This window comes from Xenopus laevis, chromosome 9_10S, assembly GCF_017654675.1.
Source record: "Xenopus laevis strain J_2021 chromosome 9_10S, Xenopus_laevis_v10.1, whole genome shotgun sequence".
Classification (NCBI taxonomy): Eukaryota; Metazoa; Chordata; class Amphibia; order Anura; family Pipidae; genus Xenopus; species Xenopus laevis.
Genome location: NC_054388.1, coordinates 5,030,027 through 5,102,115, shown reverse-complemented (window position 1 = coordinate 5,102,115; position 72,089 = coordinate 5,030,027). Strand labels below are relative to the sequence as shown.

Below are 72,089 nucleotides of genomic sequence, written 5' to 3'. Positions count from 1 at the left end.
GGCTGTGCATGCACAGTAGAACGAAAAGCCGAACTTTAACTAAAAAGTCGCTATTTTGTTCAACTGTGCATGCATCTGCCCCGGGAAATTTGACTAAAGAAGAAGCTTTGTGGTGCTCGCTGGTTTAACCCTGGGCCGGTGCATTTTTCTGCCCGGGGTTTCAGGTAAGTAAATACAATCACTTGCCAAATGTTAGGCACCCTCAATTGCATGAAGACTTTCCATCTCCTTTAACTTATGCAAGGGGCCTTGTTTATTAAAAGTGGGGTAGTGCATAAAAGTGCAAAAAAAAACCAACACAGGCCGTGCTTTTTGCACATTGCACAATGGGGTGCCTAACCTTTGGCACCCCCAAGTGCAAGAATACTTTCCTGCTAGGCTTTTCAGTTGGGCTACAAATACAGAGCACCCCTCCCTGTTACGGCTGCACCCGCAACTGCTGATCCAATGGAACCTTTAAAGCAGGGGTGCCCATACTTTACTAATGCGAGGTCTACTTTTAGTGATGTGGTGCCATTATGATCGACATACTTTGTTAGCGTTTTGTTCCATGGAAGATTTTACTTACATATTGATTTAGGAGAATAAAAATGGAATAGAGTTATATTTAAACAGGTATTTCTTATGTAACCTTAATGGAATAAATATCCAGATGAAAAGCATGAAACAGGAAGGGGGTATTTAGACAAGCTAAAGGTCTACTGGTAGATCCCGATCTTCCTTTTGGCACCCCTGCTTTAATGACTGAAACAATTTGCAGCTTTATTATAAAGCGGATAATGCGAATGAGCCCCGACTCCTGCCGTAAATGTTAACCCCCATGACTGTGGTTGCCAAGTAGCACCTCATTAACTCTTCCCCTGCCAAAGGCTTGCACAGCTTTCTCTTTGAGCTCCGTTCAAGCAGAAAGTTTCCATCTGCTCCACATGTGAGCAACTTCACAGCCCGGTGCTGATGTGGCAGAGACAAGGAGTTTGGGAGCCACTCCAGACCCCTCTCTCTCTCCCCCTCCCTGTCTGCATTGTCTCCCTGTATCCTCTGGCTCACTCTCCCTTTCACCCCACTGCCCCCCTTTCTCCGTCTCTGTTGGGAGTGGCAGGCTATGGTCTCCTACACTTTCTGTAATTCCTACATTGGGGTGGGGGTAACTCAGCTGAGCAGACAGCAAGAGGAAAACAGACAAAGGAAAGAATTTAGGGTATTAAATTTGCAGTCTTCCAAGTGTTTGTGAACTACATTTCCCAGCAGCTTTAGCAACCCCACTGCTTAAGGCTTTTATCTCCCTAGCAGGGAGGGGCCCCTAGGGCCCGCGATCGGATCAGCTCGATATCGCCCACCTCAAGGTGGATCTCTCCATGTATGGCCACGTTAAGGCAGATTTATTGTGTTAGATGAACTATAGTACCCAGGATGCTCAGCAACCCGCTGCTTTAGGCTTTAGGTCAGTCTATGGGGTAAATTTACTAACGGGCAAATTTTCGCCGGGGTCAGTTTCGCACAGCTCGCACCAGTTCACCAGGTACAAATGCACTACGACTACACCAATTCACTAATATGCAGAGTTTCGTCCTGGGTGCCGAACGAGTTTTTGCTAGCGTTACTTCGGCAGTGCGAAAATATATTAGCGAAGATGCGGTTGCATTTATTCATGCCTAGTGAAATTTCGCTAGTGATCTTGCGCTTAGATCAATTTGCATAAGGCGGGTAATTTAAAGTTGTATGGACGTCTTTATTATAAATGTTGGTGCAAATGCTTGAAGTCACCACTTCTTATTACAAACGTCCAGGGAACCTTAATAAAGACAAGAGAATTTATATAATGCCCTACACATGAGCCCACTGTAAAATGAATGTTCCATATGTTATGGGTCTGGAGAAAACCGCTTACCCAAAAACAGTTTGTTAGGACTTTTGCAGGCAATCTCGCTTAAAAAAAAGGAAAAGTCGCCAGCATTTTTTCAACTTTAATGCATTTTCGGCACAAAAGACATGATGTAAACGACATAACATTGAGGAAGATGTAGCAGCTTTTAAGCACTTATCCTATTCTGAGGTGGTGAAGTCAAATCTGGCAAAAGAGCTAACGTTCAGTAAAATCCGCCCTATGCTGAATTTGCGGAGTAACAACCAACCAGAGTGAAAAGTCGCCTAGCAATAGAGTGCGAAGGAAGGCTAGCGACGGTCTCTTTAGTTAGCGAATTGATGCCAGCGCCTGTTAGTGAATAGGCGATGTCCCTGCGGATGGTAACGCTGGCGAAAAGTCGCTAGCGTTAGCCACTTCGCCTTAAGTAAATCTGCGCCTATATAGGTAACTAGAACACCTGTTACAAGTATAAAACTGGATTGGTCACGATGCATCATGTTCAGTTGTGACTTTGAGTGTCCAAAAGAGTTATTAGGCGAAATTGTTCAGTGCAATAATCCATCCAATTAGCTTTGATCATTCTATTGTAAGCAAGTCTCTGATTGGTAGTTATGGGGCACAGCACTAAGGCAGCCCAGTGTTAGTAAACTCTCAGGGACAGATATCTTAGCAGTTTGGTCCTTCGCCCTTTGTGCCAGTTATGTAAATAGGTTTCATTGTTTCCTATGGCACAAGCCACACTTTGTTGCGGACAGAGTTGTCCTTCTTAGATACAAGAAACATTAGGAAACAAGCTGGAGCTGTTCATATCCCAGAATCTAATAGCATACCATTCATTTAAATTTTCAAAAAAGGGATCCTTTTAAATCTCATCAGAATAAAAGTATAACCCCACCAATCGTATTCGATGTCTGATGAGACAGAGAAAACAAAGGCCTGTGGAGCACTAGGTACTAGAAGAGCTAACAGGTTATTTACTCTAAAGGATCTCACTCTCTCTCTCTGTGGTTCTGATCACAGGATATTCCCCATGTTGGAATTGGGCCAGGATAAACCATCAGAGAATCTCCATAGACTCCCACTGTCTGCTTACACTTTTCCCCTTTGCTCCTTGTACATCAGCTCTCAGCACCCCTTAGCCTTTACAGGTGTAGGCCAAAATGCACCTTCCATCATCCTCTGCTGAGCCCATCTCTATGGTCAGTTTTGGGGGCTTGCATGTGCCAGGAACCCCAAGGGGCAAAATCAATATTCAAACAGCAATAAGAAAGCACCTCCGCTTGTTATACCATCTTCTACCAGCAGGTGGCGATAATAAAGTTTCCCTTTTCCCCTTCTCAGTTGACTAGTTGACCTCCCACAAGGTGTCTACAGCAGCAAGTGGACCTGGGGCCCCAACACAAATTATATCAATATGGAGCCACTCTGCTATTGTTAAACTACAACTCTTAGAATCCTCCGACAACCATCACATACACATGTAATTTCTACTTCTTAAGAATGTCCTGGTCCCCCCTTAACATTCATTTCACCGGGGAGAGGGTGTCCCAGCCCAAAACCTGTCCCTCAGTCGTGTCCTGTAAGAATGAGGTGATTGGTCCTTTCTATTAGGCAATGGGATTGGTGTAACAATAGAGGAAAGAGAAGCAATGAGTGTTGGGGACCCAGAGGGAATATTGATTTAACTGTTAAACATTGTCTTTAGAATAAACGGAGGTTTCTGTTGCCCTGTAGCAATGTTGTATCCAGACAGTGATTACTTCATTATTTAGAGAAAGAGTTGTCCCCCTAGTCGATCCCAGGGCCCCCCACACAATGACATCATCTGTATCTGGGGGGCCCCAAGGTGGAAGCAGTAAATAGGAGAACAGAGATGTTTGTTAGGAGGAAAGGGGAACTAAATTCAACTTCTTTTCCTCCTGTTGTTTAAACGCAACACTGAGATTCCCCTGTGTGTTGTATCTTTGCATCCACAGACCTCTTGCCCCTGTCTCTTCCTCTCTCTACGCCTACACTATTAGCCTGATCCGTGTAATGGCTTTTACTGCCGCACTCTCGCTCTTTCCTTGCCCTCTCTTTACTGCCTACACTCACAATCACTAAACAGTCGTTGCAGCTACTTGTCCCCTACTCATAGATGGTACTGGGCGGCCCTTCCTACTCTCTAGAGACTTTCTCCTGCAACTGTAGCGTGCAGGGTAAAAAAAAAAGGGAAGATCCAAAAATTGTGAAAACAAGATTATTATGTGTGGAAAAAAGAGAAAACTCTCCTGGAAGCGATCAGTTCATTATTATGTAAATTCATCGTAACTTTTCATTAAATTTGGTATAGTGAAGAAAGAAGCTGTTGTGATGGATTATTTTTCATTTTTATCCTTTTTTCATTGCGCACAGAATATTTGTGTTATACATTTATTCATCAAAGATAAATTCATTAAGTCAGTAATATTATCAAGTGCTATTAGTGCCAAAAGTGCCGAATCTTTCATAGACAGTTCTCAATCCATTGGTGCCAAAATAGAGAATTAGTTAAAAGGTTTTAATAGCTCTGTTGAAAAACTTGTTTAAAAAAAAAAAATCGCTGGGTCCTGCCTACACTCTAGGAAACTCAATCACTAAACAGTCGTTGCAACTACTTGTCCCCTACTCATAGATGGTACTGGCCAGCCCTTCCTACTCTCTAGAGACTATCTCCTGCAACTGCAGACAGGCCCGGATTTGTGGAAAGGCCACCTAGGCCCGGGCCTAGGGCGGCAGGATTTTAGGGGGGCGGCATGCTGCCCAACCACACCCACATTGGTTCAAAAACACTGGGGATGCACTGGAGATACAATCATTTTTCAAATTTCCCATGCACCAATCTCCATTTCTCCTGTTCCCCTGGAGGGGACAGGGGCGACGAACGGTAGTGGGCCTAGGGGCGCCCACTATGTAAATCCAGCCCTGACTGCAGAATGCAGCCAGACCGAGGGAAGAAGCACTAAGGGGCATTCTCTTGCACTTCTACCCCTGTCATTTGCTAATTGACCCTTCTGGTCTCCAGCAGGGCCAGAACTAGGGGTAGGCAGAGAAGGCATGTGCCTATGGCGCAAAGCTAGGCGGCACCAGGCATGTACCTTTCTGCCGCCTTCCTCTAGTCCGGTCCCCTCTCTCTCAGTCCATTCTCACTTGCGGCGATTTGCTCTTACGCACGATCGGTAGTAGGCGCATGTGCGCCATCGTCAATCCGCGTGAGTGTCAATTTGCATGCATGCATGCTTCCAGTCGGCAGGTTGCCTAGTGCGCCTGGCCCGGCTCTGGTCTCCAGTAACTAGATATTACTGGGCCCCACAGCAAATTAATTTTAGGGCCCCCAACATATCCAGAGGTTTCCCTTTTTTACCAATATATGTTGAAATTGCTCATTAATTAGGGCCTCATGAGACCCCCTGTACCTCCTGGGCCCCTCTGCAGCCGCAGGGTCTGCTTCCTCTGTAGTTATGTCACCATCTTCAGGGTATTACTGTGAGTTGTAGTTGAGCTGGAACTTGAGGGGCCTTTTATTAAAAATGTTTCATACAGAGCCAAATGGTACTGATTGTAATACACATGTACTATCAACAACAACTTTTTTTCCAGGGTGGTCCACTCCGAGGCTGGAGACCCAAAGCCAATTCTCCTTTTCCTTACTCATGAAACTGGTGTTATTCCATTTCTTACTCCAGTCTTACTTTACTCTACCTTTGAGAATGACCCTCCCATGTAAAACAGCCAATGGCAGAAGCAGCAGAGCTGACATCTGTCCCAGATATAATAATAATAATGACTTCTTCCACCCCCCCCCCCCGCCATGCACCTGGGTCCCGTCTCACTTTTTTGGAATGCGAGGCTGATGCTATCCTGCAGCAAAGGAGCCTTCAGGTATGGGGAGGGGTAGAGAGAGCAAGTTCAGCTACTGGCGGGGCAGGAATGGGTGGTTCTGCAGATGTTGGGGTTGGATACAGCGTGGAATCTGGATTCATTCCAAATTCAAGGAAACTGTGAGGCTGCTGCATCATTCAGTAAAAATGTAGGAAGTTACCTCCCACCAATAGGATTATTAACAAACCACCAGAAGTAGAGTTCCATATTCATGGCTGCAGGCACCTCTTCCACATATTTTTATGTTGGTTATTTGCCGTTCCAGGTGACAGTCAGAGTTGACACTTTAAAGTCCATATAAATTCATCAGGGGGGATTTGCTTATACGGACGGTAAAATGCACCTTTACATAGAAACACTAGTTATTGTTGAACACAGTTAAAAGACATTAAGCTTGTCCAGGGCTGTATGTATGTGGTTATGTGGAGCATCGACTGTTGCTGAACTGTATCCTTCAAGAGCTGCTCTCAGTGGATGAATCACATAAGATTTGTGAACAGCTGGAGGCTGCAAACTGGTGACCTTGTTATCAAGCCTTAGTATTCAGCCTTACTACAAACATACAAGGGGGGGGTCTACAGAAGGCAACGTGCAAAGTTTTAGAAAAAATGGCTGCAACTGATTATAAGTGATCAGAGCATTTAGCCCAAACACTGAACCATCTGCTGGTAGAAATGGAATAGGCACAAGGCTTCTTAGTCTAAGCTCCCATCTGTTCTTGAGGTGCCACCAAAACTCAGAGACCCAGTAACAACAGGGTAAGAACATGACACAGCACCACAGATTTAAACCTTTGGTCCTTAAGTTACCTTTAAACAACTCCCAACACTCCTGGCTGCCTTGCTGAACTCTTTCTACTTACTATTCCTGTAGGAACCATCACGGGCAGGGCTCAGAGCTGTTGCTCTTCTTTGGATCCCCTAAGGACATCTCTGAATGTGTCCCCTCTGGTTTGCCAGTATTAGGCAGACTTTTTGAATTGGAGCACCCCAAATCTCACCTTAAATAGGGATGTAGCGAACTGCCGATTTGGTGTTCGCGAACGCCGTTCGCGAACACCGGAAAAAAATGTCAACGTTCGCGGACAGTTCGCGAACTTCGAACACCCGCTAAAATCGTTCGATTCGAACGATCGAAGGATTTTAATCATTCGATCGAAGGATTTTCATTCGAATCGAACGATCGAAGCCATTCGATCGAATGCTTTTCATTCGATCGAATGCTTACAATCGTTTGAACGAATGGAAATCTTTCGATTTTTAGCGGTCGAAGGAATTCGAATGGTCGAATGGTCGAACGACTTGTATTCGAATCGAACGCGAACTCAAAATGCGAACGTTCGCGAACGTTCGCGAACATTCGGCGGACGCGAACGGTCGAAGTTCGCGCGAACTAGTTCGCAGCAGAACAGTTCGCTACATCCCTAACCTTAAATGGCCTTCAGGCTCTCCTTCCATAAGTATGTAGGAAAGTAAGTAGGAAGGCTCCCCCTGATCCAACTTCCCCGTCCCCCAGATACTGCTCAGAGAACCCTCTAGACGGACCAGACCTATAGTTTGGAAATTACTGCTCTATGGTATAAGAAGGCCAAACTTCATGTCCTTAACCTGCTTTTTGTGTCACCCTGAGAACAAAATGGCTTTCAGGCTGAAGCTATGAAATAAGAGATGGAATTAATTGACTTTCCCAGAAGCCCAGGGCCATACATGACTGACCCTCCTAGTTAAACAAGAGGTCCAACATTGCAGCGTATCCCAAATACAGAGGTCCATACCAGGGGTGTAACTACAGAGGAAGCAGACCCTGCGGCTGCAGGGGGGCCCAGGAGGTATAGGGGCCCTATGAGGTCCTAATTAATGACGAATCAAAAGGAAATTCACTGGCACACAGGTAGTACTAGCAGGGTAAACCCTTGCTATTTTATTCAATGATTAGCAGCATGCAACGTTTCGGGGTAACCCCCTTTATCAAGCATGATAAAGGGGGTTACCCCGAAACGTTGCATGCTGCTAATCATTGAATAAAATAGCAAGGGTTTACCCTGCTAGTACTACCTGTGTGCCAGTGAATTTCCTTTTGATTCGTCAATTCAAGGTGGGACGCCGATTCTACCATTGCTGTGCACCAGGGACTATCTTCTATCCAAGGCTAGGGTGTGCGAGTGCATTTGCTAATCGTCCTAATTAATGAGTAATTTTAATATATATTGGTAAAGCAGAACAACCTCTGAGTTTGGGGGCCCCTCAAATTATTTTGCTGTGGGGCCCAGTAACATCTAGTTTGCCACTGCCCTGTACTGTACACGTGTCTGTGGCTGGTTGCAATATTATAGTCTTAGACATATAATCAAGTCCATATGATTCCAGATCAATTGATTCAAGCCCTGGGTCCATCATGGATGAAAGGAGTCAGCAAATTTAAATGAAACTAGTCTGCAGGCTCTGCACCCCCTCTTCTGGAGTACGTTGCCTGGCAAGAATGTGGTTATTATTTTATATATTATGTGGCACTGCTAATTATACATAAAGCTTCACATTGGCTTATTCAGGCACAACTTTTTTTGTACTCCATGGAGAGAATAGCTTAAGTTTAGTGAGTTTACCATGGAAAGGAGAGGGTTAAATACAATTTTTGTATTCTACTGAACACATAAAATACACTGAACTATTTATATAGCACTGATAGAAGTGGCATAACTATCAGGGGGACCAGAGTTTTACTTTTCCTTGGTATATGCAGAGTGGAGCACGAGTTACAGGGACTACGCTGTAGTAGTACAGAAGGCTTAGCCGTGACAATGGATTCAATACTTAAACTTAATGTGAACAAGGCTCTAAGGCCTGATGGAAGACACCATTACTATTTAGAGTTTAAAGTAGAATGTTTCAATTTATGGGGCTATTTTGGGATATTTCTGCACAATACAGGGGTGCTGATAGTGTATATATCCATATACTGCAACTTTTTCTGTCACTATCAGTAGTTCTTGGAATGCAGTAAGATTTATGGGTATTTACTGCTTTTCTGCAGTCTGGAGGAGGCCTTTGCCTTGGCCCTTCAAACTCTCTAGCCAATAGAATTTACTTGCATATGCCAAAACTCAGAGATTTTGTTAGTAATCCAAGAAAAATATTTAAAGGGGGAGAGTTACCTCGAGTGGTTCTGTAGAGGAACAGAATTTCAGCGTTTTTGGTTTTACATGGAGCATGGGACTCCTCAGTGACATCTAATATCCTTATCATTTACAGAAGGGGGTACATTATCCCTTATAATACATGAGTGATACTCAGAGTTCCCTGTATAACTCAGCCTGCAGCCTTGTGTCTTTATATGGTCACAGAACAACCCCTCAGTGACTTCTAATATCCTTATCATTTACAGTAGGGGGTACATTATCCCTTATAATACATGAGTGATACTCAGAGTTCCCTGTATAACTCAGCCTGCAGCCTTGTGCCTTTATATGGTCACAGAACAACCCCTCAGTGACTTCTAATATCCTTATCATTTACAGTAGGGGGTACATTATCCCTTATAATACATGAGTGATACTCAGAGTTCCCTGTATAACTCAGCCTACAGCCTTGTGTCTTTATATGGTCACAGAACAACCCCTCAGTGACTTCTAATATCCTTATCATTTACAGTAGGGGGTACATTATCCCTTATAATACATGAGTGATACTCAGAGTTCCCTGTATAACTCAGCCTGCAGCCTTGTGCCTTTATATGGTCACAGAACAACCCCTCAGTGACTTCTAATATCCTTATCATTTACAGTAGGGGGTACATTATCCCTTATAATACATGAGTGATACTCAGAGTTCCCTGTATAACTCAGCCTGCAGCCTTGTGCCTTTATATGGTCACAGACCAACCCCTCAGTGACTTCTAATATCCTTATCATTTACAGTAGGGGGTACATTATGCCTTATAATCAATGGAGCAACCATTGGTCAAGAACACAGGCAGTGTGCAAAGTACAAAAAAGCTGGCACTTCTGACCATTCAGGGTACTGAACCCTGTTAGAATGAAATGTGGCCTACAAGTTATTGTAATTCTAATTGTCTGCATTTCAGGGGTGACGGCCTTTTACAAAATACCAAAAAGTTGGATTGGCAGTCCTATAGTGGAGCTATATATTATCCTGCAGCGTTTCATAGATTGGTAAAATGTATTTTAACCCAATTGTTCAGCTGATTTGGGGGCTGAATGGGAGTTTTTATTCAAGAGAAATACTATAAAAATGCTGAATGTGTAGCAGTGTGTATAGAACTGAGCTCACGCTGACATTCCCTACACTGAGGCTGATTGGCTGGGGCTGTTGCTATGGTTACGTAGCACCATGTTACCTTTTGCTTATTACAGGCTGGACTCTTCCATTTCCCTAGGATATGCAGGGGTGGCTTTCTTCTGCCTTTTCCTTACCAGTATTCTTCATTCCTTCCTTTCCTCACCTGCAGCATGTACCTGCCTCTCCTTTTCCCACTTATCTACATTTCTGCCATTCTCAGTCCTCCATCCCCCCATCTGTTTCTCTGGGATAGTGTCATGCTTTCTCTACATTTTACCTCTTTGCTGTTTGTCTGACTTACATTTTCCACAGTCCCTGCCAAAGTCGCACGCTTACCTCTAACATTGAGCCATACATTGGGACCAGAGCTCCGTATTAACCCTAAATGCTTGTGCGTGCTTCCTGCTGGCCGCATTTAGTATCACAGCAGGCCTAGGAAAACAAAGGAGAAATACATTTCATTGTACTTGAAATGCCAGGGTCTATTTTGAATCTCAATCCGGACCTGTGCAGCAGAACCTTGGCCCTAGTGCTGCTCTTGGCCCTTTTTCTGGATTTCTATTTGGCACAAGGCACCAAGCGTGCAGTATGTACAGTAGTGTAAAAGTGCTTACTATATGGTTATCTAAAGGCAGCCCACTAGCATTTGCCCTTATATGAATGAGACACCTCTAATAATAAGTGCTAATCTGAGTGAATAATGGTGGCCATAAACTGACTGAAAACACACATTATCTGAACAATAGGCAAATGCAGAATTGATCAAGCAGTTAGATACATGCAGTATTCTAGCAAGCAGGCTAGATCTGTGCAGCATTCAGGCAAGCAGGTTACGTCCATGCAGAATTCTGGCAAGAAATTAGATCCATGCATAATTCAGGCAAGCAGTTAGATCCATGCTGTATTCAAGCAAACAGGCTAGATCTATGCAGCATTCAGGCAAGCAGTTAGATCCATGCAGTATTTAAGCAAGCAGGCTAGATCCATGCAGCATTCAGGCAAGCAGGTTAGGTCCATGCAGCATTCAGGCAAGCAGTTAGATCCATGCAGCATTCAGACAATAAGTTAGATCCATGTTCCATTCAAGCAAGCAGGCTAGATCTATGCAGCATTGAGTAAGCAGTTAGATCCATGTAGAATTCAGGCAAGATTTTAGATACATACAGCATTCAAGCACACAGGCTCAATCAATGCAGCATTCAAGCAAGCAGTTAGATGCATGAAGCATTCAAGTAAGCAGGCTAGATCCATGCAGCATTCAGGCAAGCAGGTTAGATACATGCAGTATTCAAGCAAGCAGGTTAGGTCCATGCAGCATTCAGGCAAGCAGTTAGATCCATGCAGCATTCAGACAATAAGTTAGATCCATGTTCCATTCAAGCAAGCAGTTAGATGCATGAAGCATTCAAGTAAGCAGGTTAGATCCATGCAGAATTCAGGCAAGCAGTTAGATCCCTGCTGCATTCAATAAGTAGGTTAGATCCATGCAGCATTAAGCCAAGCCACACAAAAATAAGGAGTTTATTTCTGTTTTTTGTAATCAATGGGCAATGAAACTAAACCATCAAGTTGCCAATGTATTAGGAACATAGGAACATGATAGCTCTGCCTTATCAAACAGTTGGGCTCAGTAGGTCAGTGTGAGTACCAAGTGCTTCAATGGACACAATATTGTGAATCCTTGTTGGCTATTCACAAAGTTTTAGCTTTTTAAGTTGCAAAGAACAGTTCTTTGGCACACCCTGGCAACTAGGGTTACCACCTGGACGGTATTTTACCGGCCTGGCCGGTAAAAGTGAGGCTTGAGCCCAATGTTAATAGGGAAAAAATAGAAATATATAGGAAGGCCGTTTTTTTCCAGAAAAGGTGGCAACCGTACTGGTAACTGGTGGGGTTTGCCAACTCGCCTCATGGCAGCAGCCCCCATGTTAACACCTTTTTAGCACCAGTTGTGTCTGCTGTGACCAACTGCACAAAAGGTTCAAAGTATAAGGTGCCATGAACAGGTGTTACTTACAGGAATCCCTTAGCCTTAGGGTGCACCTACACGAACTGACTTGGATCCGGTAAATTATAAACTACGGTCCATACTGACCCTGCCCTAACATACAAATGCAGCAAGAAAACCGTGCACCACAACTTTTTGTTGTATCTGCAGAGAGCTCCACAGGGATGTTTGTGCCTATGGAACACAGCTGGAGGTCTACAAACCTGCTTTGCTAATTAAAGGGCTTCATTCACATCTTTGCATGACATCAGGATTTTATTAGATTTTGGTGCCAAGGTGTAGGAGGGTGCATGATCCTCCCATTGCAGGGACAAAGCTGGACAACACCACTTCCGGAGCAGCTAATAACTAGCTGGGAATTATACTGTAGGAGCAAAAGCTTGCAAACCATGGCTGCGTGTCTTTTTTTTTGCCCTCAACTGCTATGTTACTATGTAAAACTATGTAGGCAGCATATAATTAGTAGGATATCGTTGCTTTCTTTCCAACTAACTGCTCACTAACTGATCATTGTGGTCTGGACTCATGGAGCCATGATTTCCAGTTTGGGCAGGTGCCATACAAGCTATTTCTGAAGGACCACTCAGCACAGCGTGGCCATCCAGAGCAGGAAAGAGGTACGCAGCAGAAGCCATGCTATTGCACTCTTTATCCGTGTCTCTTGGACAGTGGCATAAATAGATGTTACTGGGCCCCACAGCAAATTAATTGTAGGGCCCCCAACATATCCAAAGGTTGTCCTGTTTTAACAACATATATATATATATATATATATATATATATATATATATATATATATATATATATATATATATATATATATATATATATATATATATATATATATATATATATATATATATATATATATATATGTTCCTATTTAAAATGTAACCGGGTAGATGATGCTATTTATTGAGATGTTCTGCACATGGATTTTGCTTCCTCTTGGAAAGTCTCCTAGAAAGATACAAATCAGAAATTGCTTTGCCTTTTTCCCATGGTGTGTGTGTAACTTCTTATGTAGCAGCACTCATTGTGTGTGTTTTCACACTGCGTGGCCCTAGCAAAGTGTACACACAACCTGAGGGCTCACACTGTGCAGGATGTATTGATATCAGCAGGAATTTCTCTTTGATACTAAAAGTCCAGCTGTTCCTGTGCCTGGTGTACAATTGCCTTATCCCTCACTATTAACTCTATCCTGAATTCTTCCTCTGGAGAACAAGTCCTAACAAGGAGCATGTGTACGAAGCCTGCTCTCCTTTCGCTGTCAGATAGGCAGGCAGGAACACGCTAGCACCTGATCACAACCACTTGTGTGTCCCTTGCAACATGTGCTACAGACTCAGGGACATTACGATGTCCAGTTCTATGGTTCTTCTCACCGCTTTTGATAAGAGGACTGCCATATCGGAGATCCTTTGTTCAGAAAGTTTTGAACTGATAAAGTAAGCCAAGCATTCTACAGTTTATAGTGATTATTTGGTCCATTATTGTTTTTGCATTGGATGTCCCAGTTTCTTCTTCTTAACAAGGCAGTGAGGGTTAATTGCCAATCCAGTGGCTCAGGAACAACATGATGCTCACCAGCCTCTATGCTGTTGCTCCCAGTGGACTCAAAGAAGGAGCTTATTATTGAATTCCAGGCTTGGAGGCAAGTTTTAGTTGCATAAAAACCAGGTGTACTGCCAAACAGAGCCTCGTGTAGCTGCCAGTCCACATAGAGGCTACCAATAGCCAACCACAGCCCTTATTTATCACCCCAGGAACTTTTTTTTCATCCTTGTGATGCTCGCCAAATCTTTTTACATTTGAATGTGGCTCTCAGATAAAAAAAAGTTGGGGATCCCCTAGTCTATGATGGCAAAGTCAGAGTCCATGTGAATGTAGGGTTGCCACCCAGCCGGTATTTTACCGGCCTAGCCGGGACAACACCTGCCAAGGCCGGTATTACAAATTTACCGGCAATGTAGCTGCCGGTAAATTTGTAATACCCTTAAAAAGACCCCCTCGGCCCGCCCCCAATCCCCTTTAAACTTACCTTGTCCTTCGGTTCTAGTCCTGGCCGCGCCGTGGCCCGCCCCTTTGTGGCACAACCCCGCCCCCTTTGACATCATGCCACGCCCCCTTGTTGTACCCGCCCCCACCAGACGGAATTTTTTTTGGCAAAAGGTGGCAACCCTATGTGAATGACAAAAAAAACCATACTCCCAAATTCCACAACCATATGCCATATGGCTAAAATGAATTAAAATCTTCATAAAAAAATACAGTATGCGCATGCCCATTCTAATTTTTGGAACTGGCTATCTAAGTCACATCCATCAGGTGACACTATATCACAAAATGCAAATATTGACAATTCAGTGCTACCTACTTTGTGGCAACACATTGGGGGAAGGCTGTTTTCATGTTTCAGCACAATAATGCCCCAATGTTCAAAGCAAAGTCCAAACAGAATGAGTTTGCTGAGATAAAGGAACTTGGCTTTCCTGCACAAAGCTTTGACCTCAACCCAAATGAACTCAAACGTGTGACTTGGCCTGACTTGCAGTTAGCATTCCGATATAGTCAACAGAGGTTAGATGAATTGGGAAAGCCAGGCCAAGTCACCTAACATCAATGCCACCCTCAATTACATATGAATGGAAGTAAATCCCTAAAAAAAGATTCCAACGTCTTGGGAAAGCCCTTTCCATTTTTGGCATATAATGTTCTTCTTAGATCCAGACTACAATCCAGAACTACTTATCAAAACAGGGCCAGGACTATCCATAAAACAGGTGAGGTTTGGGGAACTGGGTGTGGCATGGGAATAACGGGGTGTTGCCTAGGTGGATCTTGGGCATGGCCTGGACTGGGGCTTTGCTTAAAGGTGGATAAAGGTTGATCTTGGTGCAATCATGGCTCTGTTTAGATCACTGCACCAAGATCAACCTACAGTATATTCCCCATAAAGGGACTACAGTGCCGTGATCTAAACAGAGCCACGATTTAAGGTTATAAAAAGTGACCTGTTGAGTTAAGGGCCAAAGCTACAGATTATCCCAATCTGGCCAATGACTTCAGTGGCCAAAAAGAGCAAATATCGCCTCATATGGAGCCATGAACAAGCAAACACCTCTTTCTTGGTATGGCCAAAAAACAGGTCAACAATGAAGTATTGATTCCTCCCAGTAGTCCCAATCCACATAATATACAGGTATATATATATATATATATGTATATATAACATATTTCTGCATATTAAGCTCATTCACAACAGTAACTTTGGTCTAAAACCAGTTGGCCAAAATATTGTATATCCAACATGACTGTAAGGACTGGTATTAGTACCACTCACATTAGTGTAGTGTGGTGTAAAATCCAACTCGATGAACCAACACAGTCCACTTTGTTGGATTATACCACATTTGACTGATTATACCACATTTGACTGATTATACCGCATTTGAAGGATATAGCACTTTATTAGACACAATTCTGTGTGCATTTTACTTTCTTATTCTTATAGCACACATTGTTATCCCTAAACAGAAACACACATATACACAGTAACACAAAGAGCTGACTGATTCTCCACTAGCATTCCTTAAGCCCAACTCATCTGGAGCTGCCATAAAAGGACATAGAGAGCCAGGCCTGCAGTATACTAGAATTCCTCAGATTAACCCACTACATGAATCTGCACACAATTATGTACACACACTCTACTATCAGTGACCTGTATGTGGAAGCATACACATGCATACATATATAATGTACGCCACAATTTGTCAGTGTAACCCTATGCACACAAACAGAGCTGTTAAGTCAGGGTTTGTTGAGCAACTGAAAAACTACTGAACATATGTAATTAAACTTTCTAGTCCTACATGGGTGTACATGTGTACTGCATGCAAATAGACATTGTACATGTGATTATACAGTTGATGTTATCACCAAACAGGGTGCAGCCTAAACACATACATATTGTCTGAAGGGGCAGCTTAAATGGCACCTAGTCTAGAAATGGATACAACCTAAGTATGAAATTTAGGAGGTTTATGCCATAGCCATGCCTTGTCCAGTACCACCAGACCATCCCTCATGGCATCTATCCCAAGCTTGGATATAAATATAGGACACCAAAAAAATAGAAGGTTTCCTTGTTTTACACAAAATCATCCCCTACGGAGTAAGATATTAAGCTACAACATCCTTAATTACTCAGTTACAATGTTTAAGTTAGAGATAGATCAATTGGGCATCTTTGCATTCTATTGTAGGTGAGTAACTCAATGCTACTCCATATTAGCAATGAGATACTTATGTCCACCTGCCCAAATAGTAGTGCAACAACATTCCTCTCATGTCTGGAATCCAGTTAGTCTCCAGCTAATGCCATTGATGAAGGGTAGAATTCTGTTTTTTTTGAATGACAAACCAAAATGCTAAATCTTGAGTGGTTCACTCATCTCTAATAATATTTTAATAAAATGTAGCTTCTGTCAGTCAACCCTCTCTTTTCTGCAGTAGCTGACTTCCAATTGCTCAGGAGATATGAAACCGCACTCTACTGATCAAAAAATGACGGCAATGGTTCTACACTAAGAGGTTATGCCACAAATGAGCTATCATGGATTTATACCATATGGTATGCAAAACATTGGTTTTAGGTCTCCAATAATTGTTTTTGCTGTAACATATTGTTCATAAGCCATGGTTTGTCAAACACTGAGCTTGGATCTGTAATCCAACATGAGCTCTGCAACCCCTTGCAGTAATGATATTGAAGAGCTCTACAGTTCAGACATATTAGAAGTTGTTGGGGTCTCTAGAGGTTGTTGAAGGTCTAGTTGTTGAAGGTCTCTCTTGACCAGCTGATTACATTGACTGACACCCCCCCCAGGGGCAATTCTTTGCCTGAGGCAACTCCTGTGATGCTGCCTCCCCTTGCTTACTTTTTTTGCACTAGTGTGGGCTCAGGGGGGGTGTATCGTTAGTGGCAGCAGCACCCCTGGACACCCCTACTGGGCCAGAGAAGTGGAGCGGACTCAGCAAGGTTGAGTTTAGTGAATGCCTACTTATCCGGTTAATGAATGATAATTGAACATCACATGTATAGGGATGAATCCTAAAATATACTACTGAAATCTACCACAACATGACTTAGAAAATCCAGTCCCATTTTATGACACATTAGATCAGAACCCACTTAGTTAATAACAAACTTACAGATAAAATGAGAACACTGTGGCATAGTGAATTCTGCTACAGTTCCAAGAATATATTGGAAAGCAAGAAACAGAACCAAAACTGACCACCCAAGATCTCACCAACAGACATACATTTTAGATCTCATGCCAAATGGCATTAAGTTTTCGAAAAATATTTAAAGCTGTAAGCCATACACAGATCGTTCTGCTCATTTGGGGAGATTGTCTACCCAATCCACCTACATCATATCCCCTGGTATTATGAGATCATATAGGGGACATATCGAGAGAAGGCTGCATCAATGCACCAATTTGGACCAACTGGATTGTCAAAGCTCCCCAACAGATATCAAGGTTGAGCAGGCAAATTAGCAGCACTCTGGATAGCAGCTTTTATCAGCCAACCGAGCAAATAAACGTTCACTCAAGACAAATCTTCCTCCAGTTGGTCTTCAGACTGAGTACCCCTTCCCCTGCTTCACCCCAAAGCTTGGGAACCTCTGCAGTTGAGGGAAGCATTGAAATTATGGATGGATATATGCAGGATATATGTTGGTTCTGGGTGCAGAATAAATTAAAATGAGAAAATATATTTTATTTAATTCCAGATTATCTATAGAGGTGTTTGTTTTTGGAGAAATCCGTGTCCATGTTCTTGACTCACCTGCATCATTAGTTGGAGGTTAATGCAAGTTATTACAATTCTGGCGCAAGCAAGTTCAAACACGAGTATTCATCAAGGTGAAAGTGATCACTCCATCTATGCATCTGGCTTCAAGGCTAAGCACGGTGAAGATTAACCTTATGCATAACATTATCACCATACCATGAATGTAAACATGTAGGGCCAAGCAAGGATGGGATCTTTAAAACCCTGGAGTAAAATGCATCATTGTATATAGTATAGGTCTAGAGTGTGCTTCAAGCACAACAATTAGATATTAAAAACCAGCCAGGTAATAACCCTGCTGAAGACCCCACACTAACCAGTCTCCTCAACTAAGTTGACCAAGAATGACCTGATCAGAATCACCAACTCTGTTAAAGTTGCATTGGATTATCATTCTGGATGCTTGCTTGAGGGTCTGGATAAACTGGCAACCAGTTTGATTCAAAAATGAAAAGAACATTTCTAACTAGGTTTTCTTCTGCAATGTATGACTTGCTTTAAACATCGTTGATTTGAATTTCGATATACATAGCAACATGCAAGGTGAGGACTGTATGAGACATTTACCACTACCAGAGCTGTAAATGCTTAATTTGGACTAAACACTGATCTTATCTGATGTAGACTGCTGGGAGGGGCAATTGCAGGGGCATCATTACAGGATTCTTTGGAGGTGTCGGGCTGCACAGGTGAATGCAAATTTTTGTACACTTTTAGCCAATGGCCGTCATTAACTCGTCAGCCTTTTGCCTTATTTATGAGGGTTCTTTTTGTGGGTAAGCTTTCTAGAAAAGGCCATGTGCCAGGGACATCAAACTGATGAAATATATCTTGCAGATTAGGGTGTAACAATGCAGCAAACCCTGCAACTGTTGGAGGTTCCAGTAGAAGACAACCAGGGCACTGAAATCTCAATGCACACACTAAGGGGCCGATTCACTAACTTCGAGTGAAGGATTCGAAGGTAAAAAACTTTGAATTTCAAAGTTTTTTTTGGGCTACTTCGACCATCGAATGGGCTCCTTCGACTACAACTTCGAATCGAAGGATTCGTAGTAAAAATCGTTCGACTATTCGACCATTCGATAGTCGAAGTACTGTCTCTTTAAGAAAAAACGTCGACCCCCTAGTTCGCCATCTAAAAGCTACCGAAGTCAATGTTAGCCTATGGGGAAGGTCCCCATAGGCTTGCCTAACTTTTTTTGATCGAAGGATATTCCTTCGATCGTTGGATTAAAATTCTTCGAATCGTTCGATTCGAAGGATTTTATCTGAAGTTGAAGGATTTTAATTCCTAGTCGAATATCGAGGGTTAATTAACCCTCGATATTCGACCCTTAGTGAATCGGCCCCTAAGGGTCACATTTACTAATGGTCGAATATCGAACGATTATCCGCAAATACTTTGATCGATCGATCGAAGGAAAAATCGTTTGAACAAACGATTAAATCCTTCAAATCGAACAATTCAAAAGATTTTAATCCATCGATCAAACCAATTTCCTTCGATCAGAAAATTGCTAGAAAGCCTATGGGGACCTTATTGTACCTCAGTAGGTTTTAGTTGGCGAAGTAGGGGGTCGAAGTTTTTTTTAAAAGAGACAGTACTTCAACTATCGAATGGTCGAATGGTCTAACGATTTTTAGTTCGAATCGTTCGATTTGAAGTCGAAGTCGGAGGTCGAAGTAGCCAAAAAAAAACATTCGAAATTCAAAGTTTTTTTTCTTCTATTCCTTCACTCGCGCTAAGTAAATGTGCCCCTAAGTAGAGTTTATCTTTCCAGGCCATAAAAGAGAATTTCTTGTTGTAACATAATAAAAGTAATGCTATAACATACTCCAAGTCAACTTTAAAAGTGAACTACCTCTTTAAAGAGCGGCAATAACTCCTGTATTTATTGGGTGGTATAGTGGTACATGCTTTATAGATAATTTTACTTTAGGGCGTTAGTTGTCCTTTATCGTGAGTTTTGTGTTTTTTTTTTATAAGATCCTAATTTCATAATTAACTCATTTCCTATCAGTCCCTTTATATTTCCTCTCCACAGTGGTGACTATTTCCAGTTCTAGAAATGCTGTGTTTTTTTACTACAACGTGGTGCTTACTCTTGCGTGGAATGTGTTCAATACTCTCCCCATAGCTCATCCCCATTTTTACAACCCAACAAGATAGAAATTCCTAAAGGGAAAGTTGTTCCCTTCCTGGGTGGGAGCAATAAAACTGAAAGTATTTCCATTGAATTGCATCTGCATTAATTGTACAATACACACATCCCCGTGGATACATGAATACCAGCATAGTATTGAATCCTAAGTTGCAGCCTTCCCTCAGCCCAGCAGGTCAGGTATGGGCTAAAGGGAATATATGAAATATGCACAGGTGGGGTTCCAAGGTACAAGTCCAAACACAGAGTGTGCCTATGGGAGGAACAATGATGGATGTCTGACATGTGTATGCGTTAGCCGGGATGTAGCCCACAGCAGAGTAGGCTTCTCCTAGTAGCTAAACTGTCATATAAAAATTAAGTCCAGCTTCAATTGATCCCCAGCTTTTTTGGTTAAAGCAAATATATGGTTTATTTTTATTTTTTTTCGTGTAGATCCCCAGTTTTAAATCTGTCTGGTGGGTCTTGCATTCCAAAGACGCCAGGCAGTGTTTCTGAAGTCCAAAATGATGATATATAGGGGAGGACCTCAACAGATAATAACAATACCAATAAAGAGAATTAAAATGGACGCATGTAGCAGGGTCGGGCCATGCGGGAAAAAACATGGTGGGTCCCTGCCGGCGCTCTCCCAGACATCTGATCTCCCTCCCGGCGCTCGGGCGCATGGCAGGGCAACCTTGGGAGGTGTGGGCCCTGCACCCACCAGTCCAACCCTGTATATAAGGAAAACTTTAAAGATTGAAGAATAAAGGAGAATCCCTGAACATAATAGGAAAGCCCTAGTCTCGAACAATAGGGATTATCACAAGGACCAAACAGTGTTTACTCATTATTAAAAAAGAGGACCCTAGGATAGACAGTGATATTGTTCTTGAAAAGAAATGCAATGAATGTTCTGGCTTCAACTAGGCTTTTACTTCAAATCTGTTTAGTCATGATTAAACAAATTATTTATAAAGCACTTACCAGTTCTTGCAAGAACAATCAATACAATTCACCGATATACCTAAAAGCTTCAGTAAAATGAGCTGCTCCTTATCTCGTAGCCCATCAGGCTACAGCTGGGGGAAGGGTGGGGTTTGTTTATGCAGAGGCTTCTTGGTGGACCGCAGATTTGTTTTTACCATCATTGCAAGAGCAGGAAGTAGAATGTGACTTTACTTTCAGTTTCAAGGAATGACAAAAAAATATATATTTATTTCCTAATTAACACATTAGGCATAAAGTATTTTCAGCAAAAGCCTTCTTCATTGAATTCGGGATAAAAAAAGGGAGTATACTGCCCATTTACTTTTTTCTTTGGCATACCCTTATTATAGGAATATGCCACCATTGGAAAAAATAATTTTCAATATAGAGACTTGATACTATTACATTTTCTAGCTTTGTAAATGTGAACTGCAGCCACGGCCCATACAGTGAGAATGTGGACATATCAGAACATTTACTATTTAAAGGGTACATATGGCAACAAGGCCTAGCAAGCTCAAGCGTCAATGCTCGTCAGTGTGTCTAAATATTCACCCACTTGGAATGATAATAAATAAAATAGAACTGGGCTAATAAATTATTATAATACATCCTCGGCACAGATTCCATATGCCTCCCTAGCTTGCCTTGCTTTATTTGTAAACAAGATCCCTTTGACAAAAAAGATGCTTCCGACAAAACGTTATACAGTGTCGTAAATGTACAGATTTGCGCAAAAGACCCAAGGAGACAGTAAATATTTTATAGGAGTTCTTAGCATATGCGGCTGAAACGTTGCCCTCTGTATGAAGCCGTGGCTCCTGCTTTTGTCCTGCAACTTAATCTAGAACAGATTGGTAGGATCTCACGGAGAGTCGTGTTTTATGGCACAGCTTTGACACAGACAGTCGAAATTAAATTGTTCTCTCTATACCTGGAAGAACCAGGAGGTCTTAATTGGAAACATAGGCCTCAAATATGATAAAAGAGCATAGTGAAATTTGAAGAAAATACACAGCACCCTGGGGGTTTTTTTGCACCTATGGTATTCTCTGTCTGCACCCACAAGTACACACCAAGGTGCAGTGTTAGTTTTTATACGCAGTGAAAATAAACGGTCAATCTCATTCTGTTGTCTTACAGAGCAGCAGTGGAGCCATGCTTTATGGCCAGGATTCTAGCTCTCTAAAGAAAGCCGTTACCGTTCCAATCGGAAGCCCATTGTATTTGTCACCACTCCATGATTTTTGAGCCCATAACATGTTGACACGCTGTAACTTTATGTAAACCCTAAAAAAGTTTTGACTGAGATTTATATCATAATTTTAGCGGTTTAAAAGTTATTTGCAAATACAATTGCTAATGAATGAAAAGCAATATCTGTCCTCTATCCTCTGCCTTCTTGGTCCAGAATTGGGAATCGTCGTAGCAGAAGCCAAATGATTAGCAGATTAACCAGCAGGGCAGAAAGGAACAGAAAACTACAGCTTTCAGTTACAATTACACACAAGGGACTTTAAAACGACTGAACATTTTTAATTTATGAATAATGGAAAGTTGCTTAGAATTCTATTTTCTTTCACAAGCAAAAGAATCTTTTTTGGGTTTACATCCACTCTATTGTAAAACAGAATTTGGCAATAATAGGAGCTTCGATGATGCCGGATTTAAGTGCTAGAGCGCTAAGGAGCTCAAAAGTTTTCATTCTAAATGCACTTGTGTCCAGGGAATAGCAATCAGGTTTTAAATGCAGATAACAGCCCTGGTAGGTGCAATGCAGCCCTGATTTATTGCAGCTTGTACCCACTGGTACTGAGTCTGAATGACATGCAATTTAGGGTCGTGGGTAGGATGAAAAGGTGGAACACTTACCTTCAGGGTCGGACTGGACTGGCAGGACACCGAGAAAAAACCTGGTGGGCCCCCGGCAGCCCAGACCTTCGCCCTCAGCTGCCCCATAAAGGAAGGCTGTTACAATCCTGCAGGCGTGCGGAGCAGGCAGGGGTCTGGAGTTCAGGAAGGGCCCCCCGGGGACTGGCAGGAGGACCCTTCATTTTGCAGTCTCGGTGGGTCCCCAATGCTCCAGTCTGACCCTGCTTACCTGCCTCCCCACCAGTGCCGGGCCAACGTGGGCAGGTGCCCTAGGCAGCCTGGCCGGGCAAAGTGCCCAATACGCGAGTGGGCATGCACGAAAAAACACGAGTGCGCATGTGTGAAAAAACGAAAGTGCGCATGTGCAAAACAAAGATATACGCGCTAGAGAGATCGCACACGTTGGCCAGAGCAGGGCCCGGACTAGGAAGTAGGAGAGGCAGAGAAGGTGCGTGCCTGGCGCCCCTCCAGCTTTGTGCCCTAGGCACATGCCTACTCTGCCTACCCACAGTTCCAGCCCTACTCCCCACATTAATATAATGCCACTGAAAGCATGCATTGCTGTATTCATGGGGGGGGGTAACACAGGTCTCTGCACCCCAGTTTAGAGCACAGAGGCCTGCGAAAATTCAGAGAAGAGCAGGACAAGACAAGTGGAGGCTTATACATTAGAGGTCGGTGGTTTTAGAGGTATTTGAACCACAACTAAACTTTCAAACGCTAAAACCACAAATATTGAAATTATTAAAAGATCCAAATTTAAAAAGTACGAATGAAAAAAAAATGCTGAACAATGCACTAAAATCCGAATACCTCGAAATCCTCTAAAAAATGTGAGTTTCCCAGAGTTTCCAAATTGGTCCTATAGGATCAGCGCAGCTCCCGTTGACTTCTATAGCACCTCACCAACTTTAACTTGTGAGTTATTTCAATCTTTTCTTGGTTTTTCAACTTCATCAATCTGGAATTTTTATAGCTTTTTAGAAATATAGAAAAAAAAAACACCAATTTGTCGAGATTCATGGAAAATATAGAAATTCAATGGTTGGTTGGGTTGAAAAATATGGATTGCACTTGTTTTTTTTCACTTTACACCCTGCCCTGCACTTAGGTATTGACCTCTAAGTCATTTTATTGATGCAAAAGAAGGTTCCTATATGTGGAAGACATTATTGTTGGATTTTGTGGAGTAAAGGGAAAGGTCTGTGATTAATGCTTTGCTAGTGAGATGGAATCCTCTCTACGCTTTAGGAAAAAAGACGGGGACAAGCTAGGACCTGAAAAAGCCTTCTGGCTGTCAGAGAGCTGTCCTCGTGGCTCTGAGTAAGGGGGAGGTGTGCACTCAAATTGGGCAAATATGAAGCATTTTTGTGCTCCTTGGCCCGAGGATTGATAGCAGAGAATTTCCAGTAGCTTAAAAGAACCTCACAGCTTTATTCTCTGTTTGCCAAGGTGGCCAGACCTCCCCCCCTTCACACAGGGAGCGTTTGAGAAGTTCATATCTCAAGGCTGTTTCCAGTGTAGCTAATGAGTTTTCTATAGAATTTCTGTATTTAGGGATCTTCTAGTAGAATAAAATAAACACTATGATTAGCACCCGAATCTCCAAGATTTAGATGACATTTTGGTGTTAGTTATGTTAAGATTTTGCAAAACCCTCTCCATGCTGAGCTAGAACTAAACCAATGAAAATATTTTTGACCCCAAAATGAAAGCTAAACTGCTCCCTGGATTGATGGCTTCTAGGTATTAGTTGGATTATGAGGTCAAGGCACCTTGTTATTATTTCTGAAAAGCCTCAGCTTCCCAACATTCATTGTGACATGGAACAAAGAATATATTTTTTTGACTATGGGAGAAGAGAAGTAATCCTGCAGTTGGGGTGCCAAATGTTAGGCACCCCAAGTGATTGTATTTACTTACCTGAAACCCTGGGTCGGTGCTTCTATCAGCAGAAAACTGCACCGGGCCGAGGTTAAACCAGTGAGCACCACGGAGTGATCCTCTTCCGTCTTCCTCTTTCTTCTCGTGGCTGCGCAGTAGAACGAAAAGCCGAACTTTAACTAAAAAGTCGCCTATTTCGTTCAACTGCGCATGTTCAACTTGAAACAAGAAGAAGACAGAACAACCCCGGGCTGCTTTCTGCTACATCGTTTCATGACTCAGAACCAGCAGCACAGAGAATGACAAGGGACAGACACAGCGTATGGAATTTAAAAACAGCTTACGTTATTGCAGATTCATAATGAAAGAATAACGGAATGCTGCCTATTTGGGATTACATCCCCTTTAACCATCTAGTTGTTAATATATGAGCTAAAACTGCGTGTTTAGATTATTATGATCTAAGTTAGTATACTTATTTATCGCTCCTCTGTTATTTTCAGGGGTGTATCTTTCTGTCCCTGGAAGTGTCGGACTGGCCCGGCGGGAAACCGGGAAAAAACCCTGTGGGCCCCGACCCTCATGGGCCCCCGCCAGGCCAGACCCCTCTTCCGATATAGAAATTCTAAAAAAAAATGCGTGTGGCCCGATCCGCACCTCACAGTAGGGGGGGCCATAGGGGGCCCTGGACAGAGGTCCCGGTGGGCCCAGGGCCCCCCAGTCCAACCCTAGTCCCTGGGTCCGCCAAGGAGAAGTACATTTTTATTGCCTTCACCACCACTTGGGGACAGGATTTTTGTCCCAATGCCGTCACCGACAGGATGGCACTTGGAGCACTTCATTTTTCTAAGTCGCCCAAAGTTGCCTCATTAGGAAACTTCGGGCAACTTCGGAAAATAAAGCGTTCCGAGTGCCATTGCGCTGCCGATTTAGATTCTATCTGGCGGGAAGGCTTTTGGGGAGATTAGCCGCCCCAAAGAAGAGGTGATTTGTCTTTTCTTTTGTCATTTCTTTTCTTTTTTTCCAGATTTCTTTCTACATAGCAGTCGGGGATCACTTTGGTGTTTGCCCGTGCATACCTAGGCTACCATGGTCCTAGAGGAACATTGTTTTGCTTCACTGTGTACTGTACAAACGTATATGGATGAAAAGACAATAAACTCACTCTTGAGATTAGCCGCCCGAAGAAGAGGCGATAAGTCGCTGAGCTAAATCTCCCCGAATCCCCCTAGGGCCCAACGATCGGATCAAAACAAAGGGTAAACGGGCAGGTGGATCGCAGTACCACATCAAGGAACGGATGCGACCGTGATCCGGTGGGATTTTTAGTCCTGTCTGATCGGGACAGATATCGATCGGGGAAGCCCGTCAGCGGGCCCCATACACGGGCCAATAATCTGCCGACTCGTTCTGTCGCCAGCTTTTATCGGCCCGTGTATGCCCACTCTTAGATGCAACTGGCCAGAAATACTGCAGCTCTAACTGTAACAGGAAGAGATCACCTGACCAGAAATACTGCAGCTCTAACTGTAACAGGAAGAGATCACCTGACCAGAAAAACTGCAGCTCTAACTTTAACAGGAAGAGATCACCTGACCAGAAATACTGCAGCTCTAACTGTAACAGGAAGAGATCACCTGACCAGAAATACTGCAGCTCTAACTGTAACAGGAAGAGATCACCTGACCAGAAATACTGCAGCTCTAACTGTAACAGGAGGAGATCACCTGACCAGAAATACTGCAGCTCTAACTGTAACTGTTGAAGCAAAAGACACAACTAGGTCTGTTAATTGGCTCATGTGACCTAAGTATAGTTTGTTTGGTTTGTTTGTGTGCACAGTGAATCGTACGATCCCAGGGGGCGGCCCTTATTTTTTAAAATGGCAATTTTCTATTTATGATTACACAATGGCACATACTACTGGAAAAGCATATTATTAGGAAAATGGTTTATTTACACAAAGCAGGGTTTTACATATGAGCTGTTTTATGCAATATCTTTTTATAGAGCCCTACATTGTTTGGGGGGTATAGTTTTCCTTTAAGAAAGATTCAGAAATATGAAGGAGCTGCTCTGAAAAGCAGCACAGGCCGTTCTTTACACACATATTAAAGCCCGTGATTGTTTTGATAAGAATAATACAGGAGTGCTTGGGGTTTCATGGAATCTTTAGATCTGTTCACAATTCAGGGTCCTTTTATGAGGAGCTGAGTGGAAAAGATGGGCTGGCAGCGTTTCGGGCGCTCGCATTTCCATGTGCTTGGTGCTCAAATGTTTATAGAGAGAATTAAAATAGGCTCTCACTTGAGAAGGGAGCCTTGGATGCCTAGTCAGGGACTAAGGAGTGATGATTTATGGGTACCCAGAATCCCCTTGGAGTCTTTTGCTTCTTCAGACTCCATTAGCAGCCAGATGTGAGATGCGAGGGTTTCATCTGGGCTGAATTTAGCAAATCACAAAACACAGCGGCGGTTTTTCTTCATCTCCCAGATGTAGGGTTGCCATCTTTTCTGGAAAAAAATTGGGATCAACCATCATTTTTATCGACCAGGCCTGTAAAATACCAGCCAGGTGGCAACCCTACCCAGACGTTCTCACAGTGATGTCCACAGATTTTCAGTCAAAGTGAAAGGCAGTTGATGAACAAAAAAGAGAATATTTTGCTCCTGCAAGACATTAGCCTACGGCCCCTCTACCACAACATGATATCATTGCATATACAAGTAGCACCGTATAAATAGCAATATATAGACACAGAAGTGACACTTTTTTGGTCCAAATATCATTACAGGATTGTACTGAGTAGTTACTTGCATGTTTCTTCCATTCTGGTGGGCCCAGGTATCAGTGGCCCCTCATGCTGCTAAACATTTGGCCTATTTCATGGTCATTCCCTATTTCTATGAGAACAAAGAGGCTAAATAGATGGAATAATAGAAAAGAGACTAGGAGAATAGAGGTTGAATGAGGAGAGGAAGAATAATAATACTGAGAGTGGGACCCTGGTCTAATGTTTTTGGGTGGGCCCCTGGAAGGGTTGCCAGGTTGGTGGTTTTCCAGCCAAGTTGGGCTACTAATTTAAAGCCCAGGCGGGTTTTGAAAGTACAAGCTAGCCAAGGTACAGATGTGGGCTACTTTATGAGTCTTTGGCTGGTTTGTCATTTGGAAATCAGCCAAAGTTTTTTCTTGCCCCAAAGCATGTTGGGTAATGTAGTGTTTGTTTAACAATTTGCCAACTGACAAGTTTAATGTAAGACTACAATACCCAGCAAGCAATGGGACGGGCTTGCGTAGAAGCTGGGAATTACCAGATTTTGGGCTTTGTACCCCAGTTAGGGTTGCCACCTGGCTGGTACTTTGTTGGCCTGGCTGGTAAAAATGATGCTTGATGCCAATGTTATTTGCCCTGCTATCGGGCAAATCTGTCCCATTTTGCTTAATGGAAAAAATTTCAGATATATTCATTAATTTATTTAGACATTTTTTCACTGCACATGTGCTATTTTTGGGCTACTTTTGAAGTGCCTCTTGGCTAGTTTTGGGCTGATTGTAGCTGACTTTGGCTGGTTTTGAAAATTATTCGTGGCAATCCTGGCCCCTGGTGTCCCAGTTAGACACTCACCTAAATGAGTAAATCTGTGCCAGTCTCACAACAATTAAATTACAGTAGACAGAGCTGATTATTTTGGAAATAATACTGATGAGAATCACCCCAGTCTAAGGTCCACGGAGCACTCAAGCTGCATAGTTTGAACCTGCAGTGTGGTACAACTCCCAGTAACCCACGTTAATGTTGCTGGGGCATGTTGACAGCCATAGTCCAACAATATCTATAGACATTCAGGCTGCACAATGCCCATATAGCAGTTACTCTCTACTAATACACATCCTCATCAATCCAGAGCTACTATTAAACAGTGTGTCGGACTGGCCCACCAGAAGATCAGGAAAAGTCTCGGGAGGCCCAGGTTTCTTGCTTTTAGAAATAAATGGAAAGCCAATACCTTGTCTGCTACAAACGGGTGAATCCCAAACTTTATTCAATGGTGCTCGCAACACTTCACACACTTGAAGTGTTGTGAGCACCACTGAATAAAGTTTGGGATTCACCCGTTTGTAGCAGACAAGGTATTGGCTTTCCATTTATTTTTGAATATTTCACTGGCGAGTGGCTAGGCCAGAGCCTCTACCCAATTCCCCTATCTGGACTTTAATGAGCCTCTTGCTTTTAGAGCTTTTATGGTCATTTCTTAATTCTGTATGGGAACAAAGATTTTAAATGAACGGAAGAAAAGTTTCTAATACGTAAAAAAAGAGACTAGCGGAATAGGAGGAAAAATAGTTGTAGAGTGGTCCTATGATCTGGTGGGCTACTGGCATCCCAGTCCGACACTGCCTGACGCAGTTGGGAGTGAAAAGCCCTTAATGGCAAAATACATGCCTCCGATCAATCCCAAAGTGTATTGGAAAGGGTTAGGATGAAGGATTAAAAGTATTATTCTTTATTTACACATTGCAGGCGCATTTATGCAGCACATTTATATATAAAATGCCGTTCTGCCACTGGGTGAAACAACTTGTGGATCATGCAATATATTAAATAATGTATGCTTTGGCTTTGGCCAGATGATCTGAATCACTTATAAGTGTTATGAACTGAGCGTGCCACGGAGTTGTAATACTACCAAGAATGTCCATGTTTCTGCAGCAAGAGACCCTTAAAGAAGACACAGGGGTACCCCATGTCTAGAAGGCACATACAGTAGAGCCAACTAAGAGTTGCATGCATGGCTTATATAATTGGAGGGCATTAGTGCACTAGAAGTTAAGACTTCTGGTAGATTTACCATGTGCATAGCATTGTGCTAGAAAGATATATCACCCATCATAATATAAGCCCCCCCATAGTACCATGTTCTGATTTAATTCATTTAACAGGTAAACAGGAATTTCCCCTCTTCATTGTAATATTTAAGCTATTGAAACTCGATAAATTGTTTTTCAGTCTCAGTTACTATGTTTCGGTAACTGTACCCATGCCCTGAACCCAATTTTTTAAATGAAGAAGCCTCTACCTCGTCTCTTGGAATGCCATTCAGTGAAACCACCACTCTTACACTTCTCTCTCTGCAGATTTACTGTATACCCTAAAGCTTCATTTTCTTTCCCTGAACACTCCTCGGTTTTATCCCTCCCCTCCTGCCCACATATTGTATCACAGCTGTAATCTATAAAGCAGGACTCTGTAGCCCGAATTCCTATGATGTGGAATCTAGGTTCTCCCCCCCATCTCTCTGCTGGCGGCTGGAGCAGTGACATAAAAATGATTACTTCTCCATATGTAGAATGGGTCAGACAGACTCATGGCCAAGCACAAGAAGGTGGTGTGTTGAGTTGGGGCCGGGCTGTGCAATCACTTGCTCTCTTATAAGTAAGGGAAGTGTATCCTGCTGTGCTGGGAAGAAAGGGACCTAATGAATGTGCCATGCACCGTATACCCTGTTTGTACAACACTACCACTTGTAGCTCTGCACAGTATCCATGTGCTGTTTCTTTGGGTACCCCAAGATTTAGATGACAGAAGAAAGAATTAACAGTTTCTAAAATTGGCAAGAAACAAGAGTAAAATAACAGCTCACTCCCCTGAAGAAAAAGTAGAGTGGAGCAAAAAAGCAAAATGTAAAAATTAAAAACAGCTGTGCACATATTTAACATGATAATGTCTATTCACTAAAGGGCAAAAAATTATATTTTGGGTCCATTCCGGGGTGCAGATTTGGGGGTACAGCTTGCAAATCTATCCACATGCACAGGACTGAGAATTAAAATAGGCCCTGGCATTTCGGGTAAACAGAGGCCCAATCAGCCCACATAGAGGCCCAAACATCTCCCACCAGCCCACTAAATACAGACATTCTATGGGACCTTATAGCAGCCCCTCTGGCATTTGCCAGAACCCACAGATTGCCAGTCCGGGCCTGCGACATGCAACCTGCAGATTTTCACCCTCTTTGCTGGTCCCTATAGCTCTGTAGGAGAAATGAAATAAAACGAGCAAACTTTGCTCCAGATCTAGGCACCATAACACCCCAATCAGATGTTTGCTTTCAAAGAGATCACCAGGGAATAGCTTATAGGTTGCTATGGGTTACTAGACCTGCTGCAAACTTTGTAGCTTTTCTAACATTACTGCTAACTGTTGTACATCGGGGAAACAGCAGTTTAATTACCAAAAACACAGACAAAAAACCTCTGCCAGGGTGACCTGTGCAAAGACATCTCTTATTAGGTACTTTGACTAGAAACACTGCATCTACCCATACCAGGAATCAGGAGTGACACTCACGCATGACAGTTGACAGTATGACAGTTTGCTGGAGCTAACTTTCCTTTGCTTACACTACCCTACTGATCTTTTCAAACAATGGAACACCCAGTAGCAGGGATCCAGTGTGCTGGAAGTGAATTCTGAGTGTTGTAGTTCAGAAGGGCCACTGGTTAGAGTTTCCCGTTTGATGAATGAGACATATAAAACAGAGTTATAAACCAGGAAGGAGTTACATTTTTTCTATCCAAAATGAGTCATCTTCAATTCCAATACTGTCCACCCCTATCTCTAAGCATCTGCTCCTCCCAGCCCCTTCTCTTTTTCGCTTATCTATTACATTTATGTGGCCAACACTTTCACCCTCCTACACACAAGATATTCTCTTCTATACAGAAGATTTTCTTCCCTTTCTTTTGCCATTTGCCTTCTTGGCCTGATCTATTCTTTCCCTGTTACCTTCTCTCTCTCTCTCTCTCTCTCTCTCTCTCTCTCTCTCTCTCTCTCTCTCTCTCTCTCTCTCTCTCTCTCTCTCTCTCTGTTTTTTGTCACTTTCCATTCTCCTCCCTCATTCCCCACTTTCTCCCCCTCCTCATTCCCTTCTGTCTATAACTCATTTCTCCCTTAATGTTTCTCCCCCTTCTTTCACCTCTCCTGAAGGATCTGGAAAGTCAGACACAGTGGAAAATGTGATGTTAAACCCTTAGTATTTAAGTACTTCCACAGCCTTCCTGGAGCAGTGTCTTCCCCCCATAGCTGGGCTGGCCAGGGACCACATAGCAGAGTCTTCTGCAGGAGGAGAAAGGTTGCTCATACTGGGATTTACAGGGATTTTCCCTTTGAAGTACAACCTATAGCACCATCCACCAGATTGAGTTTGAGTTGGTAGTTCATTGAACTGGTGCACCACAGGTTGGCCATACGTGCTGTAGAAGAACAAAAAGAGATGACACCAATAACATGAAAATATAAGGGTTTGATTGCTCTGGAACCTGTTATAACAGAAGACTACCCTGTTTGGCCAAAAGTTGACTCTAAAAAATTTTTAATTTTTGGAAAATCACCCAGTCCTATCCTGTAATACACAACAGGACCATCCACTAGAGAAAGGGGAACTGATCTCTGACCTTTTGGTCATTTTTGGATATGAGATTGCAGAAAATGATGGGAAAGATATTTTAGTTAACTTAAACTTAATGGTCTTACTTGGGTAGTCCATTTACTGCAGATGGCTGCTCAAGAAGGTATTAGAAACATACTATATGGCTAAAAGTATCCAGACACTATTAGCAAAAAGTAGCCAAAGACTCAGTTTTATTGATATCCCCAATTGGAACACTGTCTCAGAAAGCAATGTTAGCAACAAGGACTATTGTGGGAGTGTGGGGGTCATGTGGGTGGAAACTAACCCCACTAGGTACCAGGGGCAGCAAAAATGCTGCTCCTGGTACTTTAAGAGCGAATTTCCGGGGGAGGGGGGCAGCAGCAACTGCAGCTGCCTCAGGCGGTGGAGGTGCCAGGATCGCCCCTGGGCAAAGTGTCTTTCCATGTACAAAATCCAGGTCCATAAAGAATGGGCTTTCTGGGAAGATGGGAACAGAAGAACTTGACTGGCTTATACAAAGCCCTCACTCCAACCAATTGAACACCATTGGGATGAATTAAAGCCTTCAATGTGAGCCAGGCCTGATCCCCAATATCAGTGTGCAACCTCACTAATGTTCTTGAGGCTGAATGGAAGCAAATCTCACGAACAATTGTCCAAAATCTAATAGGTACCTTCCCAGAAGAGTAGAGGCTCTTATAGCAGCAACGGGAGGCTCACACTGACCACTTGTTGGAAAGCAAACCTCTGAATGTTGTCTATAATGTTTCACCTCCTAGCTGGTAAAAATATCCTTTTGGTAGGAGAGAGATTTGACTCCTTATATTCAGCTGAACTGAGATTGGGTAAGAAATGTAGAGGCTCTGCTTAATTTACTAGTCAAAATCTTCATAATTAAGGCACTGACATCCACAAAGTAAGGCAGTGGCTGGGTCACCTGTAGTCCCATCTCATGGGGTTCCTCTACTTGTGGATCTTTCATGAAAGTGCTGATCCAAGTGCTGCTGTGGGCTTGATAACATGGGCATAGTGGAATTTGTGGGTGATTTGTATTTGCAAATATATGTGTAAGGTTTGTAAACTGAGGTCCTTAAAATGTTATTGTTTCTCAAGGCAGTATAGAACTATCAAGTGCTGCATTGCTAACCCGTGCCTTGAAGGCCATCAGTACAGTTGGACAGAGTAGCCAACTCATTTTGGCCACCTTGTATAGGAAAGAGCTATTACTTAGAAGGGGTTTCTATTACGTGTGTCATGGCCATGATGGCATACCTGTAGCTCTGGTTGGACATCTACAAGAGGAAACCCTAGGTTCAAAATCATGTGGAATTCCTGGCCTCCTTCTCATGTATTTGGTTTCTATAATGTCTGCATGTGATTCATGAACCAGTAGTAGAAATTGCTTCCGCAATTCATTATAGGAGTACAATTTGCAGATTTCCCTGCAATTGCATCCTAAAATGAAACATCATGCATCAGTTAAGACATACCCATTCGGTTAAATGGTTTCACAAGGCTGCTGGAATTTGGAGAGAGATACAGTAGCTCTAGGATGCGAAAGAATTCTAGCGCCAGGTAATCAAAGGTTGCGTTTATACGTGGAAGTAGGTGGGCCGGGAGCAAATAGTGGCAATTTTTTAGTTTGATGAAATGGATGCCTGAAGATCTTCTAGGGGTTACTTCACAATCTTCTTTACACAATAAAAGCAGTAGAGGCATCTATGATTATGTCGAGGCCCAGGAAAAATGATACTCCCTGGGACAGCGTTATTTATATAATAGAACTTTACACCTCACTATTCACAAGAGTTGGGTGAAACCTGCTCCACTAGACCTTTACTGTACAAGTACTACTAAAACCATCAATATCTAATTTTGGGGAAAATTATTTCTCTTTCCCTCACTCTTTTTGTCTGCAAAGTAAGGCCTCCTTATGTGTAGTGTCTGGGGCAGTGGCCCTTATTTTCAAATCCCTAAAGAAGTCTTTAGCATTACCCATCAACCTTTTGGCTTTCTGCTGTCAATTCAAAGTCCAAGAACAGATGGAGTCTGTGGTTTCAATAGAAAAGACTAATCCTAACAACAAAATCCTTATAGCATGACCCTAAGGGCAAACAATATATTTCACTTCCATTTATTGGAACTGTGCATCAGTCAAGAATACCTCGGTGCCCTTTAAACTCATGGGGCCACACGTTGCTGATTGGTCTACTGCCTGTATGGGTGTAGTCTAGACGTCCTATGGAAAATCAAGGTATGGTGAAGAACAATGGGTAATAGTTCAAACACAAAATACAAAAAACCGCACTACTGCACGCTGCCAAGTTCTCCGTGATGCCTACTGAGCACAAGAGGGTGTGCAAATGGTTATTGCAATGAGTAATTTCCCATATCCCTCGAGTATCTCAAGTAAGCAATGGCCTCGTTCTCGCTTCTCTGGGTAAATAAACAGGGCAGTGCACATCTGGATCTGGTTAGCACAACATCTGGCAGAGCACAGCGCAGGTGCAAGTTGCCAAGTGGGACTCAACAACTCCTCGGAGCTGAGGTGGACAGAGATTTGCCGATTAGAAGGAAGCGTTTTGTAGGAGAGGTGAATGTCAACACTCTTGAGAGATGCTTTAATATTGCAGAGCGCAGACTACAGAAGTGGACATTGTGTCAGGGGAGACACAAAAGCCACAAAGCCCCTGAGACTGACAGACCCCTTAGAGTTGCATCTTGCCCATGACTATAATTTCATGGCTAAGTCCCTTTTCAATATCTGTGCCCCGGGATCTCCTCTGTAGACTAATCCCAGCCCTACTCTTTAGTCTTCTAGAAATAGGCCCTATAATGAGCACTGGTTTTCAGAATTGATGGCGAGGCTGGTCCGGTAACCCAGAATAGCCTGGGTGTGGTCAGGTTGTGGCTTAAGATTTTACAGTGTGCCGAGAATGTGTTTCTGGAAAATAAAACAACAGGGTGAATGGAGAAAGCAGAACGTGGATCAGTGTGTGTGTCCATGTGTCCTTGCTAATTTGTGTGCCTGGCTCTAGGTGCATTCGTATGTGTATAAAAACTGTCCAGATACGGATTAACACACAAATATAAACAATTGTACAACCAGATAAATAATACTTTGCCAAAAAAAAGGTAAATGACTGGTTTCAAATTCATTTTTGGGTTGTGAAGCTGATTTCAACGACAATTTGAGCCTCCCGAGAAAAACCTTTTATAACAATGGCTGAGAAAAACTGAAAACACCTTGATCTTTTGGAATCTTATGACTTCTAAGTACTAGGTCTTGGTACCCGCAAATCTATCGCCCAAAAGGTTTTTTTATCCCGGTTTTATAAAACCAGAATGTAGATGGTACCTTAAAGGTAAGGACACACAATAAGATACGGAGAGATTTAGTCCTCATGAGGAAACTTCGGGAGACTTCGGAAAATGAAGCGCTCCAAGTGCCACCCCGCCGGCGATTTCAATTCTAGCCGGCGGTAAATCTTTTTCGGGGAGATTAGTCCCCCGAAGAAGAGGCGATTTGTCACCAGGCAACTAAATCTCCCCAAATCTTAGCATGTGCCCTTACCCTAAGTCTACTAGAAAATCATGTAAACATGAAATAAGCCCAATAGGCTGGTTTTGCTTCCAATAAGGATTAATTATATCTTAGTTGGGATCAAGTACAAGCGATTGTTTTATTATTACACAGAAAAAGGAAATCTGATTGATTATAATGGAGTCTATGGGAGAAAGCCTTTCCATAATGTGGAGCTTTCTGGATAACGGGCTTCCGGATAGACTCCATTTTATCCAAATAATCTAAATGTTAAAAAAATATTTGCTTTTTCTGTGTAATAATAAAACAGTCGCTTGTACTTGATCCCAACTAAGATATAATTAATCCTTATTGGAAGCAAAACCAGCCTATTGGCTTTATTTCATGTTTATATGATTTTCCAGTAGATTTAAGGTTTGAAGATCCAAGTTATGGAAAGATCTGTTATCCAGAAAACCACATGTCCCAAACATTCTGGATAACAGGTTCTATACCTGTAATGTCTTTATATTATTAATATATATTATTCCCTATAATCATTTTCCAGTTATTCTGACTGGAAGGGTTATTTCAATTTGTTGAAATTATCGGTAATAAACATGTGCTTTACAAATATCCTCAAACGATTTTTCCTTTTTTTTCAGCATTATACGGGTATAAAAACCTGTTATCCAGAATGATCAGGACCTGGGGTTTTCCGGATAATGGATCTTTCCGTAATTAGGATCTTCATACTACTAGAAAATAATACAAACTTTAAATAAACCCAATAGGCTGGTTTTGCCTCCAATAAGGATTAATTATATCTTAGTTGGGATCAAGTACAAGCGAATGTAAATCGCCGGCGGGATGGCAATCGGGTGCTTTGTTTTTCGAAGTCGCCCGAAGTTGCGGCACGAGTAAACTTCGTGCGAATTCTGAAAACGAAGTGCTCCGAGTGCCATCCTGCCAGCGATTTAGATTCTAGTCGGCGGGAGGCAGTTCGGGGAGATTAGTCGCCCCAAAGAAGACTAAATCTCCCTGAATCTCAGCGCGTGTCTCGGCCCTTAAATTAACTGTTAGTAGGATGTAGAGCGAGATATTCGGAGACAATTTGCAATTGGTTTTTATTTTTTATTATTTGTGGTTTTTGAGTTTAGTTTTTTTATTCAGCAGCTCTCCAGTTTCCAATTTTTGGTTGCTAGGATACTATTTACCCTAGCAACCAAGCATTGATTTGAATAAGAGACTGGAATATGAATAGGAGAGGCCTGAGTAGCAAGATGTGATAAAAAGTAGCAATTACAATACATTTGTAGCCTTACAGAGCATTTGTTTTTTAGATGGGGTCAGTGACCCCCATTTGAAAGCTGGAAAGAGTCAGAAGAAGAAGGCAAAGAATTGAAAAACTCCAAAAATAAATAATGAAGACCCATTGAAACACTGCTTAAAATTGGCCAGTCTATAACATACTAAGGGGCACATTTACTAAGCTCGAGTGAAGGATTCGAAGTAAAAAAACTTTGAATTTGGGTACTTCGACCATCGAATAGGCTACTTTGAACTTCGACTTCGAATCGAACAATTCGAACTAAAAATCGTTCGACTATTCGACCATGCGATAGTCGAAGTACTGTCTCTTTAAAAAAAACTTTGACTACCTACTTTAAACCTACCGACCACCAATGTTAACCTATGGGGACCTTCCTGATAAGCTTTCTATGCTTTTTTTGATCGAAGAAAAATCGTTTGATTGATGGATTAAAATCCTTCGATTCGTTCGATTTTTCCTTAGATCGTTCGATCAAAGTATTTGCGGTAAATCCTTCGACTTCAATGTCGAAGGATTTTACTTTGATGGTCGAATATCGAGGGTTAATTAACCCTCGATAATCGACCCTTAGTAAATGTGCCCCTAATAGTCAAAGGGATACTGTCATGGGAAAAAAAAATTTTTCAAAATGAATCAGTTAATAGTGCTGCTCCAGCAGAATTCTGCACTGAAATCCATTTCTCAAAAGAGCAAACAGATTTTTTTATATTCAATTTTGAAATCCTACATGGGGCTAGACATATTGTCAATTTCCCAGCTGCCCCAAGTCATGTGCTCTGATAAACTTCAGTCACTCTTTACTGCTGTATTGCAAGTTGGAGTGATATCACCCCCCTCCCTTTTACCCCCCAGCAGCCAAACAACAGAACAATGGGAAGGTAACCAGATAGCAGCTCCCTAACACAAGATAACAGCTGCCTGGTAGATCTAAGAACAACACTGGATAGTAAAATCCAGGTCCCACTGAGACACATTCAGTTACATTGAGAAGGAAAAACAGCAGCCTGCCAGAAAGCATTTCTCTCTTAAAGTGCAGGCACAAGTCACATGATCAAGGGCAGCTGGGAAATTGACAAAATGTCTAGCCCCATGTCAGATTTCAAAATTGAATATAAAAAAATCTGTTTGCTCTTTTGAGAAATGGATTTCAGTGCAGAATTCTGCTGGAGCAGCACTATTAACTGATTCATTTTGAAAAAAATTTTTTCCCATGACAGTATCTCTTTAACTAAAACGAGAACCACCCCTTTAAGTTTTTGTACAAAACGTATAGTCTCAAAGGACTATTGCTCTGTTATATCCAGAAGTGCAGCCATAAAGTGAGACTGGACTGTTGCTTATTGTTGTCACAGGAAGGAAGTCGGTACAGTCACGTGACCATTGGGTAAAATTATAACATTCCCACTAATTCTTTTGACATTTCGCAGGCACCAACATTCCTTTTTTGAAGTTTTGTTGGCAGTTTTCCATTAAGTAAAGGCCGGGGCTTGTGCAACAGGTGAGTGTCTGTGTTATACAGCTGGGGGCTCTTTTCTCTCTGTCAGGGAGGGGGAAGCTTCAGACAGGACCCAGCAGTGAATGGGTTGAACTCGCCTCGGGAGAATTCCTCATTCATGTCGTTTGCTCCTGTTCTTGTGTTGCCTGTCCTGTGACATAAGAAACCAAAGCTCCTGAAAAACACTCTTGTCCTGTACTTGGAATATTTGCCCACGTCACGTATCTCAGAGCAGAATCTGATCACAGATAAACCACTGACACCATTGATTACTTTTCCTGAAAGCTTCTCTTCTCACAGTTATTTCCACTTCACCCGGGGGGCTGAGCCATGTATCCACCACTTCTACCAGTTTTCTGTTATTGCTCATAAATCTCCAGCCTTCCAGCTCAAGGATCTTCACAGATAGACATTCCTCACTAGGCTTTTGAAATTCTTTGAATGTTTGGCGTTTATTATGTATCACCATTTTATTCTCTTGACAAATACAAGATTCCTCTGCACTCAACCCATTATCAATATATTTAAGACAGAGACATTTTGTGCTACTGCTACTGAAAAATGCCTTACCCTTTAAACATAAATATATTGCAATATATTTAAGATGAACAACTACGTCAAAGTAATCCCATATGTGGCCAGTCCTACGCTCAATATACATTATTCTCTTGGTTTAACATGGGGTTAATTAAAGGATTACTTTCATCCCAAATGATCTAATCCTGCCTTCATTTTATTGCACTTATAACTAGCTCTGCACACTTTTCTTTTACTAAATATATACAAACACATATATACACATATACATATATACACACACATATATACACATATACATATATACACACACATATATACACATATACATATATACACACACATATATACACATATACATATATACACACACATATATACACATATACATATATACACACACATATATACACATATACATATATACACACACATATATACACATATACATATATACACACATATATACACATATACATATATACACACACATATATACACATATACATATATACACACACATATATACACATATACATATATACACACACATATATACACATATACATATATACACACACATATATACACATATACATATATACACACACATATATACACATATACATATATACACACATATACACACACATATATACACATATACATATATACACACACATATATACACATATACATATATACACACACATATATACACATATACATATATACACACACATATATACACATATACATATATACACAACACATATATACACATATACATATATACACACACATATATACACATATACATATATACACACATATATACACATATACATATATACACACACATATATACACATATACATATATACACACACATATATACACATATACATATATACACACACATATATACACATATACATATATACACACACATATATACACATATACATATATACACACACATATATACACATATACATATATACACACACATATATACACATATACATATATACACACACATATATACACATATACATATATACACACACATATATACACATATACATATATAGTATTTTCAACTTCACATGTTGATTTATTTTCAGACTGCAGGGATGTTGTTTCATTTGCCTTGCTGAGTATTCGTCTTTCACTCATTCTAAGGGCTCACAATACTGCAGTGATGTAAAGTGGGTTTCAGAGAGAGATATGATGATAACCAGATAGGGGATTGATAGATGAGAGAGACAGACAGACGGACAGATAGAAAGACGGACGGATGGACAGACGGACGGACAGACAAACAGATAGATATGGATAGAAAGAGAGAGACAGATAGATAGATAGATAGATAGATAGATAGATAGATAGATAGATAGATAGATAGATAGATAGATAGATAGATAGATAGATAGATAGATAGATAGATAGATAGAGAAAAAGATAGAGAATGATGACTGATTGAGAGAGAGGTGGATAGAAAGACAGATATGGATAGAAATATAGAGTGATAGATGATAGATAGATAAATAGAGAGAGAGAGAGAGAGAGAAATATGGATAGAAAAATAGATAGATAGATAGATAGATAAATGATAGATAGATAGAAAAAGAGAGAGAGAGAATGATGACTGATTGAGAGAGAGGTGGATAGAAAGATAGATATGGATAGAAATATAGAGTGATAGATGATAGATAAATAGAGAGAGAGAGAGAGAGAGAGAGAGAGAGAGAGAGAGAGAGAAAAATATGGATAGAAAAATACAGAGAGAGAGACAGTGAGATATAGAGAGAGAGATAGAAAGATGGAGAGAAAGATGGAGAGAGAGATAGAGATGACAGAGAGAGATGACACAGAGACATTTCAGAGTGTTTCTCTGCACTCCTCTAGTCAGACTGTTCCGAGTGCTGAGGTGGCAACGTCTGTTTTCTGCTTCTACATATAGAGAAAAAAATTGCATTCTTTTCTTTTCTGTCATTCTTCAGAAATTAAAGACACATCTCTGGGCTGGACAGTTTCCAGGGCTGAGAAATAAATCCCGGCAAATGATGGTGCAACGTGGATATGTGTGTGGGGGGGGGGGGGGGGGGGCTGGACCAGCTCTGGATTCTCTGGGCAGTTCTGTACTTTTAATAACACTTTGTACATCTCATAAACCCAAATAGAGCCCCCCATCCCTCCTGTCCAACGTGTCAGACACACAGGAGCGATCTGTCATACATATGCCTACTAGCTTTTATCTATCTATAAATCTATCTATCTATCTATCAATCTCTCTCTGTCTCTCTCTCTCTCTATCTCTCTCTCTCTCTCTCTCTCTCTCTCTCTCTCTCTCTCTCTCTCTCTCTCTCTCTCTCTATATATATATATATGTATTTATCTCCCTCCTTTTATCGATTATCTATCTATATCTCTCTATCTCTTTCTTTCTTTCTTTCTTTCTTTCTTTCATTCTTTCTTTCTGTCTTTCTTTCTCGCTTTCTTTCTTTCTTTCTCTTTCTCTCTCTATCTCTCTATCTCTTTCTTTATCTATCTATCTATCTATCTCTCTCTCTTTCTCTATCTATCTATCTATCTCTCTCTTTATCTCTCTCTCTTTTTCTGTCTTTCTTTCTTTCTTTCTTTCTTTCTCTATCTCTCTCTCTCTCTCTCTCTATCTCTCTCTCTCTCTCTCTCTCTCTCTATCTATCTATCTTTCTCTCTCTCTCTCTCTCTCTCTTTCTTTCTTTCTTTCTTTCTTTCTTTCTTTCTTTCTTTCTTTCTCTCTCTCTCTTTCTTTCTTTTTCTTTCTTTCTTTCTTTCTTTCTTTCTTTCTTTCTTTCTTTCTTTCTTTCTTTCTCTCTCTATCTCTTTCTTTCTTTCTCTCTCTCTCTCTCTCTCTTTCTTTCTTTCTTTCTTTCTTTCTCTATCTATCTATCTATCTATCTATCTATCTATCTCTCTCTCTCTCTCTCTCTCTTTCTTTCTTTCTTTCTTTTTCTTTCTTTCTTTCTTTCTCTCTCTATCTATCTCTTTCTTTCTATCTATCTTTCTCTCTCTCTCTCTCTCTCTCTCTCTCTCTCTCGCTCTCTCTTTTCTCTCTCTCTCTCTCTCTCTCTCTCTCTCTCTCTCTCTCTCTCTCTTTCTTTCTTTCTTTCTTTCTTTTTCTTTCTTTCTCTATCTCTTTCTTTCTTTCTCTATCTATTTATCTACATCATATTTTACATTTCCCCTTTAAATTTGAAGAAAATCCCACAATACAAACTTGCTGACTGATATCAATAAATTCATGTTCCCATTTAGGCTTTATTGGAATCTGCCTTTGTGTCACAGGGTTAATTATTTGATGTTATGTGTAGAGCACACTAACATGCTTTCTGCCCAAAATGTATGGGCACCCATGTGCAAGGTGTGGGGACACTGGATCATGTGACTTCTGGGTGACAGGTGCCCCCATAGAACATGCCAACTGGTCAACCAGATGATCAGTAAATGCAACCTGCTTATTGGTCGCTACAGCTTTTTCTCTGCAAAAATGTAGCTTGTTCTTGATCCCAACTAAGATATAATTAATCCTTATTGGAAGCAAAACCAGCCTATTGGCTTTATTTAATGTTTACATGATTTTCTAGTAGACTTAAGATATGAAGATCCAAATTACATAAAGATCTGAATCAGGAAAACCCCAGGTCCCGAGCATTCAGGATAACAGGTCCAATACCTGTAATACCCATTAAGTTCTAGTGATGAGTAGCTACAATTGAAAGGGTTTGTGTGTACTTTTGTGTATGTGTACATTTATTCCCAATAGTGCACACATGGAACACATGGAAGGATATACAGTACAAAGCTTATTTTAATCAGTATAAAAATCCCTATGCTGCATGGCTAGTAACGGATGTAGCTGCTCACAATCCAATGCAACCTTTAGAATGTATAAAAATCAAATTGACTATAAAGGTTGTGGGAGTTTTTGGTGTTAAATGTAAAAGCACAGACAGGTTCATAACTACAGCAGAAACAGACTCTGCAGCTGCAGGGGGTCCCAGGTGTTATAGGGGCCCCATAAGGTCTTAATTCATATACAATTTGAATAAACATTGGTAAAACAGGTCAACCTCTAGACATTTTAGGGGCCTGAAAAATAAGTTGCTATGGGGCCCAGTAATATCTAGTTACGCCGCATGTGCATGGATCACGCAGGCCAACGACTTTACCAAAACAGTTGCGGTAAAAGCCTATCTGACAATGAAGAAGTTGCATCTGCCCAAAGGTGCATTTTTTGTCTTACCTGCAGGCCACCAATGCATACTTCTATTAACTGTACAAAAATAGTGGGCTGCCACTTCACCTCTTTAAAGTGAAATACCTGTCAGTTCATTGTGGGATAGAACTGGTCAGCAATGCATTTTGGTGCACTGGTTTCTGGGCAGCCATGCAGCATGGGGGTTTTTATATGTGTAAAGTTTTGTATTTTGTAAAGTTTTTTCAACTTGATCAATATCCATAGTCGACCTCCCGCCAAGCCCTACTTACAAGCTGAATTTATTGGGATATAACCACGGCACACCAGCTAATTTTTATAAGGTAGCCCGGGGAGCAGGCGTGGGCCAGTGGGGGCCTGTGAGGGCTGGAACCCACCGTTTTTTTCCTCGTTGTCCCGCCGGTCCAGTCCGACCCTGGATATAACTACTTAAACCTCTGTTCAGACTAGGGATGCACCGAATCCACTATTTTGGATTCGACCAAACCCCCGAATCCTTCGCAAAAGATTTGGCCGAATACCGAACTGAATCCAAATCCTAATTTGCATATGATAATTAGTTGTGGGAAGGGGAAACAAGAAAACCCTACACCTTGTTTTGTGACAAAAAGTCACACGAGTTCCCTCCCTGTCCCTAATTGCATATGCAAATTAGGATTCGGTTCAGCCGGGCAGAAGGATTCGGCCGAATCCGAATCCTGCTGAAAAAGGCAGAATCATAGCCGAATCCTGGATTCGGTGCATCCCTAGTTCAGACATGTTCCACCAACACTCCCAGCCATATTTAGCCATTAATGGTTGTCTCATTTGGGGGTTCCACCCCCCCCCTTTAAGAGCAGACGCAGTCCACAAGTTGATTGGCTATTTTAAAATAAAATAAGATGCACAATATATTGTGAATTCCATATGTCTCCTGGTTCAAAGGGAGTGTAGCTGTTAACTTGGCCTTTACTGCTCACAATATAATGTATGTTTCGTAGAATAGAGGTATGGGATCTGTTATCTGGAAACCCGTTATCCAGAAAGCTCCGAATTACGGAAAGGCCACCTCCCATAGACTCCATTATAATCAAATAATCTTTATAAAAAGTAATCTTTAAAAAGATAATTTTTCCTTTTTCTCTGTAATAATAAAACAGTAACTTGTACTTGATCCCGACTACAATATCATCAATCCTTATTGGAAGCAGAACCAGCCTATTGGGTTTATTAAGTGTTTGCATGATTTCCTAGTAGACTTAAGAGATGAAGATCCAAATTACGGGAAGGATCTGTTATCCTGAAAACCCCATTCTGGATAACAGGTCCCATACCTGTACCACATATATTTTTATCCTAATCGTATGTGCACAAATATATTACACTTACACTATCCAATAAACTTCATTTTTGGGGCTAAAATAAAAATCTTTGCCTTTATTTTTTTTATAATAAAATAAAAAAAATAACCTACACGTATTTCCACATCTGAAAAGGACCTTAATTCTATATCATTGTCCCCGATTTAAACACAGTCCAGGAGCCACCGTGCAAAAGTCTGCTAAACATATATGTCCGTGTTTAATTGCTCTCTGCAGAAGTCAAGTGGAATATTTCATATATCATTCAGATCCTCCAACGTGGCTTTTAAAACAGAAACAAATATGGATTATTGCCAAAGCAGTGAGACAAAAAGAGAATAATTCAATGATTTCCTATAGTGTGCCGCTGTATTTTCAATTGATTTTAATAATCTAGTGTATTTAATATACAAATTATATAAATCTTTTCATGAAAATGTGTCCCTTTAGTACCAAAAAGCAGCCCATTTTCAAATTTAATTTTGTAATTGTCAATGAAACTTTCATGATTTCGATTCATTATCCATTTGTTCCAGCATTAACTGTATCCTTTCTTGCGTTTCTGATTAACATGAATTACTTTGATATTGGTTTGATAACTTTTTGGACATTAAAACAAACATTTCTATAGGTTTTTTTCACTGAAAATGCCTTGATTTTAAAATGTCAACACCTTAGGAATTAGAAGGGGATTTACTTTCTACTCTAGAAACCTAGAAGTGAGTCATTGTAACTCAACGAACATAAAAAAGTGTTGCTTTAAAACATTTGAAACTGTCGGTATATGCTGTAAAGTCTATGGCCACAAGCAGGGAAACTGTAAGAAAATTTGGCGTCTTGGGGTCGTTTTATGACAATGAGGAATGTCTTCGCTCATGGTCTGCACAAAGTGATCTGAGAGAGTTGAAAACTATTCTGTTCAGGGAGGGGCTGGCTTTGTTTAAGGCATTTTTTTTTTCACTCCTCAGCTCTGTATGAGTTTTAGAATTGGTTGAAGGGCTGGACCAGTGTTGTTCCAGCCTAAAAAAAAAAAAGAGGGAAAGAGAAAAAAAAAAATATCTAAGGACCCCACCTCTCTGGAGTGGATGGATATAAAAGGACATCCCATCCAGCTGGGAAACAGTAGGAAGTTTCTGCTGGGGTCTGCACTGGGAGATATACCACTAAACCTACCCCTGTATGACTAGGAACTGAGAAGAAACAAGAAAGGACCACATAGAGTCTACATGTCTATTTAGACATGTTCAGCTTTGTGGATACACGGACCCTGCTGCTTATAGCAGCAACAATCCTAGTAGCAAGATGTCAAGGAGAACATGACGGTATGTAGACCCCCTTTTGTGTAAGAACCTAGCTTAGTCCTACCTGACTCATTTGGACAGTTCTTCTGGCTTAGATAAGGCAGATCACAATTGGCCTAAGGCTTTAAACTTAGACTGGGTCTTCCATAAAGCATGTTCTAGCAAAAGCATATGTTCTTGATGCTTTGATGGGACAAGGATGGATTCTGTGACCTTTAGAGATTGATTGTTGACGCTCATTGTCTCTGTTGGGTGTTGGATATCTGCTCCGGGTGGTGTTGGTTGTACATGTTGTTAGTTTGGATTAATCAAGATGGTGGGTACTGCACACTGTTATCCTTTAGACATGGAAGGGTTGGTAGGGGGAGGTTAAGAAAGAGGAATGGTATGTATAACCCCCCCATGCATTATTTATATCTGCCTGTTTTAACTAAAACCTATTATCTCATTGTTGCATTGGGAAATTCTGGATCCAATGGGTGCAGCGTTCATGTGGATCTGTTTAAGCCATCGGGTGGGGGTGGCTGGGGGGTGGTGGATAATAAAATACTAAGTGATGATTCATAGGGGAAATGTTCAAGAACCTCCAGATTAAAAAAAATGTCTAGACATAACTTATGAACTCCAAGCTTTGGGATGCTCACTTAACATATTGGTCCATTTGAGCGCTGCATCACTGCCACCTGGTGGCCACTAGCGAACCTGCAGTTACATTGCCAAAGTAATGAGTTAATAATTAAGCTATCGGGTTAAGCAATTACAGTTAATGTATTAGTTGCAATTTATTTCACATTACAGCAGAAAGTCGGAATGTTTTACAGGAAAATGCTATTTTTTTTTGGTTTTTGTCTTTACTTTATTCCATATGTACGCTGCCTCCATCTAGTGGCACACTGTGGATATTGCAGTAAAGTGTATGGGTGTGGCTAACAATGCCTATTGTCTTTTATTTTCATTTAAATGGCTTCATATGGAAGAACCGTGCAATTAAAGGGACGCTTTCAAATAAACTCCTGTAGGTCAAAGGATTTCCATAAACAAATTATATTATTATTTTCTTAAGTGAATGTAAAGGTTATTTTTCCCCCTACAATTCAACGTTTTAGAAATCCAGTTTCCCTCTTGTTTGTTGTCGTTGCTAAAGGCCATATTTGTGGCTAAAAGCACAATCAGTAGATGTGAAAGAAGACTCTTTCCACCTTAACATTCCACTAGTACCTGGGCAAGTTTCATCTTGAACACCCCCAAGCGCAAAGACCCTTAGTTCCTCCTCTTCTCTCCACCATCTACTCCTCCTCCTCCTCCCAAGCACTGCACCACCACCTTTCACTCCCACCTAGAACATTTTCACCTTCTCAAATTCCTCCTCTCCCTTCTCTGCCCTCCACATCACTTCTGCTTTCCCCTTTTGTCCCTCTTGATAAACATGGGCTTGGAATAGACTCTAGGCTGGAAGCACTTGAACATTAAGCTCCAAAATATTTTGCTCTTTTTTTTCCCTCCTTCTCCCCTCCCTCTCCAAGGATTTTGGCAGCTTTTTCCCTTGTCAGTGATGGGAACCAGATGATCTCCCTCTCCCCTCTCTCTTTTTTTTCCCTTCTTTAAACCAGATGTTGATGGAAAAACGGGGAAAAAAGCAGCTGTGACTGCTCTTTAAACACTTAACCCTTTGTAGCTTTTTCATAGAATTAGTTTGGCACTTCAATGCACAGAGACCATGAAAAAGCTACAGCCAGAAAACGTTAGATGTGTACATTTATGGACATCTAATTTATATGCATGTAGTCATTTGCATGATATATGTTCAGGCCTTGAAACGTTGGTAAGCCACCATCATTGCTCACAACAATGAATGCATTGTGTCTGGTCCTGTACTGTATATACACTATCATTTTCTGCCACTCACACCCCGTTGTTATTTTTCTGTCCAGTTCAAACTTCCGACTGCGTCCAGCACGGTATCACTTATAGCAACAGAGATGTATGGAAACCCGAGGACTGCCAGATCTGTGTGTGCGACAATGGAAACATCCTTTGTGATGAAGTGATGTGCGAAGATGCCGACTGCCCCAACCCTGTGATTGTACCTGGCGAATGCTGCCCCGTCTGCACTGACAACGGTAAGGGGAGGAATCACTCATTAAATGTAGGGGATGATATGGAGAGTAGGCACCTCTCCGACTGATCAGACCAACGTTGGTCCCTATAGAGTACTAGTAATGCCTGGTGCCTTATGGTAAGGCAATTTGGCACCTATTATGCTTCTACCCTTTATTCTGCAGAAATAGGACATATTAACATTGCACAGAGGTCTTAACCAATTTTTATTCATCACTTTCAGATGCCCAGTATTCCGAAGTCACTGGAGTAGAGGTGAGGAGCGTAGAACACAAACCTTCCCTCAAGACGCGAGATACGATGAGGGGGTCTTGTTTTGCCAATATCCTTATCTCTCACCTTACCTTACTTTCTTGTTTTTTTCCCAGGGCCCCAAGGGAGATGTTGGTCCCAAGGGAGACAAAGTAAGTCATCAAGTTCATACACAACAGTGTAGTTGAAGGCATGCTTGGGCCCATATGGCAAAGTCATTGGCACCGTAATGATTCACCTTGTGCCCTGTGACACATAGATTTTGCCCCATAACACTGTTAAAATGATGCTTCTGTTGGGTGCATAACCCTTTTAGTGCCAACAAAAATGTAGACTCTACAGTGCCTATATATAAGGAATATAGTCCAGGCACCCTAGATTTTAATCCTGCACCTCTCTCTTTGATAAATGCCATGTGTTTTTTTCCGGCACAGATCACAGATATGGTTAATTGCTTAGATGTTTTCTGCATCACTTCATGTGTCAATATATGCTTGAGGAGATATGAAGTTTACAAATGGGTCAACTTGATGTGAAATAGAAGACACTTTTTCCTAGTGATAGGTAGTCAAGAATCGTATAACACGCGGCTCTTCCATTGAGCCAAGCATCAAGGCATTGGTTGGGTACAGACTAGTGACGCATAAAAGAGAGGATGAAGGAGGTCATGGGCCTCCACCTTCTATATGCATGACAGTCTAGGATATATGTTGTACAGTACAACTGGCCTAGTATCTCCATGTTCAGCTCTTTCTGAAATGTTTTAGGTACCAACTAAATGGATGTGTACTACAACCTGATTATATTAATGAGTCCTCAACAAAGACTTTATTAAAAATGGGAAACTGTTTTCTCTGCAGGGCATTGCTGGTCCACCTGGCAGAGATGGCATTCCCGGACAACCTGGAATTCCTGGACCTCCAGGCCCACCTGGTCCACCTGGCCTTGGCGGAGTACGTATTCCTTTTAAGTTCATGGTTGCCTGATGTCGTAGTTTTAATGTAACAAGACCATGACAATGAAATCTATTTGCCGTGTTCATTCATTCTCTCTTTCTTTGCAGAACTTTGCTCCTCAAATGTCTTATGGTTATGATGAGAAATCTGCTGGTATTTCCATGCCCGGTCCCATGGTGAGTTTGAATATTTGTCCACTCACACAGCTAATTTCACCCAGGCCATTGGGAACTATTAAAGAACTAGATACAGACACATGCACTAATGCTTAAATACTGGTGCACATTGAGTTATAAGGAACTAGTGATGGATAAGTTGAATAGTAAAAAAGCAAAACATCTCCAAAGTCTCCAAAACAACTGTTTATGAAAATATTTTGATTCCCTGACTCCTCTGTATCTCATCTTCAACTTAAATACGATATATTTATGATAAAAGAGCAACTGAAATTCCCATGCTTGACACTCTGAAGAGGTTTTCAGACTTTTAGGGTTCAGGTCCCTATTTGTGGTCTAAAAATTGTTCAGAACTTCCTTAGTTCATTGTAAGACTGCATTTAACATAAAATTGTCATGATCTCCTGCAATATTCAGATCAGGAAATGAGCATGCACGCAAAATCTTTTCTTCAGATTGGCTCCTCCTTTGAGCCACTTAAAGTCTAAATTTGAGGGAAATGCAACGATTTTGGGAACTTTTGTTCAATGGGGAAACACAATTTGTTGGTCTTTTGATATGTAATTTAATCTGGGTAACAAAGAATTTAAACATGAGTCATCTTTATCATTTATGATATATGTCAGTCAAATGTTTCTGACTCATGCAAAGATGGAGGATATAAATCACTTTGTAGTATTTAGCTATTTTTTTCCATGAAAATACAGTCAATTTCAGATGGGATGGGGCGGCATAGAGTTTCTTTGATTGTAGCCCAAAGCAACTTTTAAATTCAGTAGACAAGCAAATAAGACGTTGTTGATACAGAGACAGTTGGTTACGCCCATAGAACTACTACAAAGGTGAAGGTTTTGATATCAGTAAATGTGATAATTGTACTAATTGATCTCTTTTCTTCTACTAGGGCCCAATGGGTCCCCGTGGTCCTCCTGGCCCATCTGGATCACCTGTAAGTACCCTCATTAGAAGATTACTCTTTTAAATTGGCTTGCTATACTGAAGGACATGTGGAATGACCTGATCATGTAACCTTTTATTCTTCAGGGACCCCAAGGTTTCCAAGGACCCCCTGGTGAACCCGGTGAACCCGGTGCTTCTGTAAGTATTTTTTTTTTGAGGCCTATTGAACTGTAGGGTCTTTTGCTCATTCCAAAAGAAGCCTAATCTACAAAATGTAACTGACTTAGGCCTTTACATACAACGTAAATCTTCCTTCCTTATTTCTACTAAAAGTTTATATATCACCAATATCCAATACATATTTTGCCTTACTATTTTTTTCTCAAAGAGTATTTTTGACTTTTAGGGGATGAACCATTATTTATCCTTATTACTATAGTTGAAAGGATAACACAGTATGACATATGCTTGGCCCGTATAAAGCTATAACTCCCTGTACAATACACTGAGGGGTAACAGCTGCAAAAAACTTACAAAATAATGTTTTGGTTTTAAGGGTGCAATGGGACCTCGTGGATCATCAGGACCTCCAGGAAAGAACGGCGAAGATGTAAGTATACAACAAAATAAATAATATCATATTATCTAGTCTACACAAAGTGGTTTACATACCAGATGTCTCCTGTAGACCAATGCATGTAGAAATGGAACGCTACCATTTTTCAGTGATTCACATGAGACTGTATAAGCTGTCCACCATGTCAAGGAATCTACTGCACATATCAGTTGTATTAATTGGATAGCTATTCATCCCGTGATGCCAACACAGTTACGAAACAATTCCCATGAGATCAAAGTAACAGCCAAGGAACCTCCCCTGTCAACCTTTTCATAGGGATTTATGTGAAAAAGCAGTAAATTGTTCAAAATAATATTAATAGAAATCTATGCCGTGGCCATTTTACATATATATGTGGAAATCTGAGGCCCACAATGTCTTGCCCACTGTCAGCCAATAGCAAAAACAAGGCAAAACCTGGTGAATATTTAAGGGGTTCAGTCTTTGTAGACTGCAACTGAATGGCCCTTTTAAACAAACCAATCAAGAATGGATTTAGGTTACAAGTTCTGATGGCATATTAATGGTCAACAACATTATGGATTCTACCCCCACCTTGTCCTACTAGTGGAGAAATCAGAGCAAGGAGGGTCCTAATTCAGGATAATCATTTAGTGCCCCACTATTTCTAAATTTCCTCACCTACAGTCTCAGTTGTGGACCCTTGAAACTAGTTGGGCCCTTGAGCTCAAACAGTGGTTCCTCTCCTGCAAACAAGAGAGGAACCCTATGCAGTTTATGCTTAAGATCACAGATAGGAACAGACTCGTGATTTTTTTCATGTTATAGTGCCACATTTATGTATGATCAATTATTGGGGCATAGCCTATATTACTTTGTTAAATTAGTATCATTTACAAATCTTTTAGCCATATTTCTCTTGGAATAACATCTTAATTAAAACTTGGATAGCATGTGTCCTCTATAACTGTGCTGTTTCTAAATGTTATTGCATTTCTCATGCCTGGAAACAATGATAATCTACATGTCCCATCTCATCTCAATCAAAGGGTGAAGCTGGCAAACCAGGCCGCCCCGGTGAGCGTGGACCCCCAGGACCCCAGGTAAGAGATCATCAATTTATACTGATATTAAATATTTATGTTGCTATCTCTGTTGTCCTCATCAGAGATATTGACAGTGTTCCAGACAGCTAAAAAATAAGTGTATTATCATTATCATTACATAGCATTGTTAATTATATGCACAGAATTATTCTCGCACAGAGAGCCCAAGAGCTTACAATATGGGATTGCTAATGGAAGCTCAGAGAGATTAAGGAACTTGCCCAAGTTGGTTGATAAAGTAGCTGTTATGGGATTTGAACCCATGCCTCCCGGAGCCACTCTATAGATGTAGAGTTGGCCTACTGTGATTTACTGGAATAAAAAGTAGTAGTGAATGTCATGCTGATGGATAGCTCGTTAGCTCTCAGATAAGTCACTGCTATCCTAATTAGAGCTCATGGCTGCTGCAATTTTTAAATCAGTTTGAGGTGCTTTTGCTCATTCTTGCATCTGCCACAACTTAAATATATATAACACACACCCTGTCTTAATAATGGAGTAGCATATACAGCACAAATGCTAAGCTTTTGACTAGAACACTCAGTAGAACTCAACTAACACAGGTTGAATTTGTCCAAGGAAGTTGCTCATAGCAACCAATCAAGCTTTCAAGATCCTACTAGTCGTGGAATGATCAAAGGTAATTGCCGATTGGTTGGTTTGGGTTACTGCACTGGTGCAAATTGACCACTTGGTAGTTAATGGGACCAGATATTTTTTTGAAAAAGTTCAGCAACATCATTGTAGAGATTTGTGATGATGTTCACACATTATTTAATTATTCTTTTTCTTTCTTATTACAGGGTGCCCGTGGTCTTCCAGGAACTGCTGGTCTTCCAGGCATGAAGGGCCACAGAGTGAGTTTCATGCAACATCCTTATCTTTCACTGGTGTTGAACCTCTGACTGCAAAACATCAGTGTCTCATTGCTTTTTCTCTCCTTCTTCTCTCCCCAGGGTTTCAACGGTCTTGATGGTGCAAAGGGTGACTCTGGTCCTGCTGGACCCAAGGTATGTATGATACAGAGAAATACTGTAGCTACAATGCCCAATCACTTCCTATCCTGAACTTTTTGCTCATGACTTATCTCTTTCTCTGATAGGGTGAGCCTGGTTCCCCTGGTGAGAATGGTGCTCCCGGACAAGTGGTAAGTACACAAAACCTTGTGCTTTCCTAAAACTGTATTGGTATAAGGCAGACAAGAGGAGAACAAGCCTAGGGCCACCAAAATAAAGCTACTCTCACCTGCTGAGATCTCAGAATACATAAGTCTACAAAGCAAACTAGTGAGAAGTCAGTATGTGCAATGCATGTGGTCCAACATGCACAAATACATTGTGATAAAGTAAATAACATAAATGCTTTTACATCAACCTGTACAAATAAGGCACAACCTTGTATGTGTGTGAATGTCACATTAAAAACATGCATTAATGGTGAAGAGACTAAAAAATGTGACTGCTAGGCCTAGGAAAATAGACACAGCACTTCAGGGGACTATCTGATGTATGTTCATAGGCCCTCAACGTTTACACTTACTCAATATTCAAACCTTCTTTTTTAGGGTCCCCGTGGTCTCTCTGGTGAGAGAGGTCGCCCTGGTCCATCTGGCCCTGCTGTGAGTACATTTCCTAAATGACCTTCAAATGATGGTTTGATTGACCTTCTGAGAAGTCAGCCTACTGTGTACCCTACAAATGCTCACTGAGACTCTTCTCCTTTTAGGGTGCCCGTGGTAACGATGGTGCTCCTGGCTCTGCTGGTCCCCCTGTAAGTATATATGAACCTCAATTACACACAAAAAGGAAAAGTTTAAGCTAGTGTCATACTCACTTACTGGGACGTTCAGTTAAACATTCTCCCCCCATGGCCAAACCCATTAATTTTTTCACAATCAGTCTGGTACCCCACTATGCCACTTATACTCTCAACAATGAATATTATTACACCCACGGCTTCAATAGTCTGCTGAGATATATAGGTTAGCCTAGGTTCTTTGTAAGACTGAAGAAAGTGTAGACAAGATGCTTGTATCTGCAGTTCACTCAAAAACATACTCTAAGGCATTGATCCCCAACCAGTGGTTCATGAGTAACATGTTGCTCTACAACGCCTTGGATGTTGCTCCCAGTGGCCTCAAAGCAGGTGATTATTTTTGAATTCCAGGCTTGGAGGCAAGTTTTGGTTTCATAAAAACCAGGTGCACTGCCAAACAGAGCCTTAATGTAGGTTGACAATCCACATAGGGGCTAATAAATGGTCATTCACAGCACTTATTTGGCACCCCAAGAACATTTTTCATGCTAGTGTTGCTCCCCAACTCCTTTTACTTCTGAAGGTGTTAGATCATTAGCATTTGTTATTGACACATTTCTCCATTTCTTTTCTTGATGTAGGGTTCCACCGGCCCATCTGGACCCCCTGGCTTCCCAGGAGGTGTTGGTCCCAAGGTAAGATTTTATACGTTGATACTAAAAATTGGTGTTTCCCACAAAAACTGTCTGACACCGAGTCTTAGGACAGGTGAGTGCATTATAGTTCTTCTCTGTATTTCAGGGTAGCTTAGAGATGTGTGGTTCCTGCCTTTGTTATTGCTATTTCCCATACAGTTAGGGATCTTACACCTGCTAAAGCAGGGAAAGAGTATTCTGGGGCAGGGTTATTTAACCAAACCCAATTAACCCCGTCTGGGGCAGTTTTACAATCTAGAATCTATTCAAAATTTGTTGTTGTAGGCATTCATGTTGATCATGGAAACCTAACCTGAATAACATTGATACCCATTGATACAAATGTCTCTGCTCCAGAACATAAGTAAATCAGTTTTGATTTCTGGGAAATGAACTGACTTATGAAGTACTCATTATAAGGGCCTTATTAGCGTTGTACTTAACATAGGATATGCAATGGCTTCCTCTAAACTCACTTTTATTATTCACTCCAACAGGGTGATGCTGGTCCCCAAGGATCTCGTGGTTCTGATGGTCCCCAAGGTGGTCGTGGTGAACCTGGTGCCCCTGGTCAAGCTGGTGCTGCTGGTCCTTCTGTAAGTTTAAAACCCTGTCCCTTTCACCTGTCCCACTGAAGCCATAATCTGAGCAGTGCAACTAAGTGATTTTTTCTTCTGCACAATAGGGAAACCCTGGTAGTGATGGTCAACCTGGTGCTAAGGGTGCCACTGTAAGTACACAATTAATTTATTTTTCCCATATTATATGACATTGTACTTCTCTGTAATCATGTTTTTCCTATTCAATACCTCACTTTTATTGCTAGATGTCCTCATGAGACCCTTTGCTCTATAATCCTGAGCTCTTTTTGCCCCCACTTCTAAATTGATTAATTTTGCCACCAACAGGGTGCTCCTGGTATTGCTGGTGCTCCTGGCTTCCCAGGTGCTCGTGGTGCTCCTGGAGCTCAAGGCCCTGGAGGTTCTCCTGGCCCCAAGGGTAACAATGTAAGTCTACATCACACATTACGGATTTATTCAAACACGGTTTCAAATTAAAAATTATGTTGCTTTATTAGTTCCATTAAAATTTGTTAGCTTTGGTACATGATGACAATCACCACTGACGCGTTTCATGCCCTATGGCACTTCCTCAGAGTCTCCATGGAATTTGTAAAAATGTATTATTTATATAATTTCTCCCATGGCAGAATTACTATCTTTCAGTTATCTTAATATCTTAAAAATAAGATGTATACAATGCAATTAGCATCTTCTTTTATATGATCCAATGGTGCTTACTCTGATTATGGGCTCTCCATTTCTTTCTTTGTTTTTTTATAACTGACCTGACTGCCACATACAAATTAAACCTTATATAACTCTATACCTAGTTAGTCCAGTTTTCTATGTTTTAATATGTACTGTCTAAAGGGCAAGTTGACAAACAGGAGCCAGGCTTGACTTGCCTGCTTCACAGAGAAGAATTAGCCTGGCGGAGTACCAGATGATCCTATAGTGGTCCAGCCAAGGACAGTTGTCCCATGCTCTTTATTATTTCTACAACAGACCCATGTAGCACCTAAAATATATAGCAATATCTACATCTAACTGAGTAGGCCCTGAATGTCAGGTACTATTGAAGGCCTTAAGAGTCCCAGTCCAACAATGCTGTTTCAAGATTACCTGCTGAGCCCCTTCTTCTCTGTAGCTGCTAGGCATACAGTCGTAAGAACACTGGAATTTAAAGCTATAAGGGATTTATATGTACTAGAGAATAGCCAATAGCTCTGAAAGATGGTGAAGCTCATTTATAAGAGTTGACTTAATATATTTGGTTATCTCTCTTTATAGGGTGAACCTGGTGCTCAAGGAAACAAGGGTGAGGCTGGTGCAAAGGGAGAACCCGTAAGTAAACTTCTGTATACTCACAGCTTCCATGCAGAACAAATCATGATAGGTCAGTATTGTCACTTACCCACCTGTTACTCTACAGGGACCTGCTGGTGTTCAAGGCCCCCCAGGTCCTTCTGGTGAAGAAGGAAAGAGAGGATCCCGTGGCGAGCCCGGACCTGCTGGACCTCCCGGACCTGCTGGTGAACGTGTAAGTAGCTTAAACTAGGATTTCAAGCATAACTTCCGTAATGTCCAAAGCACAAATACACAGGCTGGACACATTCAACTAAGGCCTTCTATGTTTAAAAATGAATGTTGCTACCCTAATGTCATCCCTATTTATTATAGAGGTACCTAGCAGATTTATACAATATGCGCGTCCATGATAATTTTAATGAAATCTGGTTAAACTCAGTACTAGACCTGAAATGTTTTCATTGTCTTGTCTATAACAACATATTTTCTATCCACGCTTGGTAATCATTACAAACTTTGTAAAAGCCAGGGCAAAAAACTTATGGTAAGAACTTGGATGATTGCAAAACTAAAACAATACAATCAATACTCTTCAAAAGAGTGTGACTCTATAACATGATTACTGTGAACAACTAAAGTAATGCAGTATTAAATTTGCTATAAAGACGCTATAAACAAATAGGCTCATAAAAATATACTGAGGCCTTTGTACTTCAATGCAATGGAATATGGAGCACCTCGTAAAACGATATGTCTATAAAAGTCTTAGGCTAGGACCAAAGAGACCTTATTCTTGGTCAAAAGGAAGCTTGCGGCACCAGTAGTAGAATCCTCAGTAGAAGACACTTGCTATCCTTTCCCCATCATTTCTCAACCCAGTTCCATCTACTGTATTGCTCCAATCAATTAATTTTACAATATTTTGCTTCTTTTTATACAGGGTGGCCCTGGAAGCCGTGGTTTCCCTGGATCTGATGGTGCCTCTGGACCTAAGGTGAGACTGATATCAACATTTAAATGTAATTTGACATGATAGTAATATATGTAAACAACATCACATCATAAGAAGGCCACAACCCCCACCAAACAACAGACCTGGACAATACCTTAACCAATGTCACCACCAGTGACTTTAATGTTTCTTGTAAGGCCCACTCTATGGGACACTAGAATTTGAGTTGTATGCTTTTCCTACAATAGTGTGGGTTCAAGACATTAGGGATTGATCTGTACTGTATGAATTCATATTGGTGTAATATACTGTATATTGTGAACCCGTGGACAGAAGAGTGAAACTACACAGTGCGGTCAATTCGTTTTTCACACTTTTCTGCTTTACTCAACACATTGATTGTCTTTTATCAGGGTGCTCCTGGTGAACGTGGTCCTGTTGGCCCCGCTGGTCCTAAAGGATCTTCTGGTGAATCTGGCCGCCCTGGTGAGCCTGGTCTTCCCGGTGCTAAGGTGAGAAAGATCTCCAGAATCACATAGCTGATATTCTTTAAGCTGGTTACTTTCTAGGCCCAACTATGATGTTCAGTATGATGCTTGATTTCTTTTTTTTGTCCTTCCATGTAGGGTCTCACTGGTAGCCCTGGCAGCCCTGGTTCTGATGGCAAAACCGGACCTGCTGTAAGTTGCCATTCCTTTCCATCAAAAATGTTATTATTTAAATCCCTTCTATTTACCTTTTAAGTGTTCCTAAATCACTACCTATTACTATACAGGGTGCCCCTGGTCAAGATGGCCGCGCTGGACCCCCTGGACCACCAGGTGCAAGAGGCCAATCTGGAGTAATGGGATTCCCTGGACCTAAAGGTGCTGCTGTAAGTATCCATTTCCACACAAATTTGCTACCGGTACATTTTTTAAATAACTCTTGCATTATAGTTAATTTATCCTAACATAGTACAGTAAAGAAGTGTAAAATGTGGTAGTAGAAAAAATGTGGTTGTTTAGAAAAAAAACCTGACCTTTCTCTCTCTGCAGGGTGAACCTGGAAAGAATGGCGAGAAAGGTGTTGCTGGTCCCCCTGGTGCTGTTGTAAGTATTTATATTTATGGCCTATTAGCTTTTACCCAAGTTACTTAGGTCTAGATAGCAGACTGTGGATTCTTGACTTTGTGCCCAGCCAGAATAGGAAAGAAGGACGTTTATAAAGAAAATCTCAATTTGAGAGATAAGGGATGGGCTGATGGAGAAGGAAGATGTGGTTTACCTAATAATAGTAAGAGAGGCCTCAGAGGCACAACTTAAAATAAGTATTATATCAAGGAATGCTGACACTTTTCAAATATTATGACTTCTTATTTTATCAAAATGTCTGATTTTCATCAGTATCCAACCTAATGTTCACTAAGCAGAGCTTAGGAAGTTGGGTTTCTAAACAATGCTTTGTAGTGAATCGATCCTAGATGTTAGGCAAGGGTACCTCCAAAAATCAGGTTTAAAAAAAAACACCATCGCCAGTAGCTCCTTGGGTTAGCAAATAGATACTTGTATGTACCCTTTTAATGTATACAATGTCACAGGCTATTATCAAAAAGCTGGTCCATGTATAATCTCATTAACAATTGGAGTAGACTCCATTTCCGTGGTTCATGTCTACATAACCTTTTTCTGCAGGTGGTAAGCCTTACCCAGAGATAAATAGAGCCTCACACAGAATTCCTCTGTAGTCAGTAACCCACTGAAAATGTTGAGTTTATCCCATGTCATACTTTGTAAGAGAACACTATATGATCCCCCCAAATTAATTCTTATTTTCTCACTTATCAGGGTCTTCCTGGCAAAGATGGTGATGCTGGCGCTCAAGGTCCCCCTGGCCCTGCTGTAAGTAAAATTATGGAAATGTTTGTTGTCTTTTCTGTTTGTTTAGGTGTTGGTTGCTCTTGGTTTATAGATTAGAAAAGTCCAATAAAACAACTTTATGCTTCATTTTAGGGTCCAGCTGGTGAGAGAGGTGAACAAGGTCCTGCTGGTGGTCCTGGCTTCCAAGTGAGTACATGTCCACCTTAGGCATGGTGAAAGCTGCCACTTTTGTATTTTATTGAATATATATTTTAATCAAATCATTCTCTTGTAGGGTCTTCCTGGTCCCCCAGGCCCTGCTGGAGAGAGTGGCAAACCCGGTGAACAGGTGAGAGTGTTGGTAGAAGCACATACATTTTGGGTTGGCTCTCTGAGCTACATTTGGGTGCTCAGAATATGACTCTAAATGGTGATATATGCCCAAGTGATTCCTGTCTGTGTGTTGAGTTGACACCTTTTTCCCTTTTTAGGGTGTTCCTGGTGACGTCGGTCCTTCTGGTCCTGCTGGTGCAAGAGTAAGCAACAACTAATATTATCCTTATTGACTTCCTCTATTGTATGCCTAGTAACTTTTATATAGCAAGCAATTTAGGACAGTATTATGGTCAGGTTGGTGTCTTAATTGTTAGTATGGTATCTCATCACAGGTATAGTCTTAATTGCTATGATTTTATAATAGCAAGGTAGGGTCATTCATTTTTTTTACGCTATTGGCATAGTAAGGTAGAGTCTTACTTATATTGGTAGCATCATAGAAAAATATCGAATTTTCTTTAGAAAGTAGGAAAATGTTAAATATACCTAGATACTTTTAAGAATTTCTGCATGTTGGCTCTGCATGAGCAATTTCTGTAGAAATAGAGCATAAGCATTTAGAAGGCCAACATTTTAAGAAAGATTGAAAATTAGTCTTTTGGTTACATATCATCCGCTACATGTTAATTATTTTTCATTCTAATCATACCTACCTCTTTATTTAATAGGGTGAAAGAGGTTTCCCTGGTGAACGTGGTGCTCAAGGTCCCCCTGGTCCTCAGGGAGCACGTGGTTCTAATGGTGCTCCTGGTAACGATGGTGCTAAGGTGGGTTCTTCTTCTATGAGAAGGTAGTTGATAAATGAAAAATTGACGTTGAAGCTGGAAATGTTATAACAGAAAAGTACAAATAGAGTTATGTGTAGATAGGCGTCTTTCTATTAGCAGCAGGGACTACCCATGGGAGAAAAACATAGAGAGCAGCAGTGACATAGCAAGCAAAATACAGTAAAGCTAAAATGATTAGTAATGGGAGCATTAAACCAATGGGATAAGTATAAAGAAGACCTTGGGGATATAAACCATAGAGAGTAGATAGAGGTAATGGAGTAGGGAGTAAAAAGAGTGCATGAAACCACAGAGAGCAGGACAAAGTCATCTGCAGAGCATTAAACCAGCAAATGTTTAAGGAAAGAAATGATGGCCTTTTAGCACTTAAAGTAGCACCTTGAGATGCCTTCATTGATAAAAGTAGTCCTTCCAAACTAAGTGAATAACATGAAGTCTGTTCTGCCATAATAACACAGAAAGATGGGTCTCTATTTTTTTTTTTACTTTCCATTGTACTTAATGTTTGCAATTTTCTATGCATTATTAGGGTGAAGCTGGTGCTGCTGGTGCCCCTGGTGGTCAAGGACCTCCCGGTCTTCAGGGAATGCCCGGCGAACGTGGTTCTTCTGGACTTCCTGGTGCAAAGGGTGACAGAGTGAGTGCAACACTATTTTTTACAAATTGTAGACCTTCCTGTAAGACCCTGTATTGCCTCTAGGTGTCTTTTAGATTTGTGAAGATTCTCATCTGTGTTCTGTTAACAGGGTGACCAAGGAGTTAAAGGCAGTGATGGTACACCTGGCAAAGATGGTGTCAGAGGTTTGACTGGTCCAATTGGTCCACCTGGTCCAGGTGGTGCTCCTGGTGACAAGGTAAAAAAACACACCTGATTTTTCTCACTTCCTTTACCTTATCATTGGTCGACAGAGTCACTCCTTGATAGAGATGCCCCATTTGTATATGTTATTGTAATTTAAAGTCAGGTCACTGATACTGTAATGTAGACCTAAAGCTGGCTAGGGGCTCTGCTTGCCCAATGCTGTAGTCACTAGGACTCATTTATATCTGGCAGTTGGTTGGGAGGTGCAAGGTGCTTTACAACAGGTGCAACAGGTGCAAAGCAAGATACTGTTTGTTGTAAAGTGTCATAACCATCTGTTGCATAAATAGTCCCCATTATTAGTTTAAGAACATTATTTCCACATAATTTCAAAATGGAAAGCAAAGTTTCCCTTATTGTAAAAAAAAAAGCAAATTATCATACAGACCACTATTAAGTACATATCTAACCAAAATGTTTTTTTATTAATGTCTTCTTTGCACTAAAGTTTTACAAGCCTCTCATTTAAACACTAAAAGGCCTGTTTAAGGGCTAAAAGGTTTCAGATTTATAGACAAAATACAACGTTTTCCTAATTCACAAGAAACCAAAAACATAATCAGAAAATAATAAAATGTTCTTTCCATCTTTAGCTTTTCATACTGTCCCAAGACCATGACCTCATAGTAAAATTGTTGCTCCTTTACAGGGTGAAGCTGGTCCTGCTGGTCCTGCTGGCCCAACTGGTGCCCGTGGTGCTCCCGTAAGTATCCTTTCATATTACCTATTACATTTTCTAGCATTCTTCACCTGATAGGTAATACACGTTTCTTTCTTTTTCTCACATAGGGTGAGCGTGGTGAGAGCGGCCCCCCTGGCCCTGCTGGATTTGCTGGTCCCCCTGTAAGTATAGGTCTTGATTCTTACAAAATCTTTTAAGTTGCCCACCACTCCATTGGCATCCCAATCATCTATGGCAATTCTATCTACCTTTGTCCAAATAGTGGCCCACTTATCACTATACAACATGTTTTGGGGGGAAGAGATTATAATAAAGTGATGATGTCAGGCAAAGAGGTCAGTGGAGCTCTTGAGTAGTCCGGGAATCATAACAATCCCTTCTAGGACACCCCTGATCTACATTGTTGATTATTACCTTAAAAATGTACAGCATATTACTCTGGAACCCATATAATTCTAGAGCATTTCATGACCTACTGCCCCAAAATCTCATACAATTAATATTGCAGTATGGTATATTTTTTAATTATGGGCCTCAGTCTCAACAAAAATCACCATTGCTGGGGTTATTCAATTTCTTATATTGCCTGGGTACATCTTTGATAGCTTTGCCATTCATATATCAAATCCCAATCAGATAGTCAAAGGCAGTGGACAATATACATTTTGGGAAACAAAAGGGGATTGAAGCTGACTTGACCGTTCTAAGGCACTTGTACTGGACTGGTCATTGAAAATGTATTTTTCCACATGTATAGGGTGCTGATGGACAACCTGGAGCTAAGGGAGAACAAGGAGATTCTGGTGCTAAGGGTGATGCTGGTCCTCCAGGCCCTGCTGGCCCCACTGGTGCTCCTGGACCTGCTGTGAGTGATTTTTACCTTTTTTCTTCTCTGTTTTTATATTGCATGATATAGATGCTAAGCGCCTATTTTGTTTTGTAGGGTGCTCTTGGATCTCCTGGACCCAAAGGTGCTCGTGGTGCTCCTGGACCCCCTGTAAGTATACAACATTTTAAGTTGTTGGTATAAAGGGGTGGTAAATGCATAAGTATTGGGAGGTGATATTTTGGGGGATGTACCAATCTCTCTGTAAAAGTTTCCTCCCCGAAGTAGCTTTATGTCAAACTAACAAATGTAGAACTTTGGATCTGATCTTTTTCTATTGAAAATAGTAGTAGCTAATTAGTACCTGTCTTATTCACAGGGTGCAACTGGTTTCCCCGGTGCTGCTGGAAGAGTTGGACCCCCTGGCCCATCTGTAAGTAAATGTTCTCACCTCACTTGCCAGATTATTGATTGATCTGTAATTCTTTAAAATAATTGTTGCCCTGGTAATTTAAAGGGAAACCCAAGTTATAACAGGTTCTAAGGTATAAAAACGTGTATCAATGGAAGAAACATATGAGACCTACAGGAAAATGAGTAAATATTTCCATTTCTAGACATCATTGAGCCCCAAGAAAGTGGCTGAGCCCCATTGGAGACACCTGTCTTGATCCACAAAGCATTATTTCTTTGCATATTTATATTGTAACAATCGCCATACTGCTGTACAGGTGACTAGCATCATCTAGTTGATTTAAAATATGGCACCCAACTTCAGTTAAACTACTGAATTGAGTATTTTTCAGCAAGGAACATGACCTCCCAATTTAAAGCCAACCATAAATCTGTAATTTAAGATTTGGGGTTTGATAATAGTGCTCCTGTTTACAATGTCATCTTTATACATACCATTACCATTGGCCTCCTAAATACCATCAGATTCTTACCATGAGTGCATAGAAATGTATGTGGACTTCACTCATGTCCTTCAACATCTTCTCTTAGGGCAATGCTGGACCTCCTGGCCCATCTGGCCCTGCTGGAAAGGAAGGCGCAAAGGGACCTCGTGGTGAGACTGGCCCAGCTGGACGTTCTGGTGAACCTGGTGCTGCTGGACCCCCAGGACCTCCTGGCGAGAAAGGTTCCCCTGGTAGTGATGGCCCTGCTGTAAGTAACTCCAAAATTGCAAAAATAGCAAAATATAATAGAATATATGATAGAATATTTAGCACCTTCTTAACACCTTCCTACCTTCAATTACAAGATCTAACATCTAACATGTAACTAGTAAAAGATCAACAAGACAACACGGAATCTGATTCTAACGGTTGATGTTGTCTATTGCAGGGTGCCCCAGGTATTCCTGGACCTCAAGGTGTTGCTGGATCTCGTGGTACTGTTGGTCTTCCAGGAATGAGAGGAGAAAGAGGCTTCTCTGGTCTTCCTGGACCAGCTGTACGTATCCCTTTTTTCTCTTTGTAGAAACATGAGTACAAGGAATAGGACATATGCTGAACACACATTTAGCCTATTGTTTTATTTAAAAGAAATCTATGGTTCTTAATTCTTGAACTAAATAGGGAAAACAATAGGTTCCTTGTTCTTGCAAACCATTGTGGGAGGAGAAGACAGTAATTAATAGGACATATCAGCCCCCTGCACAATGAAATTCTGCTTAACTATACACAAGACACAGTGGAGAAGGCAGGGTCTTGTTTCTACAGAGCTTATTGGAGCTCAGTTGTTAAAATAATGATGATGTCACCATCAGACTACAAAGTCCTTGCAGGAAATGCAAAAAGAAAATAGACCTTCTTCTAATTACCACATAATGCAAACTGAAACCATTCTTTTGTATTGCCCCACAGCAAAGCACCATAATTAGGTGCTTAAATGACATGGGGATGCACATTTATCAAGGGTCGAATTTCGAATCATCGAAATGTATTAATAAAATCAAATTTTCTCAACTCAGACCCAAATTCTCGAATAGAATTTGCTTCGAATTAGACAAACTCGATTTGAATTCGATTCGAATTAGAAAAACTCGATTCGAATTGATAAAACTCGATTCAAGTTTTTTTCTCCGTCAGGAAGGCTGCAAACATCACCAAATTGATCCCTGGTCTCCCATTGACTAATGCAGGAATTCGGCAGGTTTTTGGTGGCGAAGAGTCAAATTCAAATTCTTAAAGGGCCAGAGTATGATCAATCTCGAAATTCGAATTAAAACTCAAATCGAGTTTGGATAATTCACAATTCGAATTTGAGAGTTTTGACCAAAAGAAAAATATATTTGAAAATTCGAATTTGAATTTTCACTTTGACCCTGAATAAATCTTCTAAGCCAGCAGAGAAAGCCTAACATTTCTAAATGCTGCCTATTATTCAGATGAATAGAAAACATATTGACCACCAATCTTTTTGGGGCTAGAACCCACTTATATTACATTTCTTTGAGTTAGAGGTGACACAGAATGGTATCAGGTGTTACACTAGGGGAGAAACCTTACATGAGCCATAAGACTTTGGGTGGGATAATACACAAGGATCCCATAGGCTACTTTGTGCAGAAGAGAGTTCCCCACCAACGCTAAGTGACATATTCATGGAAGCAAAGAAGCAATGCTGAGCATATATTTTGCCTTGCTACTGTATTACTTGGGGGTTCAGCAATAAGGCAGTGAAAGACTGAGGTTATAGAATACAAATTGGCCTGTGCCCTCCATTTGGTCTCTGGTAAGATTTGTGACATCAAATTGAATTCCACACAAGAATGAAGCAGCAGGTAGATAGACAGACCTATGTATGACACAGTAAGATTAAATATGGAATTGAAAGTGATGGGACCTGATGGGCTTCAACCTAATTCACCATGCTCATATTATATCTCCTACCACCAAAAGCAGAAAGATATTTATCCAGATAATTCCCATCCACCTAAATCATTTTTCAATTTTATGACTTTCTTCTTTTGCTTATTAGTTGTCTTCTACATTTTTAGGGTGAACCTGGCAAACAAGGTCCCTCTGGCCCCAGTGGTGAACGTGGTCCACCTGGTCCTTCTGGCCCACCAGGCTTGGGTGGACCTCCCGGTGAATCAGGTCGTGAGGTAAGCAACTTGAGAAAATCCTGTAAATGTGTGGCCACAGAAATATTTTTGGCTCTGATGATCGGGACATTTGAAATTATAAATGGTAGACTAGGTTTTTGTTTTTTATGGGGTTTAGGGGACTGACAAAATATACCGGGGCAATAAAACCTATGACTCTACAACTAAAAACTTGGTAGTTGTATTGCAACCAGCAGCTGGAGTGCAGCACCATGCATATCTCCTTACCATGTCACTGTCTATTGAGAGTGGCGATGAAGATGGTAGGGTCATCTATGTGTCATGAAAACTCGTATGATATCTAATATGTAAAGCTATTCATGGCAAAGCTGGTATACCTCTATATATCTGTATATGTAGAGTTTTAATTTCCAGATGGTAAGAAACCTGAGACATAATTGAAATGAAGTAAATATCAGTTAGTAACACTGACTTTTGTGTTTAGGGTGCTCCTGGTAGTGAAGGTGCTCCTGGTCGTGATGGTGCTGTTGGACCCAAGGCAAGTCACATTCTTAAAGTTGTTTATCTTACTTTATAATTTTTAAATTCTTTAATGTTCTCTGATCACAACAATTATCTCTCCTATAGGGTGACCGTGGTGAGGGTGGACCTGCTGGTCCCCCTGGTGCTCCTGGTGCCCCTGGTGCTCCTGGCCCAGTTGGTCCTGCTGGAAAGAGTGGAGATCGTGGTGAGACTGTAAGTGTGCCATTTACATTATTGATGAACCTATAGGCAGAACAGAGATCTACCATTTGTAGCAATATATCTCCCATTATTATGAGGGAAATTGGCATTTTTGGGGATCACCGAAACTGACTATGAAGCAGAGTTAACTTCAGTTTTGCTTCAGTATTGCCCTGACAGTGCCTTAGAACCTGGACATGACCATTATTGGTGAAATAAATATTGAATAATTTGTTTTCTGGGCTCACTACAACCCAACCACTAATTATTCTGTCACGTCAGGGCCATACCAATTAAGTTTACCCACAATTCACAAAACTTGAGTTTTGATGAGGCCTAACTTCAACCTTCTCTGTAGGCCTTGATGGTTTTGGTTAAATTGCCTACAGCATTATGTCAGATATATTAGGGGTGCTGTTCTGTACTGAATCAGAATGGCACCATATACATTTATGAACATGCAGAGAATAAGCTGCATTAAGGCTTCTGTTGCTTTATTTAGCCACACTAACACAGACTACATTAAACTAATTCTTCAAAGTTAAGAATGTAGTACATAATGTGAGAACATTTCATAATTGGTCTTTCTCTATCAATTTTTTAGGGTCCTTCTGGCCCTGCTGGTCCCGCTGGTACCGCTGGTGCTCGTGGTCCCGCTGTAAGTATTACTATTGCTTGGTTTGTTAAAGAATACCTTATACCTCTTAAATATATATATTTATTGACCATTTATCTCTGCAATAGGGTCCTCAAGGCCCACGTGGTGACAAGGGTGAAGCTGGAGAACAAGGTGAGAGAGGCATGAAGGGACATAGAGGATTCAACGGACCCTCTGGACCACCCGGCCCCCCTGTAAGTATTCTCCTCTTAAAATCTAGTGGAGAGCTAGCTATTGTTACAACCTCTTTATCTGTTTTTTCTTCTTTTTGGTTAATGTATCCCACCACAGATATGCAGTTTTATTTTTTCCAGTTCTGTAATAGTCTTCTCGTTATATAGTGCATCCTTTTTGAGGAGCGCTATCCCTCTAACCCTATGCTATCTGTCTCTTTCTTTAAATTGGTGATAAATTGTTTAAATTGGTGATAAATTGTTTGTTTGTTGCAGGGCTCCTCTGGTGAACAAGGTCCATCTGGTGCTTCTGGTCCTGCTGGTCCAAGAGTAAGTTGATTTTTATTATTTTTATCTATCTATGGATCAGAAGCAGTATGTGATTAGTAAGTGAGTGAAAACGTATCTGGTATGATCCAAGCAGGGGGACTGTGTATCCCAGAAAGTAACCTCTATACAGACGACAAGGTGATTTAGAGAAGAGATAAACCCACACTCTGCAAAGAGACTAGGCTTACTTGTGAGTAGGATAAAAAAAACCTAAACCAGGGGTGTCATACTTGTGACCAAACAAACTGGTGATATAATATAACTCCAAAAGCAGTCCTCCAAAGCCCTCCAAAAGGGCCCCCTGTCTACTTTTATGAGACCAGGGCAAATGCCCTTTTAACCCTCCCCTAAAACCATTCCTGAACAGGGCTGCTTTACAGTTGTAGGCACCTTTATGTTTAGAACAGAGTACAGTAATACAGCAATATTCTATCTGTCCATCTTTCAAACCAAGGAGGCTCTAATGTTATTACACACATCATGTTTATGTACCAATGTCAAAATGTATTCTATGATTTGCCCTTTTTAGGGTCCCCCTGGATCTTCTGGCAATCCTGGTAAAGATGGTTCTAATGGTCTGCCAGGTCCTATTGGTCCCCCTGGTCCACGTGGTCGTACTGGTGATGTTGGTCCTGCTGTAAGTTCATTTTTTTTAATTTTTCCAAAATAATACCATTCTATTGAATCCCTTGACTGTACAATCAAGACAATATTATGGACAAATGTAACCTGAATTTTGATCCTCACACATTTTAGGGTCCCCCTGGACCTCCTGGTCCTCCTGGTCCTCCTGGCCAATCAGGTGGTGGATTCGACTTCAGCTTCATGCCTCAGCCACCTCAGGAGAAATCTCATGATGGCCGCTTCTACCGTGCTGATGATGCCAACGTAATGCGCGACCGTGACCTGGAAGTTGACTCCACCCTCAAGAGTCTGAGCAAACAGATCGAAAACATCCGCAGCCCAGAGGGTACCAGAAAGAACCCAGCCCGCACCTGCCGTGACCTGAAGATGTGCCATTCTGACTGGAAGAGTGGTAAGTAGTAAAAAGAACTGGAACATTTTGTTTCCTCCTACAGTTCTATTTACATTGTAGAATATTGTAGTCTTGCTTTGCCTTAATGGGCCAAGCCAAACTTTTTCTTCTCCAGTTTTCTTAATAAGGCATTTTGCTCATTGTATCATCAGGTGAATACTGGATCGATCCCAACCAAGGCTGCATCCTTGATGCCATCAAGGTCTATTGTAACATGGAGACTGGAGAGACCTGCATCTACCCAACCCAGAGCAGCATTCCACAGAAGAGCTGGTACACTAGCAAGAACCTACGTGAGAAGAAGCATGTCTGGTTCGGCGAGGCAATGAGTGATGGATTCCAGGTGAGGATTGCAGAAAGTTTTAAAACTGAACTCTTCCCACAAGAGATAAGGCTACAGTGCATACTGATAAGCTTTCGTGTTCCATAAAGTAATACTTCCAGAGATTGACTTGTTTTTTTTTATCTCAGTTTGAATATGGCAGTGAAGGATCTAACTCAGCTGATGTTACCATCCAACTTACCTTCCTGCGTCTCATGGCCACTGAAGCCTCTCAGAACATCACTTACCACTGCAAGAACAGCGTTGCTTACATGGACCAAGCTACCGGCAACCTGAAGAAGGCCCTGCTCCTGCAAGGCTCCAATGAAATCGAGATCAGAGCAGAGGGCAACAGCCGATTCACATACAGTGTTGTAGAGGACGGTTGCACGGTATGTGATTTTGCCAACTGTAGTCAATATTACTGGAGAAGGGGTCTTTAGGAATAGAAGATAATAGGCTAATGGGATAATCTTCCAATGTATACCATTTTTGAACTGTAAGTTGATAATTGATAGAATTAGTTGGTAATTGATAGAAGGGGATATGGTAGGATTACTTTAAATGCTCTTGCACCACCTCTTCATTGTAGTTATGTTTTCCTTCCACAGCAACACACAGGAGAATGGGGCAAGACAGTAATTGACTACAAGACAACAAAGACATCACGCCTGCCCATTACCGATGTGGCACCCATGGATATTGGAGCCCCAGATCAGGAATTCGGAATTGACATCGGACCAGTCTGCTTCGTGTAAAACAAAACACACAAAACAAATACCAGGACAAGAGATTATCTCATGTGGACTTGAAATTGTTGTTCCTCTCATCTCTAAAACTTTTCTTGTTTCCGTAAGCATTACACGAAAAAGCGAACCGATAGTCATGCTTTGAAGAACATCTCTCAAAGGACAGACCACGCCCATGTGTGTGTGTGTGTATGTGTTTGTGTTCACGGGAGGGAGAGTTCCACCAATCAGATCAGCCACACCCCCTGCATACATGAATTGGCCTTCCTAGGACCTTGAAGACAGAATGGGACAATCCCTAAGAAGAAGAATGGGATATACTGTTCCTGGGTTTTAAATGACTAGAATGTGGGATCAATGACCCCAGCCAAGTTCACCAGAGAAGAAGAGGAGTAAACCAAATCATTTCATGTAATGCACCTTTATTTTTTTTATTTTTTTGTTTTCGTTTGTTCAGGTGGCAAAAAAAATAAATATGAAAAAAAAATAAAATCGAAGTTGTGTGCAGAGTATTTTGGAATCATGAAAGAGTTGGGTGTGAGTGCTAAATCTCACTTACTATTTTATCATCTTTTGAAGACCATTTTCTTCCAAGTTGTTCTTTATCCTTTTTATTCTGGAGTCTCCCCAGCTCATCGAGTAACAGGTTTCTCCAGCATGAAAAGGGTCATTTCAATGGCTTTCTCTGTCGTGCAGTGTAGAAAATTAATTATTTTATTTTCCTGAGGCTACCTCACTGTCTTGTCCCCTTCCATTGGTGCTAACGTCTCACTGCTTCTACATATGAACTTCAAAGCTATAAGAATTGGTGCTAAACTCTACACTAGAAGGGATCTCCTTGCCATGTGTATGTCCCAACATGACACTTGAGATTTTTAAGGTGCTACTATTTAAAATCCCTCCCTCTTGTACTATTTCTCTCAACCCATATCTCCTCTTTCCCGTGAACATACGTTATAAGGTCTTGTCTGTGTTGGTAGCATTTCCATTTCTTGTTTTGCTTCTTTCTCCCTTCCTTCATTTGTCCATACTTTTCTTTGCCCTTTCTCTCGATTCCCTCCCCCTCCTCCTTTTTTTTTTTCCTGTCTCAATTCTTCAACTTCATCCGACCCAAAAGTTGACAGTGATACCATAGGGTTTGAACTGAAACCGAGGATCTGTACCTGTTTTGTAATTGTATAATAATTTGAGATGTTTTTAATTATTTTGATTGCTGAAATAAAGCATGTGACATGGTCCAAAACAGTCAATGTGGTCGGTGGTCCTTCTCTAGGGTTGACATAGTGCAAAGCAATATCCTGAATTCCATCTCCAAAATATACAGGTGTAGAAAAAATTCCAAGGAAGATAACATACAAATACAAATGGCCAGGGTGGGCCAACAGAGAGTTCCTGGTATCCCTGGGGGTTGACGGTGAAGCAATCAACTAATCAACTTACAATACATTTACTTACAATATTCTGCTGAAGGTATCTGGCAATGTGCCCAAACTATTTGCTAAATATCAACATGTGGAACCCTTAAAATATGTCTACTTAGCAACTGCGACACCCGATGCTCTGCTGCCCCCGATGGGTGAAGCAATTAAGGCACCAGACTGAGTGGCTGTTGGCCAGCCCAGAAGTGTAGAAGACCCAGCGGTGTTTAACTGAGGTGCAATTTCAACACAAGGGTCATAGGCTAATATCAGACATGGACATGCATGGAGGGGGGCATCGTTATCCTATCATGTCTATATATTACTAGACCAGGAACCAAGGTTTCTGGAGAAAATCAACTCTTTGGCCGTGTATATATGATTTGACCCTCTATTGTGTATGTCAGTGTTTCTCATTTTTAGGGTTGTATCTACCTTTTGGGTACTTGTTGACCATTAGCAGTTTCAGAGGTAGAGGCTAGTAGGAAACATTTTTGATGCACCGCCAAGTTCTTGCCCCTGCCCTCTGCCAAAATCTGGTGACAGAGCTTAGGGAATATCTTGCAGAAACTTTCTTTGGACTGGCCCATGAGCAGAACATGGTCTTTAATCCACATGCACTGATCTGGTAACAGAAACAAAGGGGCATCATCATTTAAGTGTGCCTGGAATGACAGGACACAAATTCAGCCCTTCTCCTGGGTTCTTGTCCTGCTGTCTTCATTGTGCCATACTTCCAGTGCCAAACTCTTCTTATCTACAACCACTTCTCTGTGAGCAGCCTCCCCTATGTTTAACCCTCTATAGACAACTTTGGACAAAAGCAAAGGACAATTGTGTTCTGGTAATAAAAAGAA

At 41.2% G+C, this 72,089-nt stretch overlaps 1 protein-coding gene across 1 annotated transcript; it reads left to right on the top strand.

Annotated features, from left to right (window-relative positions):
- The first annotated feature begins 45,887 nt into the window (after nucleotides 1-45,887).
- On the top strand, nucleotides 45,888-71,059 carry col1a1.S (collagen, type I, alpha 1 S homeolog). Its single transcript, NM_001087352.2, is given in 51 exon segments — nucleotides 45,888-46,078; nucleotides 47,989-48,177; nucleotides 48,399-48,430; nucleotides 48,544-48,579; nucleotides 49,288-49,380; nucleotides 49,491-49,559; nucleotides 50,464-50,508; nucleotides 50,604-50,657; nucleotides 51,016-51,069; nucleotides 52,089-52,142; nucleotides 52,949-53,002; nucleotides 53,102-53,155; nucleotides 53,248-53,292; nucleotides 53,710-53,763; nucleotides 53,871-53,915; nucleotides 54,542-54,595; nucleotides 55,093-55,191; nucleotides 55,281-55,325; nucleotides 55,504-55,602; nucleotides 56,449-56,502; nucleotides 56,591-56,698; nucleotides 57,407-57,460; nucleotides 57,832-57,930; nucleotides 58,045-58,098; nucleotides 58,194-58,292; nucleotides 58,456-58,509; nucleotides 59,245-59,298; nucleotides 59,410-59,463; nucleotides 59,552-59,605; nucleotides 59,748-59,792; nucleotides 60,261-60,359; nucleotides 60,910-61,017; nucleotides 61,127-61,234; nucleotides 61,892-61,945; nucleotides 62,032-62,085; nucleotides 62,682-62,789; nucleotides 62,868-62,921; nucleotides 63,130-63,183; nucleotides 63,756-63,917; nucleotides 64,098-64,205; nucleotides 65,755-65,862; nucleotides 66,308-66,361; nucleotides 66,451-66,558; nucleotides 67,151-67,204; nucleotides 67,291-67,398; nucleotides 67,654-67,707; nucleotides 68,237-68,344; nucleotides 68,464-68,743; nucleotides 68,896-69,086; nucleotides 69,215-69,457; nucleotides 69,677-71,059. Coding segments are annotated over 51 exon segments (4,350 nt in total). The 5' UTR covers nucleotides 45,888-45,996; the 3' UTR covers nucleotides 69,824-71,059.
- Nucleotides 71,060-72,089: the final 1,030 nt, after the last annotated feature.